Source organism: Misgurnus anguillicaudatus, chromosome 22, assembly GCF_027580225.2.
Source record: "Misgurnus anguillicaudatus chromosome 22, ASM2758022v2, whole genome shotgun sequence".
In the NCBI taxonomy this organism is placed as follows: Eukaryota; Metazoa; Chordata; class Actinopteri; order Cypriniformes; family Cobitidae; genus Misgurnus; species Misgurnus anguillicaudatus.
In genome coordinates this window covers 37,187,463-37,248,734 of record NC_073358.2, presented here as the reverse complement: position 1 = coordinate 37,248,734, position 61,272 = coordinate 37,187,463, and the positions used below count along the sequence as shown (strand labels likewise).

Sequence of the window (61,272 nt, the reverse complement as noted above, 5' to 3'; positions counted from 1 at the left end):
TCTACCCCGTATGCCATTCAGCTTTACTTCACACCACCTATGGCACTTGAAAACAAAAATGCTGTACCTTTTACATATGAAGTACATACAGAGTATATAAAAGTACAGTATTGGTAACATATGCTACCTTTGTTTGTTATTTCTTCATCACAGGGAGGCAGACACATTCAGATTTATAAATAAAAAGAAATGGTGTGCGCTTCAGTAGTGTTGAAGGAGCTTCAGTAGAACATACTGTATATTTAGTTGTACTGTATGTGGTTTCATGAGGATGTGTACCTCAAATACACACACACAGACACATACACACCTATTGTTTCCTTCATTTCGACAAGTGCATGCTCTAGCAGATGTATATGGTATTTGACGCTTGTGTTTTGATTGTAGAACACAGTATAGTAAGTGCCTGTATAATTAAATAATTAAAGGACAAGTTCGGTACTTTTCACCCAAAGCCCTGTTTTCAGATTGTTTATGATGAAATAGAACGGTTTTTGCTGAAATTTGGATATGATGCTGTCCCGAGAATCCTCAGGTGCCTGCTCCACCACCCCCCACCTCCACAATGGGTGCACAGGTGCACAGGAACAACCCCTCCCAAAATTCATTAAACCCTCGTCCACAAAAGAGCTGAAACTGACCGAGTGGTCAGGGGTGTTCACTGATATGCTCATACAAAAATCGCTGCAAAAATACTTTAGCATTTGTTGTAACCTTGTGGACCTATTTTTCCAAACGCCTCACACCCGTATATTCTTCCATTGAGAGCTTGAATAACAGACACTCCAGCCCAGTTGGTGGCGATAATCCGCCTTTGCCAATTGCAAGAATACAAACAAAGTTCCCGGTGCGGAGTAATACCGTACCTCACGGTCAATGGAGTTGGACAAAAACTACGATAAAACCTGTTGGAAAGCATGTTTTGCAGCGATTTTTGCGTGAGCACATCAGTGAACACCCCTGACCACTCGGTGAGTTTCACGTCTTTGCAAACGAAAGTTCAATGCATTTTAGGAAGGACCGCTCCTGCGCACCTACACACCCACTGTAGAGGTGGGAGGCGATAGAACAAACACCCGAAAATTCTCGGAACAGCATCATATATGTCCAAATTTCAGTCAAAACCGCTCCACCTCATCACAAACAATCCGAAAACAGGGCCCCAAGTGCAAAACACCCAACTTGTCCTCCAATTGTGTATGTGTCTGTGTGTTATCAGTCAATGAACAAATAGCAGGTACTGTAACATTCAGAATAAAATGAGCCCCCCAAAACCTCCATAGCCCAATAGCTCCCTCCCCCAGAAAACACAAAAGCCCAAAGGTTCCTTTAGATTATGAACCAGCATGCAAGGATAATCAACAGGCTAATAATAATAATATAATTATAATAAAATAAAAATCTTAAAACGCAAACATGACTGTAGTAAATGCTTCATTATTGCTACAGTACCTAACAGTGTCAACCTCTCGAATTCCTCTCACCCTCGATTCACAGTCTAGTACAAAAAAAGCCTTCGTCGTAAGTTTAAAATGTGATTTCCGACAATGAGCAGCTTATTAATGCTCGGTATAAATAATCTAACTTACATAAAATCCATTTCATTTTCGAAGATGCTTAATAATTACAACATTTGCATTTGGAGCACAGGCCTCACCGCTGGTGCTTGGCTGCACGTTTATATTTACAAAAAAATGAGAGACCGCCGCTCGACAATGTGGCAAGACCAGCAGGTGAATTCAGCCTGTTTAACCTCTCAACGACAGTTTCACACTTTATACACATAGCAAAGCCTTGTCTGGGTATTTGAAGAAACCGCTTGTATACTTGTTTCCTAAAAATGTCCATATTTTTTAAAATAGTACTCTCTTTCTATTGAAAATATACCAAGAGAAGTCCCTGAGATGGATGCCTGAAAGTTGCACCCAGAATTGATTGTCTCGAAGAGGAAACTACTATAAAATGAAGGAATTTTGAAAGATTCCCTAAAGTTGGGCTGAGAGGGTTCGGTTAGTTAAAAATGGACTTGAACAAGGTTAAACGATTGCTTTAGCTGATTACATTTGTGCATGTTTCACAGTACTCCTTAGTTAAGTGCTTTTAAGTGCATTTTTATAATATAAATGCGTCAAGGTTAAAATTCACAAAAAATGTGTCGGTTTATATCTTGTGTTAATGTTATTTTTCCTTCATAAGAAACTTATGGCTTCAGATCCCTTAGTACAGGTCAAAAAAAGGGGAAAGCACTCTCATAATCGCCACCTGGTGGGATGTGATGGTACTTTATATGCTGTCTTTGGACCAAGAAGGCCCAAACCCAAACTGTTGTGAAGTATCTTAGATATTACAAATCTTATTTATAATAATAGCTGCATACGGTGGTATTATACTGCAAAGTGAGTACTGATCATTCAAAGGTGATTGTCAGGCTACATATGTGTTTGCTTCACTTTTGCTAATGTATTAGTTTTGGCAGTGCGTCCATAAGAACTTATTGGATAAGAAGCTGTTGTGAGGGCTTCCCATGTAGTCACATTTGACTGGATTGTTTTTAGCAAGTATGCATTACAGAAACGTCTATTTATTGTTATTGCAGCTATGACTGACAAGGTTCCCATCCTCCTTACAATTTACATAAAACATATATCTCTATTCGTATCCATTATCAATTTTTTCACTTTAAATCCTTAAAGGTGTAGGATTAGCGTGTGCTGTTTATACATATCTACATAGCCCAGACAAGGCTTTTAAATGTTGCCAAACAAAGTTAGTCCCATATTAACCTTATACCAAACTTCAAATATTCTGTACAGGTAAAACTACAAAACAAATACGAAAAATTACATAGACAAGCCTTTCAGGCCAGTGTTGCTTTTAAATAATGACTAAAATATTAACAGAACAAGATGTAATACTGGAATACCACTTTTGTACTAAAGAAATGACTACTTTATCGTTATCCCCCTCCCTCATTTTAATATTTAATATAAAAAAAGAACAATTTAAAGACACCTTATATTGTCCTAAAGTCTGTACATTTCTGGCGCCTTTGTCGCTAGCGCATATATATACATTCTTATGACTGTACCGGTGAAATGGAGTTGGACTTTTGAAGTGCAGGACATTCCTAAAGTGATTTTCTTTGTAGCTGCAAAGCAATTGTAGCTGTGGTTGTTTTCATCATAAACTTCTGTGAGGGACGGCCCATCGATTGCTGTGGCGTGTGGTTGCTGTGCATGGTCATTTGGGCATGACGCTTGCGGCATCAGGGTTGAAGAGCTCTTTATAAAGGGGTGGGAAGAGCATGTTAACCGTCTCTGGGTGGAGCTGCTGAAAGGCCTGTAGCTCTTCGGTGTGGAGAGTGCACAGCGCAGACAGTGTGGGGATTCGACCAATCAGCTGCAACATACAAGACGGGTGAATAAAGGTCATGGGACTGAATGTGATAAAACGGCATTGGTCATGTGTTGAGCTACCTTGGCTAGTGCGTCCTCATCCAGATGGTTCTTTTGCATGATGTGCTGCAGGGCAAAGTAGATTTTCTCTTGAAGCTTCTGCACTTTCCTGGGCTCCATTAACCACGGCCGGTCTACAACACCAACCAAAAAAATAAAATAATCGATTATCCATTCCTGTTTTGCAGAAATGTGCTGTAACATTGCAAATTCTGCATTGAAATCCACATTAGCAATAAGGTTAGTTGTACTACATTGAGGCATTGAATGTTTATTTGTCTACATATTGTAGGAGGAAAGTATTATTGAGGGCTCGGAAGGTTTGCATTAAAGCCTGACCTGTAGATATGAGCACTGCAGCAGAAAACAAAGCGATCTCCTCTTCTGTTAACTGCAGTGAACACAGACTCTTGGCAAAGTCGAACACAGCGCTGACCAGATCATCACAACCTGCAGGTTACAAACATTATTGTACATTACAGTGACTTTACGGTTAAGGCAGCTGTTTTCATTAACACTTTTGTATATGGTGCGGAAAATGAAGAAGAAATGGATGTATGAGATGTAGTTACCCAGTGCTTTAAAGATCTGCATGCCTCCATATTTTCCCTCAAACAGAACCGTGTTGTTGAGAGGGTTAAATGCCCGGCACATTCTGACCAGCACGACTTCAAGACAACCTAAACAGGAAATGTTAAACAGGCACATTTACTTTTATTCACATACAAACCTTATCAATTTAAGTAACACAGCATGTATTACACGGCACTCTGAAATGCTTGATTTAAGTTGGTTAGCGGTGACATTCTGAGGTTTGCTATTCACAGTTAACAAATAAATTTAAAATAAATTAAATATATTTTGGTACCAGAAGCCTGATATTGGTCTTGTTTTAGGATTTCCACAAAAGTGTCTGGAGGTGAAAATATTAAATAAATAAAAAAATGTTATTGCAGATTACATTTATTTTAGTAAATAAAAATAATGCAATAATATATTAATTGTATAAATAAAATTATAAAAATTTAACTCTTTCTAAAGTAATACTGTAAACATGAAGCCATAAGTATCAAGTAGTTGTGATCCCAATTTTAAAGGGGCCATGACACAAGACTTTTTTAAGATGTCAAATAAATCTTTGGTGTCCCCAGAGCACATATGTGAAGTTTTAGCTCAAAATACCATATAAATAATTTATTATAGTATGTTAAAATTGCCACTTTGTAGGTGTGTGCAGAAATGTGCCGTTTTGGGTGTTTCCTTTTAAATGCAAATGCAAGCGGTTTGTTGCAATTGAAACTCAATTGTGCTGTGAATTATTTTCTCTCTCTTTTTCTCTGCACTAAATGGCAGTGCTGTGATTAGATAGTGCAGATTAAGGGGCGGTATTATTATAATAAGAGTAGGGCTGAAACGATTCATCGAGTTACCTGATTTACTCGATTCAAAAAATTCCTCGAGGCAAAAATTCTGCCTCGAAGCCTCGTTAAATTCCTATGACGCGCACTACACGCGCCGAGATCTGATTCACACGGACCGTTGTTCAATGTTCAGGAAGCACATCATAGCGCGTGGTACATTTTGAATTTAGTTGGCCCGATGGCGGGGCGAATATGTCCATAAACGGCAGAGAGAGACTGTCTAAAGTTTGGGATCATTACATTATCATTACATTCAGCATCTGAACTGAAAACATCCACCAAGCGTCGATGAAACAAGGTAACGTACCTTCCGCTGATTTTAATCCCATACTGTATTTGTAGCGATGTCGTTATGCGGTTTGACTAGATATGATGTTTAGCTTTGATGTTTTTAAGTAGTAAACGTATTCATGTTCAATTGCAGGACAGTATAGATTAAAAAAGAACCCCTTCACACACACGCGTGCACTACAGGTGTGTGTACCAAAAAACGGCACCACAGTGCAATCATATATGGGCAACTTGTAATCTGACATATTTTGTTCAATAATAATAATCTCTGTCTTATTGGAGTTTAGCATAAGGAAGTTATTCTCTCTCACGCGAGTCAGACCGATCGAGCAATGCATCACATATGCTTAAACTTTTATGTAGCCACGCAACAATAATTTCAGCATGCATTCACTGTATACAGCGGGACGTGATGTTGTGATTTTTGAACGGATTCTTAACCTAAAATGCACCGCAACGCAAGTGATGCAAACCAAATGCAGCGTTCTATTGAAAAAGAATGTATGTATTTCGGCAGTACCAAAATGCAATGAAGCAACTGAACGTCTGACTGGGGTGTCACTCTTTCTCACGCACAGAACGCGTGCGCGCATACAGGTTGTTATCATAGCAAATAGGCTCACCCCAGAAATGATATATTATATGTTAAAAGCCTAATGGTAAATGCTGCAGGTGTAGAAATGTACATAAACCAGATATTTACTTTGATGTCAGGGCTAGATTACAGCATGAAACCTGTTGTGCATATTAATAAATTAAAGTGTTTAATTGTTGGCACTGGCACTTATAAACACTAAATGGGTAAAAAATTGAAATAAATAGGCTTATTTCTTGGAGCCAAATGCTTGAACATTTTACAGCCAAGTCATTTTCGTTATGCATTATTTGTTTTGGTTGTTTAAAAACACACAAAAAATGTATCCGATTACTCGATTAATCGATCGATTCAGTGCTAGATTAATCGATTACAAAAAGAATCGATAGCTGCAGCCCTAAATAAGAGCTCCTTATGACATCATAAGGAGAGCCAAATTTAACCTGTTTTTTCATGTGCTTGTAGAGAATGGTTTACCAAAACTAAGTTCCTGCTTTTTCACATTTTCTAGGTTGATAGAAGCACTGGGGACCCAATCATAGCACTTAAACATGAAAAAAGTCAGATTTTTATGCCATGGCCCCTTTAAGTTAAAATCATAAAAAAAAGAGGTTTGTGTCAGACTTTTAGTGGTTTTACCAACAACGGTCACTAGGTGTCCACGGTTTGCGGCATGCTCTTAAATAAATTACTGTCACTGCATTATTATTAATGCAAAAAGGTTTTCAAAGATGAAAACTACATTCTTAGCGCTTTTCAATGATATATAGTTGGTCAAATGTTCTGAAGATTTATAATAGGATAAAGTTTTATAAATAAAAACAATTAATATGCTATGGGTGGGTAACAAAAAAACTGTCACTAGATTATTTCTATCATCAGATGACCTTAAAATATATGAAAACTACATTCTCAGAGTTTCCAGTGATATATATTTTGTCAAGATTTTTTAGGTTTAGAGTAGGAGTTTAATGCCCCATTGGATTTTAGAAAATGGCTCTCATTATGTCATTCCTTTACCAAAATGTTGATAATACATACAAACTACACTCTTAGAGCTTTCAAACGATATATAGTTTGTCATGATTGGATAAGAATTCACATGCAAAACACTGAAGTAAACTGGCAGGACAGTGACATTTCGCAGAATATAAATGTTTTGAGGCACACTCTCTTCATAAATTAATAATTTACTCTCCCAAAATAATTTATTTTATAAAAAACTGTTGAAAAATGTATTCTAGAGGGTTAGACGTTTCCAATGATACATGCAAAATAAGAAGTAAAGTCAGGTGTCCCATTTAAGGGACGGTGCCAGTTAGGGATAAACTAAAAGCATGTTCCAGAGTGATCGCATCATGGCGTAACATAATATATTTTAAACAAATACATGTGGCAAGTAGCCATGTAATAAGCATGGTAACACAGCCAGCAGGTTGTTATGTAATATAATTCCCGAGACCTGATCACCCTGTCGGGATTTATTTTGATAATCGGCTGGATGTATATTAATTCCTACCTAATATATACACTCAGCTCCATAAATATTGGGACAAAGGCACATTTTGTGTAATTTAACTGTTTACCAACATTTATTTCAGTTAATGTCATATAATGAATATTGGCTTTACATAAGAGGGTATTCACATCCAACTTGGATAAAGAGTTTGGGAATTACAGCCGTTTAATATGTAACTCCCCCTTTTTATAGAGGCCAAATAATGGAATAGTTGATTTAAAAGCTATTTTATGGACAGGTATTGACTAGTTGTTTAATAATTTCCTCATAAATGAAGGATGTTAAAGGTCTGGAGTTGATTTTAAGTGTGGTTTTGCATTTGGAAGCTGTGGCTCTGAAGCCTCTGTTCATATATTCATGGAACTCACTGTAGGCAGTTTTTCTTATGAAGTTTCATATATAAATTATATGAAGAGTTTGGTTCCAAAACGCAATAAATCCATTTTGACTAATTTGGGTAAAAATGTGTTTTCTGTACCAAGAAAGTAACAAGATGAAAGCCACCATTTTCTGTTACAAACTTTCACATACCATCTTTAGGTTATAAAAACATAAAAAATTCAAATCCATAACTTGATTTTCAAAGATTTATTATAAAAACGAATTATTTTTCCACAAAATGCTATAAATCTATTGAATCAATATATCAATGTGCATTCATCTTTGCCATGTTATATTCATTTAGTTGACTAGTGGTATACACTGATTAAAAAAATAAACATTAATGTCATTAATCAAAACACTTACTTTGTCATATTAAGAATACTGTCATTGCTGCGGTTATACTTGACATCGTCGCTGAACTTTTTTCACAGCGATCAGCTGTAAAATGTTTCTGCTCAATTTTCATTGACTTTGAGTAAAATTATTGAAAGTTTTTTATAAGATCCCCTGGGGTCAATGTGCTAGAAACTTGATGCTGTCAGGAGAACAAGCACCCGTCTCCCGAGTGCCTCTCGCGTAAATTATTAGATGTTGATGGCTTACGTTTCTTTCCCGTCACAGAAAACATCACAGGTTTATTAATGCTAATAAAGTAATATTTTTTTGTTTGTTTGTTGATCAGGAAGTACAAAGTAGATGAGGAAAACTAAGATTCCGTGTAGTCAACGCGCCGCCATTGTTTGTACTTTACAATGCGTGTAATGGTGCGCTGTAATTTGTAGAGCGGATTTATTGCATTCTGTAGAAGTGGAGGAGTGGCGTTTATCGCGTTTTGCGAAAAAAGGGAGGAAAGATGACAAAATAATACGGCATTTTTTCAAAAATGGCGTTTATCGCGTTTTGAAACCAAACTCTTCATATGTATTATAGGAATTGGGGTGTCTCAAGCATTTCCTCACCTGATTTTAGCAGTAATATCTGGTCGTTCTGGCAAAGCTCCATGAAGCCTGTGATGCGCTTGGCAAATTCTACCACATACTGAATGGCATGAGTTATCTGTATCGCACACTGCTGCCACAGCATGTCCCGTGACTGAAACACAAAAACACACAAAAAGTTGTTGGGTGGTTAAGCTTGACATCTGTGTTGTTTTGGAGTAATTTAATAAATTATCTATTTTATTTACTTTTATGCATTTATACATTTATGCTTTTATGTAGAGATGCACTGATATTCCATTTTTCCACCGATAGCCAATTATTCAGACTAAATTTACTGAATGTTATTCATTCCTATAATGATCATTGATACTGAACATTTAAACTAGTAATGTTTCTTTACATTTTCTATACACAGAGTTCAAATTCATTGCATTTTCCTGTGCTTTTTTGATTGACAGGATGTATTGGCCATTACTATCGCCTGTTTTTAAAATATTGGCAAACAGTGTGAAAATTGCTTTTATCGACCGATACCGATTATTGGGCGATATAGGTGCATCTCTACCTTTATCTAAAGTGACTTAAAGTGCATTTAAGGTATACATTTTATCAGTATGTGTGTTCCCTGGAAATTTTGTCTGAATGGTTTCATTAAAAAAACGTGCCTTTCTGTATAAAAAAAATGGTTAAGTATTAAATGTTGGGCTCTATTAAAGTCCATTAAAATTTGAAAAATCCTGCAATGTTTTCCTCAAAAAACATAATTTCTTCTCAACTGAACAAAGACATCAACATTTTGGATGACATGGTGGTGAGTAAATTATCTGGATTTTTCTTTTAAGAAAATGGACTAATCCTTTAAGAGTTCCTTAGATTATAAAAAGTAAGAACCTTTGACTGAATTGCTTATTGAGGAACCAAAAATGGTTCTTTTATGGCACACAAGATTGTACAAGAAGTTTGGATATTTCCGTTCATGCATTAAAAAGCTTGTTTCAAGTACTGCTTGAAAATGCTATGGAAACGTATCATTATTTTTTTGTGTGTGTCTGTGTATTCATAAATATGTTTTATATTTATTCCACATAAAATAAGCAGTTTCTTCAAATGAATGGACTTCTCTCCCCACCAAAAATTTCCTTCAACAAGACTGGTACAACAAAGTACACTTTAATTTAATTTTAAAAAGTAATGGTTACATTTTTCCCTACTCATCATGAAAAATTGCAACAAAAAATAATTTGTAGTTTTTCATTTACGATATGTTCCAACAGAGCGCACAGAACATTGAAAATGTGATATCAGCAAATTGCTTTTGTGAGCTCTGCAATTCTCTCACTGTAAAAAGAATATTCATAGGCACTATTTCAAAGGGCTCCGCGGTAATTACCCATAATCCATTTGACACAGAGAAATGAAGAAGGCTTGTAGTACGCCTGGCACCCTCCCCTATTGTACTCTGAGTGTTCGTTAGCTTCTCTTTTTCTCTGTATCGGTGCATAGGTTGGATAGTATCAGCTCTAGGGGACTGAGATACTCTAATGAACTATGAGCTTAATCTGACTAAATCGAGAGAATATGCGTGAGCACAGAGGAGTTAAAGGCAGAGGGATGAGCGTCGACACCATGCTTGTAAATGAATGTATGACTGTAATAATGTTTGGTAGATAAACCGAACTCTGCTGATTGAGAAAGTGACCTCACACCTTGCTTTGGTATATCTTGACCTCTTCGTAATTGTGTGTCTGCCAGGCGAGCTGCTGAAGCTCATCTGCCGTGTACTGACACGTCTCCAGGTGGGACTTTATGATGTTCTGAGCAATTCGGTCTGGTTAAGAGAAAAGCAGATAAAAACAGACAAAAGATATTGTAAAGAAAGTGAATAGTTAATGAATTCAAACAAACGTACAACTGAGGCAAAATAAAGGCCCCTCATATTGTAATAGATATTACACTTTTGGATCACTATACCTTGCTTTGTGAAAAAATGTCACTGTATAGTGTAGCATTAAAGGCACAATATGTAATTTTTGCCTCTAGAGGTTGCTAAACAACAATGGCGTAGCTTGATGACATTGCTAAAAAGCCTACCCAAACTCATGAGGTTTCGTGATATAGTCACGTAAATTTTGGATTCTTTTTTCGTAATATTATCACAAATTTCCGCGTTTTTTCGTGACCGTATAACGAATTCCTGTTTTCGTGTGATTATCACGTATTGGTTACTCAACTTTTTTCCTATTTTTAGCCATTGTTGCTTCGGTTTAGGGTTAGATTTGGTGCTTGCATTAGAATGTCACTTTATGTATTGGTTTATACAATTTTTTCTGATTATTTTTTATATTTCCCTGGTGTTAGGGTTAGAGTTGGGTTTGGGTAGGGCTGTCATTTTATGTAAATCTAACCCTAAACCGAAGCGACAATGGTAAGAAAATAGGACAAAACAGTTGAGTAACCAATACGTGATAATCACACGAAAACAGGAATTCGTTATAGGGTCACAAAAAATGACCACAAAAGTGAAGAGTGAGGATAACCCAGACATGAAAACATGACAAGTGACCCTATAAACAGGGGCGGAGCCAGTGCTCATCCGAGGGGCGCAAATTCAAAATATGTGTTCGGAGTGTCGTGTGTTGCATCATGTGAACCATGTGCATCACGTGTTTTGTCAAAATAAGTGTCTGCTGCACACGCGTCCAAACCGTTCATGACAAAAGAGACGCTCACGTTCACAAAAAACACACAAGACACTCCCTTAACAGTTAACTCTGAGATTACACATGAGATTATGCGAGTATCTGGTAAACGCGAGCGTCTCTTTTATAATAAACCCTTTAGACGCATCTGCAGCAGGCACTTATTTGGACAAAACACGTGATGCTCATAAGATCACTCGACGCGGAACACATATTTTGAAATTACGAACCACACACATGATGGGCTACATACATGTTGTGACGAACTTCGCATCGACCGCCCTCGGAAAAAAAATCACAGGTTGAATTCAAACATTTGGGGTAAAGTAAGTACATATGTGAACAAAATAAAACTGTGCTAGTGATTTTTTGATATTTTAACGCAAAAACCTTTACACATTGTGTCTTTAACTATTGGCCATGCTGTGTAACATTTGCAGTTATTTCTTTTAACCAAGGAGCATTTATTTCAACTTCATGAATTGATTGATTCTGTGTGTTCATCTTAAACACAAATATGTTACATTTACATCTATGCATTTGGCCTTTAAGCAAAACAATATACAGTAAGCTGTACTTCATCAGTATGTGCGTTTCTTGAAATCGAACCTGTGACCTTTTGTAATCATTTTCAAAGTGACTGAAGGCCATACCTAACTCCCCCATGGACACTGCAGGTGTCAGTTGGTTGTCCTGATAGGAGCCGTAAGCGAATAGGTTGGGAACAGGGGTTAAATCATATATGGGTTCCTGTTTGATCTGCTTCATTCCAGTCATATCCAGGCCAGACTGATCAGGGCTGGGCTGGGTGGAGTCCATGCCATAGTAGCCTCCATGCGTCCCGTTCGACTGGCCTTTGGGCATGTCTATGATGTGACCATTGGCGTACGTGCCTCCGATCTCGTGGTTGAGTGTGCTGAGGCCATTTGTAAGGCTGGAGGAGTATACACGGGCGAGGGCCTCCACTTCGCCCGTCTGCTGCTGCCGCTGTTCCTGTAGTCTCTGTTGGTGTTTCTGCACCTCTGCGTACAGCGAGTCCCTCTGCTTCTTAGACATGCGGCCAAATTTAACAGCTGATGAGGGGAGAACAAATGAAGGTGAATTAGGAGATCAAGCTTGACGTCAAGCAGCTGAGAACAGGGCCATTTGGGTTTTATTAGAGTATATTTTCAATAAGTTATTGACAACATTGGTTATAATTTTATCTTTTATTGATGTTTGCTGATCCTCTTTGTTGGTAATATAAGTCATTGTCCTAAGCTATCTCTTTATAACTTACAAAGCACAAATTTTGCAATTTTTTGCTAAGCCTTCCTCCGTTTTTCTTAAAGTTGAGCTTCAGTTTATACTACAACCACACAAAAGCAACATGCATACAATTTTTTAGGCATCTTTAATAAAATATTTGAATAACAGCGAAGATGCTAACTGCTCAGTGTTGGACATCACTTTTGGCCACTACTTTATATATTACATAGCCGAGAAAAAAAATGGCGCAAAATAATTCATAAAATTTTAACTTTATTACTTAACTTTAACTTAATATTTAACTTTATTACCGATTGAATTACATTTATAATCAGCATGTCAATCTGGGATTGCATTCTTCATCAAGGATACACACAATGTTGCTTTTAAAGGGACACTCCACTTTTTTGAAAACATGTTCATTTTCCAGCTCCCCTAGATGTAAACATTTAATTTTTACCGTTTTGGAATCCATTCAGCTGATCTCCGGGTCTGGCGCTAGCACATTTTGCATAGCTTAGCATAATCCATTGAATCTGATTAAACCATTAGCATCGCGCTCAAAAATAACAAAAGAGTTTCAATATTTTTTCTATTTAAAACCTGACTCTTCTGCAGTTACATGCGCAATGATATTACGCAGCAGCCGAAAATAGTCACCTTAGTAACTTTCAATAGCAGGGGACTATTTTCGGCTGCTGTGTAATATTATTGCGCCTTCTGTAGCCATGTTACGGCAGTAAAGTTCTTGATTATTACGCCAGAATGAGAGTATAGTTCCTAGCCATATCAGCCTATACCGTTGGCCTTAGTACATGATGTAACCACAGAAGAGTCATGTTTTAAATAGGAAAAATATTGAAACTCTTTGGTTATTTTTGAGTGCGATGCTAATGGTCTAAATGAAACGGATTGTGCTAAGCTATGCTAAAAGTGCTAGCGCCAGACCCAAAGATCGGGTGAATGGATTTCAAAATGGTAAGAATCAAATGTTTAACACTAGGGGAGCTGGAAAATGAACCTATTTTCAAAAAAAGTGGAGTGTCCCTTTAAAGCTTAAATGTTCACTAGATTTTGTAAAAAAGCATGCAAATTTGTTTGTAGGAAACAATATGATATCCCTCACCATCCCGGGACATGCCCAGAGCCAGGCACTTTTGTAGCCGACAGTGCTGGCAGCGGTTGCGGTTCGTTCTGTCGATCAAACAGTTGCGCTGACGGGGACAAGAGTATGAGGCGTTGTTCTGTTGACTGCGTCTGAAGAAACCCTACAGTGAACACAACAAAGAAAGATTTAGATATTTAAAAAAAAAAATTCAATTTTGATACTTTGGCTTCTTTCACATTAAAAGCTTTTAGCGTCTTATCACCTTTTGGTTCTGTGTATCTGATGTCATAGTTTGTGGTCGCTTAAAGGTGCAATGTAGGTTTTTTAGCAGGGTGAGATTGCGACCTCAATTTCAAAACGCAATGAGAAGCTACGGTAGCTGCCACAGGACAAACATGTCATCGTCTAAAATAACGTAGGGATGAAATGCATTCTGTAGAACAGTTTGTCCGTTTAGGGCTTCTGTAGAAACATGGGGGCAACTTCCATGTAAGGAGACCCGCGGTGTATGTAGATAAATACGGCTCATTCTAATGTAATAAAAACAATACAGTTCATTATGTAAGGTCTTTATACACTACTGATAATCAGTGTTGGGGAAAGTTACTTTTAAAAGTAATGCATTACAATATTTAGTTACGCTCCAAAAAAGTAACTAATTGTGCTACTTAGATACTTTTCATGGAAAGTAATGCTTACGTTACACTTGCGTTACTTTTTCTTACTTGGCTGAGGCTTGATCTCTTTCAGGCCTTGCAGGTGTTTTTTATGATCGCAAAAATGTCAAGCTCTGGTCTGCCATCTCCGTTTCTGACTCAAAAGGTTCCCGCAAAATCCTACATTAACATGTTCAGTTTAATTCAATACATTATTTTATTTTTAAATTGAATTAATTAAATTGAAAAGTAACTTGCATTACTTTTTTAAAAAAGTAACTCAAATATTAATGTGTACATTTATAAAGAAATGCGTTACTGATATTATAAAAAGTAATATTATTACGTAATGCGCGTTACTTGTAATGCGTTACCCATAACACTGCTGATAATACAGTTATGTATATTATATTGCATTTTGCACCTTTAAAACTGGTTTAGTACAATATTAAAACTGTCTTACATGACAAAAGTGAAATGGTATCAATGACATAACTTGCTTCTTGTGCTTCTGATCAGACGTACTAAAGTAAATATATTATTTACCATAAAGTAGTTGCTTGCGTTAAGTTATTTGAATTCTTTGCATCCCTCGCATTGCATCTGCCAGAATGTCATTTTATTGGACAAAAGCGTCTGCTAAATGACTAAATGTAAATGTTATGTGTATAAAAAGCAATGGTAAACCCAAAGAGACAACTGACTTCTATTCCTCCTAATTTTTTTATTTAGCTACAGTGGTAAACATCTGTCGACAGTACTCGCAATGGTACACGTTGATGTTATGAATGTAGACCAAGGGGCTTACACCACGCAATTGCACCAAGTGTACAAGTGACATAAATGATTAGGACAAGTTCGGAAAGGCCATGGATGGTTGGAACAGATGGATGACTAAAAATAAAGAAAGAACAATCACTGACCTTGCAGCCTTCACATGTGATGACTCCATAGTGGATACCTGATGACTTGTCTCCGCAGATTTTGCATGGTATGACTTCAATTTGGGCTGAAAAGGAAGAATAGAAGTGAAAACGTTACACAACCATGCAACATTGTTTATCTGAAGATGCACAGCAGAGCTTCTCGCAGGTGACACAATGGCCACCTCAATTCTAACAGCGATGCTGCCTTCATAATGGACCAGGATGTGCCTTTATAATTTGTGTCAAGGCAGTTTGACATCTCTGTGGATCTACCTGCTGAGAAAGAAGAATCTAAAGCCCTTGATGTATCTGAAGGTTAAGCATTTCCTCCCGAAATCTTACTTGAATAGTAAGGTATAGTGTGCTTTTGTATAAACCTGCTTTAAACATAATGTTTATTTCAGTAAGCCAAGAGAAAAATCCTGGCACAGCTACTGTAGGAGCGAAGCATGAGTAGCTAGCTACAAACAGAATTACATAACCAGAACATGGCGAGTAGTTTAATGAGGGACCAAATACAAACACATGGCCACGAACTTGACCTCCAACCTTTTCTGTGACAGTTGGACACGTAAAACCTTTGGAGATAGATAGAGAGAGGTGCAGAGCAAGTAGAGAAACCCGTCTCCCTGCTGAGACTGCAGAATAAAGAGATTAGCAACCCAATCTAATCCTAAATTATTTCTCCGCATGCTTTGTTCCCTCTGCTCTTAACTGGTTTATCTGATCCAGCAATTCTCAAATAATCTTTCATCACTCAATCGCAAATTCACTTCTGCCTATAATTACATTGTACAATGTATGGAAAAATGAGCAAATGCTACATTTTCCTTTCCTAAGGCTGCTGTTATTATGGATAATTTTTCGTGCATTGTATTTTTTTGGACAAAAGGGACATGATGAAATTAGTAATAATGTTAGCTAATGAAATGAAAACAAGGCAATGGCAGATTCTGAAATAAATCTGATATAGTAACAAAGATAAGCAAAAAATATTTAAAAACTCAGCACTCGGTTCTCAGGGTTTACTTGCCAAAACCATCAATTAGTAAAATTACATATGTTAAAATTATGATATTTGTTTGCACCAATTTAATTAATTGCTATATTACATTTTAAAAAAGTGCAGATAATATCTGATTCTAATTGATTTAACCCTTAAAATTCCTATTCCTATAAAATCTAATTTTAGCACATAAACATTTTTTTAGGTTACAAAAGTGACAAAACACATATTTTAATGAGTTAAGATAGCAAACTCTAAGCTATTTATAATCAAAATGGTTAAATTCGGTCTAATGTTTTTTAAGCATAACTTTATGTGCTTTGTCTTCTTAAGACAATGCTTATGATGTCGTTTTACCAAAATGCTTTTAACAATATTGTCTTCAATTACAAAAAAATAGTCTCTAGGCATCTCCAAAACAAACTAGAAGCTCAAAACAGCACATAAACATATTTTTTAGGTTACAAAAGTGACAAAACACATATTTTTAATGAGTTAAGAAAGCAAACTCTAAGCTATTTATAATCAAAATGGTCAAATTCGGTCTAATGTTTTTTATTAATTTATTTAAGCCTAACTTCATGTATCTGGTCTTTTTAAGACAATGCTTTTGATGAAGTATTACCAAAAAATGCTATAAACAATATCAACTTCAATTGCAAAAAGCATCTGCAAAACAAACTAAAAGCTCAAAACAGGTGAAATTGTTTCTTACCTATAACATCTGTCTTCATTTTTAGACAGAAGCACTGCAAACACACACCTGACTCAATACCGCAATGTGAAGCTCAGGGGTTTGTAAGTGTGAGTATTGCTAGTTACATGTGTGCGTGTGTGTGCGTGTGTGTGCGTTGCTAATCTGACTGACAATGTAAACTCAGAGAGGTTTACTATTGTCTATATTGTGCAGTATATGCTGGAGAATTTATATGCTGTATTCTGAATGTATGTGCATCCGTTTTAATGAATTTATTATGAATCTGTAATGATTTATGTGCAATATAAAATGTATGTGCATTACAAATACACACACACACACACACGCACACACACACACACACACACACACACACACACACACACACACAAACACACACACACACACACACACACACACACACACACACACACACACACACACACACACACACACACACAAACACACACACACACACACACACACAAACACACACACACACACACACACACACACACACACACACACATTCTGGGCAATGTAATGGGATTAACACACACACGTATACACATGCATACATTGCACAATACTGTGGTCGGTCTGGCTATGCATCTTTCTGCCTCACATAAGATCTAAGCCACAGTGTCTGTGAGTTTGGTGGTTAAGGGGGGTGGTTGTGCACCCCTAGACCCTCAGCTATAGGCACCACCTGCATGAATGTTCCCACGGCAATGTCACCTTCAGTCAACTGCCTGTAACTTTACCACTATATAAAAATAAAGAAATGGATAGAAATGACCAAAGATATAAATTTTGTGCTGTGACATATTAGGAGGATCTTACCAATTCTTTTGTTCCTGTGGGTTAGGAACTAATAAATTCATTTGTCAAGAAGGAATGTGAGTTAATAGAAAAATAGTTTTTTTAACTGATTGAGAGTTATGTATTCAACCTAAAATATTTTAGTATTGATGACTATTATATCGCAACAGTTTTAATACAAAGCTAAAACTTTTTTAACTTAACTTTTTTAAATGTTAAGTCTCAAGTTTTATTATAAACATATTAAAATGTGTTCAAATTTAAGCCTTCTCCAAAAAATAAAGGTTTTAATAACAGTAAATATGTATATTTTTTATATATTTGTATAATTATTATGTATTCATAGACACTACTTGAATTGATCTACATTGGTATAAACTGATACATTTTCATATAATCATCTATGTAGAAATCTAGAACACCATGTCCTTGCTTTTAAGGACAAATAATAGAGCATTACATTTATACAAGGTGTACAATCATCAGCCGTCTTCAATAGTGATTTCTAGGAACAGTGGACTGGTTCCTCTTATGACCCACTTTGACCAGTGCCAAAGCCAAACTGGGTCAAAAGAATACAGAGGCCTAAAACCTGTTTCAGGCACAAAACAGTGTTGTGAAATACTGTTTTCATCTTCAACTGTACACAACAAGCATCAAGTTATTTATAGCCCCCTAAAAGCAGGCCACTAGGACTGCCAGCCCATGGCAATATTGACTGCTGATAAAATATGCCATGCTGTGTGTATACAGTATGTACATTCATGTTTGCGTTGTATTAAAATGATATGATTAAACTTTAAAGGATTAGTCCATTAAAAAAAAATCCAGATAATTTACTCACCACCATGTCATCCAAAATGTTGATGTCTTTCTTTGTTTAGTCGAGAATTAATTATAATTCATTAAGTGACGCGATCGGCACTCGCTAAATTTGCTGATCTCATGAGACGATCTTTCTGTTTACTTTTGTCATCATAGCGTTCCTGATGCGGCTGCAATTAGAGACCATTTTGCAGTCCTTCCAGAAAAACGCAGAGTTTTTTTGTGATTGTTGCGGGCAAAAATCCTCGATTTTGCGGCACGTTTTCTTAAAAAATGCGATGGAATATGCGGGATATTTATGCAATTTATGCGATGGAATTGCGGGAATTTGCAAAAAATTGCGGAACTTGCAAAAACTGCAATGATGTTCACGTCACATAATCACGTCACTTCATAACGTTCCCATGGCAATAGAGGACACGGCTGCGCTTTTGGGAAGTAAATGCAACATTTTTCAACTTTCTGCTAATATATATGTGACTTTTTGCTACGAAAATGCCGAGATTATGAAATCATGCAAGCCCCGCGTATTTTGTGCGCGGAAATATGTAATTAATGCGGCAAAAGTGCGTCGTATTTGGAAAAAATGCAGCCCCGCATAAATATGTGGACTTTGGCTGATTATGCAATATATCGCGCGATCGCACAATCGCGTTTTCCTGGAGGGACTGATTTTACACAGTGCGAGCATTTTGTAACCTGTTGCTCATGTGTGATGTGCACATTTGGATTTCTCTCACTGCCTTAACAGAGATATGCGTATTTTCTATGAGGACGCGCTCCGGTCCTCAGCGCGATGCGTCTTCACATTCCTATCAAACAGCGTATACAACACATATCTATCGCGGACAATTGCATCCTCATGTCGAAAGTTTATTATTTGCATTCGTTTTAAAGTTTTGAAGGTTTAAACTTCCATAGATAAAAAAATTCCCATTCCACTGCCATTCTGTGATCGGCAGATCAGATCTTGGTGATCGGTAATCGGTGATCGGCCACAAAAATGCTGATCGGAGCATCTCTAATAAAAAATATGCACTTTTAAACCACAACTTCTCGTCTAGGTCCGGTCCTCTGACGCGTCAGCGCGACCTCACGTAAAACGTCATCAAGTGAAGAGGTCACGGATGACGTATGTGAAACTACGCCACAGTGTTTACAAGTGTGGAGAAAGAGGACCCATCCGACGTTGTTGTATGTGGAATGATACTAATTAATATCTTTGTGTCAGTTTATTGTTTAAAATGGTCCGCAAATGTATGTTTCATATATGTAATATATATGCCTTTCCACGGCATTACGCAATTACGTGAGGTCGCGCTGGAGCACCACAGGACCGGAGGAAGACGAGAAGCCGTGGTAAAGTGCTTTTTTTCTTGCCAAAAATGACAAACGTTTCGCTAGATAAGACCCTTATGTCTCGTTTGGGATCGTTACGTCACTACGCATTTACGTTAGGTCGCGCTGGACCGGACCTAGACGAAAAGTTGTGCTTTAAAAGTGTATATTTGTTATTTTTATTGTCAAAAATGACAATTGTTTTGCTAGATAAGACCCTTATGCCTCGTTTGGGATTGTTTATAGTCCTTTGAAACTCCGTTGAAAAAAACTGTTAAGTGTTGAGTTAAGTATTAAATGTTGGGCTCTATTAAAGTCCATTAAAATTAGAAAAATCCAGGAATGTTTTCCTCAAAAAACACAACTTCTTCCCGTCCGAACAAAGAAAGACATCGACATTTTGGATGACATGGTGGTGAGTGGATTATCTGGATTTTTCTTTTGGGAAAATGGACTAATCCTTTAACATATATCAAATTGTTTTGTTTTAAAATGCACACCAGTATTGCTTTTTTTGTAAGGTTTGTTTGTAAAAACTACTTAAATGTCCTAATATAACTTAAGCCTATTTGTGGATTAATATAAACCCTGTCCGGGAAACCACCCCTATATGTTTAAACGATTTGTATGTTGTGTATGAGATTTTTTGGAGAGGGGTGGTTTCCTGGACAGGGATTAGCTTAAACAAGGACTAGGCCTTAGTTTAATTAGGAAATATATAGTTTTAACAAACATACCTTACTAAAAACATTACTTATGTGCATTTATGTGCAAACAAAGGGCAATGATGTAAGTTAAGATATGTCGGTGCAAGTTGTTTTCTGTTTGGACAGCTCTTACATTTATTTTAGTTTAGGACTAGTCCCTGTCCGGGAAACTGCCCCTATGTGTTTAAACGTGTTGCAGGGTGTGTATGAGAGTTTTTGCTAGATTATGTGTTTAAACGTGTTGGAGGTTGGAATCTGTGTATAAGAGTTTTCGCTCTGAATGAATATACTGAATGTGTGTCTGTTTGTGTGTTAGAATGGCCACAGGGCCTGTGTGTGTAGACCTGTCATAAGTAATAAGGAGACGTCCGTGTCAATGTCACTGTTGCCAGGACGACCGCAGTCTCCCTGGGTTTATGGGTAGGAGGGCTGTATAGTCTGCCTGTCAGAGCGATCATCCACACCACCATCACATTCCGACAGGATGTGATGTCATCGCCATCTCTACCAATACAACACTGCACATTTTCCTTGTTTTACCTACACTAATTTTAGAAATGTTTAAGGGGATTGTTAGTGGAGAAATTAACAAGCATTTGGTTATTCTAACTGCTTATACTCATGAGGTTTATGCCATTCAGAAAGGGTTAGATAAGAAAAGGAGTGCAGCGCTGGCGATTTTACAATTAAGAGGAGCTCAGCCTTGCAGGCTTAGCCGAGAACGGACAGACTACCACACACGCTCTTTTTCTAGATATCAAACTCAAGTCACTAACCGTGTGTAAAATACCCATAAACACTGTTGAAGTGGATTGGAGTTTGATTTATTTGCGTGTAAAGTGAACAAGGGAGACACATGCGTGAAGCACGTGGACGGTATAATTGATTCATAATGATATGAAGCTCATTTCTGTCCCAAGAGACGTTTCCTCTCTCTCTAAATAGTTCTTTAATTAGCTTCATTAAAGTAGATATGAGCAACCCTGCAACTTAATTTATTATCACATACGCACACCCGTCCCGTACTCGCTGGAGAACGCTGATAAATATTGGCTGTCATGTCACTGATGTGTATTAACTAGGGTGCCCATTCGTGCCAGTTCCGCCGGACACGTCCCAAACATGTTTTCAGGTTCGTTCTCCCGAAGGTCGACCGCATACGTCATCAAGGTTTAATATTTCGGGTTTAATTTCAGAAAAGCAACTGTTACATTTCAAGGTAAGAATAAAAACTACAATGATTGTATGTCTTAAAAGAAATAAATCTTAATTTTCTAATGTATTATTTGACCTGAAATGTGAGAACCTCGATGACGTTTGCGGTCGAGCAACGCGACTTCCGGAGAACGAACCCGAAAACATGTTCGGGACGTGTCCGGCGGAACTGGCACGAATGGCCACCCTAGTATCAACATGGCTCGCGATGTAATAATTTGGTAACTCGTGATTTACATGATAATAATTGTCACCTGCTTTTGCGTGGCAGCTGTGTAGAGTATCTTGAAAATGATTACAGTGATTTGATTTTGCAGTACTGATACAATTGAAATATATGAACATAAATATAAATTATATATTTAGACATACACCTATTTAGACGTACACAGTCAGAAAAATGGTCAATAAATGGTCCCAAGCTCTCAGTGGGACAGTACTCTTTGAAAAGGTCCTAACATAGACTGTAAAAAGATGGGCGATGCATCTTTATAGAGTTCCATTATAAAAAAAGTAAAAAAAACACTCGAAAATGGCCGTGCCGATGACGTCAATTTGGAGAAAGAGTCTGCACAGTAGTGATCATGAAGCGGAGCCAATTTTTCCATTTAAAGACCCCATGAAACGGAAGTAGCGATTGCCTTATTTTCCACGTGGTGACTTATATTCGAGTGAAACCGGCTTCTGAAATGAAATAAGGCAGGGCTAGATTTGAATTTGTCCATCGAGATCTAATTGGATCATTTGAAGCTGGGTCGTGTTGCTAATTGCTAATCGCAGCGATCATCTCCCGGACCCCACCCACTTGCCATACCATATGATCGGAAGCAAAGAGAGATCGTTTTTGAGTAAGGGAGGAGATTTGCATTTTTGATTAAATATTATGAGGGCACCAGATTTTTTTAAGCTCCCAGAAAAGTAATTTGTAAAAAATATGGCAATATTCCAAAATAAATTCCAGTTTTTCATTTTATTTTCATGGCGACTTTAAATCAATCACAAACGCACAAATCAAGTCGTCACACCCTTTTTTAATAGCAACTGATAACTAACTTAACCAGACTTATAAGAAAAACTAACACAAAGGACATCAACATGATAAGGAACTAAACCATTGTTGGATAATTTTTTTAAGTGTAATTTGATTTTCAAGTTTGGCTCACACCCTATTTATTTACATGGAGAGGGCGGGGTTATGACCTACACATTTTACCCAGCCACCAGGGGGGCGATCGAAATGTTTTGGCTTCTAATTTGTCCCATTTAGGTACAGATATGTACATTTGGTACCAATGTGGTACCAATATGTACCTCTAAGGTAGGGGAGAACCGGGGCGAAAGTAACGCGGGACGAAAGTGACAAAGCGATTTTCTCAGAGCCCTGATAACATTTGCATTCCAAACTACACTCTTAGAAAGGATGTGTAAATTTTTTACACATCTTTGTGCGTTAAGCTTTTAACACATTATGTGTAATTTTAACACATTATGTGTCATTTTGTGTTAAAATATAACACAAGTTGTGTTAAAATTAACACAAAATGTGCAATAATAACACAGAGATGGGTGAATTCTGGGACAACGCATTTTGTGTGTTGTCCCAGAATCAACACTAATGTGTTGTTTTTAACACATTCGTTCTAAGAGTGTATGACAGCATCTTTAGCATGCAACTAATATTGCGTTATTTTCTCACAATTTTTCACGGGTAGATCCAGAAAGCGTTTTTTAATTCCTAAACCTGTCATTTTTTCTTATAACGCGTTGTGTTTCTTTCTTCATGTGTTACAATACTGATCAATCTACAGGTTATTTAGTGCTCTAACACATTCTGAAGTTTGACTTCTCAGAGTTTTTCAAAATAAAAGTAAATTGGGTTTAAATGTCAGGAGTTCCTGTAACCCACCTGTGTGTTACTTTCATCCCTGCTGACAGGGTCAAAAGTAACAATGCGCTACTTATGTGAAATTATACTGAAGTCGCTTTACATTTGTTCAAAATTCCTCTTAGTATTGATAGACCTAAAAAATATAAAATTAAAATATAACATTAAAATATATCTTTTAAAATGATGTTTTTCTGAAAAAATTTTACTTTTGCCCCTGCTCTCCACTACTTATAAGAACACTTTAGGTGCAAAGATGTACTTTTTGAAAGGGTACCGCCCCGGTGACAGGTGTATATGCTGTATCTGACAGCCTTTTGTTTAAGTTAATTGTTACTTTCTGTTTCCTACAGATTGTTCATTATGTTACTATTTTTGTATTAATTTGATAAGATGATGATAAGATTTGGCAGTAGACTTAATGACATCATTTGCAGCATGACTTCAGGTGACTGAACTGATGCGTCAATGTTTTACATTTTAGCCATTTGAAGTCTTTGTTGTAAATCTCGCCTGTATGCATACGATAAGATGTTGTTTCCTTGTCTGGCAGCTAGCCCAGTGATATTCCAAAACGTTGTTGGGATATGCTAAACAGTGATGCTAATACATTGTGTAGGTGGAAGATTATCTTAAGGACGCACACTTGTGAGCATGTCAACAATTAATGTCATTTCAAAAATCCTTAATGATGCACCCATACTCAAAATCAAACTGCAGTGCAGTTTAACATCTATCATCACTAAATTGAAAGATTGGGGTGAGGGGTTAGTTGTAATGACAGTTTATCAGCATAAGAGGGCATGTTGTCCAGATTGACAGAGGCCTAGGGGTAGTAGTTGAATACTTTGAATCAAGAGGGGCAGCCTGTGACAGCATGTGGTGTTCATCCATGTTTTACATCATTTCCTTTAGGGAATGGCTCTGTGATAGAGGCCGTGGGCACTAAACAGCCTTCACTGACAGCAACATTATCATCCTGATTCTCACAACCATCCCATTGAGGATTACTAAAAAAAATAATTAGGACAATTCCATTAGGGATAGAAAAGTTATTTCCCTTTTTTTCAGTTCTTAAGATATATGTATCTTCCACCCTAAATAGCCATATTTAAATAGCACAAAGTTTTTAAGCTTAAAAGAGAGCCGGACATATGCTAATTTCGAAAAGCCAAAGATCTACTACAGTAGTCTAAAATTTGGTTCACTGATCAATACCTCAATGAGAAAACAATTAGGTGTCTGTCATTTTATAACATAATTATTAAAAATAATTATTAGGGGGTATAATGTTTTGGTAACACTTTACCATAAAGGTTGTATATATTAGAAAATGCATTAGCTAACACATACTAAAAACGAACAATATAGTTTATATATATATATATATATTTTTTTTAATTGAGATTTTAACAATTTACAAACTAGAGTAAAATAAACAAAACAAAAAGCAAAACAAAGCAAAAAAAAAAAAAAAAAGGAAAAGTGAAGCCCAACCGTAACAGGAGTGTTATGATACCCTGTATTTCAATACATTGCTTAAAGACTCTTTAATAAAGAGACATCAATACTATCAAAACATGGGGTCCATATCCGATGAAAGTTTTCACAAACAATATAGTTGACCAACGTTTATTATGTTTTGTTAATGTTAATGCAATTGTTCATGTTTGAACTAAGAATATTAAATGCTGTAAAACTACTGTTCATTGTCACTTCAGTTTACCAAATGCACTAACTAATCTTAACAAATACTGTACAACCTTATGGTAAAGTCAAGTGTTACCAATGTTTTGATAAAGCACTTTGTATTTTGTTGCTTGTTTTTAATTTAGCACTTATTGACAGGAATTTAAATTCATGGCACAGGTGTTCATTTTGTAATAGTTAAAGGAACAGTATGTAGGATTGTGGTCAAAACTGGTATTGCAATCACAAAACGTGTGGCTAAAACTGGTACTGCAATCACACAACTGGTGGCCAATACACAAAATGACAACATAAACATCAGTTGAGGGCTGCCACTTCACTTTTTAAATAACAATATCCTGGCCAGACCACTGTTGTCAGTGATATAAGAATTTGAAACGAAAATGATTTCATAATGTCTAGTGACATATCAGGGCCATTTTATGATTAATTGATATAAATTTCTTACATACTGTTCCTTTAAATGAAATTTTTTAAGCGCTTTAGGTTTATTTTTATAGAAAGTATATCGGTGGCACCCGAATTGTTGCCGTTACGTCTGGACGAAACTTAAGGGTGTTTTCACACCTAGTTCGTTTGAGCCCTCCAAATGCTCTCGGAGCAGTTCAGGGTGTATGAACAAACCAAGTGATCTCAGACCTCCCTAAAAGGACCCAAAAGTGAACCTAACTCAGACCACGTCTGGAGGTGGTCTGAGTACGGTTCGCTTTTGGGTTCTTTTGTGGTTCGATTTCTTTTTGATGTGTGAAATCAATGAGGTCCGGGTCCGCTTCGCGTGTCATTTGGACATTGTATCAAAATAAACTGCTGCACAGAAAGCTGGGGTCTGAGTTCTTATGAAGTTGTGATGTGAACAAGAAAGGGTCTGAGATCACTTCAGTTCTGAAGAGGACCAAAAGAAGAACTGGGTCCTCTTTTGAGTCCACAATATTGTGAACAACAAAAGGACTGAGGTCACATTCGCCTAGTTCCTTTTCTGAACTGGGTTTGGTTCTTCTAAAATGAATTATATGTGAAAACTCCCTAACTTCCAGGTCTCAAATTGTTTAAAGGTCTGGCTAGTGGCTAAACTGAACTCTGCTTTAGGTGCCCTTGTTGCCTCTATATTTATGCCTCACATCATGCCTTACTGTTGCATTGTGGGTAATAATGATAACCCTCCCACAGCCTGCATCTGTGTCCGAACAGAACAGAAAAATAAAGAGCCCATCAAACCGTGTTTGTATGTTTGTGCATGCACCTATATGTCAGAGGGCATAGAGTTACTGGAGCTATATCTTTGGTGTATTTGTTGATGAGGCTGCAGGCATTTCCCCATTGGCCTGTCATCAGCTGTGCCAGACTCAGGCATCATTCATCTGAGATGTGATTGGGCGCCTCACTGATGCTACAGAAGGGGACATGCTGGCACATATCCAACATCTGATCCACAACATATATCTGAAATGAAAACTACATGCTCCGCGGATTTATGCAACATTGTAATTGTTTAACAAAAGGTTTTATCAGAAAAACATATTCTTAACGTAGCAACTTGGCAACACTTTACAATAAGTTTGTATTAATAATTAATCAGTAAATGGATTAACTAACATGAACAAACAATTAACAATATAGTGTATTCATTCTTGTTAATGTGAGTTAATGTCACCAAGTTATTTATGTTAGTTCAAGGTGCATTAATTAATGTTAACAGTTACAATGCTTGATTTTATAAATGTATTAGTAAATGCCAAAAATTAACATGAACAAAGATTAATAAGCATTGTTAATTGTTAGTTTATGTTAGTTAATCCACTAATTAATTCTTAACAAATACAACCTTTTTGTAAAGGGTTACCAGCAACTATTTATGGCAGGATTAGTACTGTGCTACATGCATAATAAAAATGTTTTTAGCATGTTCATTTATATATTTTGGTTCAGTGTATCAGTACAGTTGAAAGTATCAATATAGATTTACACATAGTCTTACCCATTACTCTAATAATCAAAATTTTATATGAAAAAGACATCTTACAATAAACCGTATGGACCACACAGAGAAATCATCTCACAAACATCGAGTCAGGGACAGATTTTATGGAGACACAAAAAAAGTTTTCGGCCAAAAATGGCATTATCGGTTTCAGGCCGAAATAAAAAAATCCAGCCGAAAAAGTCAACCGAAAATGAATGCCAACCGTGCCCCTCCCATCCGTGCGCTAGCGCTTGGGTTTCACTCACGGTGATCAGTCGTCACACACCCCTCCCCTTCGTGCTCAACCAGGTTTCACTCACGGTCAAGCTGTTTGCACGCGTCTGCAAAGATTAAGCATGTCTTGATGTGTAAACTTTAGAGAGAGTCGCGCTAATGTGTCTCATACTGTAATCCATTAACATACATTTGGCGAATAAAACATAAACATAAAATCTCGCTGTTATTGACAGGGCACATATAAACAAAATTATCTCCACAGTATTCTTTTTCTAATAAAAACATTTGTTTATGTCTTAAGTGTATGTATAGATTACTTTGTTCTGTTTTGTAAATGTTTGCAATTTCTTTATTGTTTATTAGATTTTTCCCACCTGCTTTTTGCTGATCCGAAAAATAATCTGATCTGTGCCTCAAAAACTGTAATGTGATCCAAACTTTGAGTTTTTTTATCCGTCACACACCCCTAGTAAAGTTAGTACACAGTGATAGCCATAAATGCAATTGTACTAATAATTGGCATAATAATTTCTTTGGGTGTTTCGGTTTCGGTTTTTCGGCCTTGGTTTCCCTTTTTCGGTTTTCGGTTTCGGACAAGAATTTTCATTTCGGTGCATCCCTAAAAAAAGTCCTGAACCAAAGGAACTGCGGCAAAATTATATTCTGCACTAAAGTTTCCCTGAGATGTTCCCTGACTTTTTGAAAATCAATCACTTAAAATAGAGTAATATACCGACATACATTTTGTGTTTTCAAACATTTAGTGTGATGTTGTAAGGAAAGGAAGCTCTCATGGTCAAACCCTCAATTGTTGGGTATTATGAAACCTCAATATGTTTTTAAGACACACTGGGACTAAACAGTGACCTGTATTATCTAACAGACATTCACTAAACATAAACTTCCTCTTCAGAAAACAAAAGAACTTGTGGCCCTTTTGAGTCACAGTCACTCCATCAGTCTGACCTTCATGACCTGCCAGACCTCAACCAACACAACCTCATTGACCTCATCAACCTTTGAACTTTCCTTAATGACACTGTGAGTCTGTGTGTATGTGTCTGTGCAGGATTGAACAAGTGTTTCACTCAAACAAGTCATTAGCAAAGACATGAAAAACACATGACACAAAACTGTGCTCTTGTTAGATGCTGATTGTGATAAGCAGGTTGTTTCTAAGTGAGAAATTTTGCACATACTGTAGCACACAGTGACAAAGAGCAAGTCTGGCACTGTGACCCAATGGACTTCTGTATGTGTGTTGTGTAAACTGTTAAAGTGGGTTAGTAAGTCACTCAGCCTAAGGGTAGCATAGCCGTGTGTCATATCTGGGTGTTTGGACAGTGTCCTCTCTCACTCTTCTTCTATCCGAATTACATAATTCCAGTCGAACGATATACAGTATTGCTTTATATGTAAACTTTGATGTAAAGTGTTTTTGGAGGGGAAAGTATATGTTGGTGTTTTTTCCTAATAGGTAAATTGGGCAAAAAATAGAAATAGTTCTCAGATGCAAAACCCTCTAAGGGGCGGATCACACAGAACGCGTTTATGGCAGTGGCAGGTGCCTTTTTAAATGGTTTTCAGTGAGTGTTATGGACAGTGAGTGTTATGCACACTGAATGCCTCGCATTTTGCTGCCTCCCATGCCGCACATTTTTGAAGGAACGCTCTGAGCTGGAAAGTACCTGACGTCATTTGCGGTTTTTCCGTTGTCCAATCCAATGAGGGGAGAGGCGGGCTTTCCTTTGTGGTGACAGAACTGCACCACCTAGTGCAACTCTTAGGGCCAATCTCATTTCTCTGTCTTAAGGGGTAAGACAGATCGTCTAAAAAATGAGACACCACTAGTTACCGTTTGCGTCACCTTCCCTTGCCGCTAACTGGCTGCTACGTAAAAAGACAAGCGTTGACAGAAACAAAGATGCCGTCGTCTCAGGTTGTGATATCGATTGCCTGAGCTGAGCTCAACAAATAGCGCATAACTTAGCTGCTAGCTAGCGCCTTAACTAGCGATTCAAAACAAAAACATTACTATTAAAACTGTTTGAACAATTTATTAAAAGTATCATAAAACATGAGTGTCATAATATAATCTCAATTAAACTGCTGAAAATAATGTTACTTTTATTTGTGCGACTCCTTGACAGTTCGATGTTCAGCCATAAAACATTGTGATGTGAAGTCGTGCGTAAGCTCTACGCCGTAGCTACACCGTAGGTTATCCGTAGCCAATGCGTAGCATGACGTGCACCCCGCAAAATTTTAACAATGCGTCAGATCTACGCGGACCGCAAGCGCTGTGATTGGTCCACCAGAACCCCTCCCATCAGGAAAAAAACCTGTATCATAGGTGTTTCCATTTGTGATGGTGAAAACAAAGATGAGCCAAGTTGAGGAGTGATATAACTCAAACCGCATCAAAAGTCGCTGTTTATTTACTTCCATCATTGCTGGTCTTCTCAAATTATACACAACAAATTGCTGTTTCTTCTTCGTTTGTGGGTGAACTTGCTAAGCTTCTTCTTTGACGTTTGCGCTGCTACTGTGGTTACAGCCTACCAGTGCCTGCGCTGTGTGTTTGCACATCGACGCAGACAACGACGCAAAAGTATAAATGAAAACCAACGCGGAACCTATGCCGTCGTGGCTACGCCGTAGGACCACAACTATAATGAGCCCTTTAGTCTCGATCAAGCGCCTTGCGTTTTCAAGCATTTAAAATGTGTTTGGTGTGAATGACAACATAAACATCAGTTGAGGGCTGCCACTCCACTTTTTAAATGACAATATCCTGGCCAGACCACTGTTGTGAGTGATATAAGTATTTGAAATGAAAATGATTTCTTCTAGTGACATATCAGGGCCATTTTAGTATTAATTGATATACATTTCTTACATACTGTTCCTTTAAATGAAATTTTTTAAGCGCTTTAGGTTTATTTTTATAGAAAGTATATCGGTGGCACCCGAGTTGTTGCCGTTACGTCTGGACGAAACTTAAGGGTGTTTTCACACCTAGTTCGTTTGAGCCCTCCAAACGCTCTCGGAGCAGTTCAGGGTGTATGAACAAACCAAGTGATCTCAGACCTCCCTAAAAGGACCCAGGTGATTGGTCCACCAGAACCCCTCCCATCAGGAAAAAAACCTGACCATAGGTATTTCCATTTGTGATGGTGAAAACAAAGATGAGCCAAGTTGAGGAGTGATTTAACTCAAACTGCATCAAAAGTCGCTGTTTATTTACTTCCATCATTGCTGGTCTTCTCAAATTGTACACAACAAATTGCTGTTTCTTCTTCGTTTGTGGGTGAACTTGCTAAGCTTCTTCTTCTTTGACGTTTGCGCTGCTACTGTGGTAACAGCCTAACAGCGCCTGCGCTGTGTGTTTGCACATCGACGCAGACAACAACGCAAAAGTATAAATAAAAACCGGCGCGGAACCTACGCCGTCGCGGCTATGCCATAGGACCTACACACAACTATAATGAGCCCTTTAGTCTCGATCAAGCGCCTTGCGTTTTCAAGCGTTTAAAATGTGTTTGGTGTGATCAGCCCTAATGTGGCATTTATAACAGACGCGGAAGAGGCGGCCGGCAAGCGCGAGTGATGTACATGTTAAGTCAATACAAAGATGCGAATAGGCATCCTGCGGCTCGGTACAGCGCGGAGGGCACGGTGCGTTCGGCGTGAATTGAGCGTTACAGTGGGAGTTAAAAAAAATCTGAACTTTGGCGGATATCCATGTTAATATAATTTCACACACGAATGAAGTAAGTAAACTCAAAATGTTCAAGTATCCAACTACGTGCAAATAGTGCGTTTTGCCACGTCTACCGTGGCTGATGTGAACACACAATAAGTGTGTCTTGTCTTACATGTTTTCTTTTGTAAATTAGCTTTGAATGAATGAATTCCGCCAACAAACCATGATGGTGGGAACCACATGTTGAACATTGGGGGGACCAAAACATTTAGAGCTATATGTATGTATCTTAAAAATATCAAAGTTTCTGATTATTGGTGGAAACATGTCCCCTTTAATGTCTATTGCAGTTATGTCCCTGGATTATGCAGATATAAAGCCAAGGTATTTGATGAAGGTATAATATGTGCTAAACATTCGGTTAATATTATTAACTATTGTTCAGATGTTGTTTAGACTATTTTCTTACGCATCTCATCTAAAGCCTCTGTTGCTAATTCCAAAACTGCATTACCACCTCAGGTGTGGATTATTTTTCAAAAAATTAAACGGCCCGTCGTCAATTATTCCTTACTTACCCAATACCTAAAAGATGGGGCTTTGAAATGGGGCTGTTTGAAACCAATATACAAAATCACTGCTATATAAAACAAGCATAGAATCGAACTTTCCGCTTACTGTAAAAACATTAGTTTTGAATAAAACAATTATAACTAATTATCATCATATAAAAATATATAATCTTTGAGTGATCTCTATCAAGTTACCCTGATACTGATTGTTGTTTTTATTCACATATTTACAATTTGTCATACATGAGATATTTTCTAATGTACTGCATGTTATAAAATGTCTTGTGCTATCAGCAGCTAAATAATAAAATCTAATATTCACCAAAATGCCTCTATTCTCTAAATATTGCTATGTGGATGTGTGCGTGTGTGCTCCCCGTATGTCTCTTTAAAGCTTTCCTCTTAGGACTAGATGGTAATAGCTCGCCTTAGGCCACAATTTAATTCCATGTAACGAGGTCCTTCCCCAAAGTGGCCCCAGGGGCCCCTCTCTGAAAGACGCAAATTGATCACAAAGACAATCTAAGGCCTCTCTTCACCTGAGAGCTCAGACTCTCTCTCTCACTCATCTCTCTGTCTCCCTTGATCGCTCCATCTCAGTATCCTTATCTGTCTTAAGCATTCTCTAACATCACTCCTGCTCTTCGTCTACGTCACTTCAAGAGACTCTTTTTTTAAAGCTCACACAGACAATTCTTCTGTTGTATAGATTTTAACAAGTTCTTAATCTAGTCTTAATATTATTTTCTTAAAGCGCATTTAATTACGTTAGTTTGATTTGAAGTTTGCTGTGTAAGAGTCGAGGCCTTTTAAACAGACAAGAGTTCAGGAGGACTATGAAGTAGGGATGGGCATTTTCCAGTAATTTACTATTCGAATATTTAAGCTCATAAAGAACGAATATTCGAATATTCGTTTATTAAATTATGTTAATTAAGACATGTGTCTTTTGTATTTTTCATTTTTTCATAATTTCACAGAAGGCTTATAATTAGGAAATATCCACAACAAGCTAAACTTATATTCTGTATGTATATGTATGTATGTATTTTTAAGTTGAAAACATTGTAAATTGTATATATATATTTTAAATTCTTCTTAAAAATATCCTACAGAAAAAAAAGCGTTAAAACCCCATGCGGAGCGAAGTCTGAGTCAGTCAAACCCTTAGTTTCAAGTCGGTCGTTAGTATGAATTCATTACTGTTGGATCTTACATACATTATATTATACCAAATATTATACATTAACCCCAAATCTAAGCGAAGTTTGAGGACTTGCGAAGTTTAAAGTTTGAGGACTTGACAAAGTAGGCTATCATCATTTAAACCCTTAAACAGACTCCAAATAAGAGCCCGGAGAAAACGAAAAAACGCATCTACATAACCGACTGCTCAGTCAACATATAAATATCTTCTCAGTTTAGTTTGACATGTATTTGTGAATAAAGAAACCATCTTTACCCTACCTGCTTCGGTGAAAGCCCGTTCTTCTGACTAGATACAATAATGCCGGTGCTGCGGAGAAAACTCTTCCTCGTGTTGCACGTGAGATGGTTATCCGATAAAAACAACAGACGGATTGAATATCTGTATTTAACATTATTTTACAAATAACGTAAGCTGGCTCGATAGATTATTGTTGACTGTGCAAAGTTACTAACGTTAGCTTAATTTAACAAGATTTCACAAAGACGGAGCTTTGCTTTTAAACAGCCATGTGCAGTTATCCGGTTCATTTTTGAAAGAGCACCGCATATTATAAATGTTCTCCGTTTCATTTCGTTCTCCGTGTCTGTCTCGTTATTAACAAAATAAAGTAGACTTAATAACAGAAAGCTTACAAATCTCTCATGATGTGTTGATGCGGGCGGCGGAGAAGCACGTTTAATAACACGTGAGCCCTCACTGAGCCGGTTGCCAAATATGGCGCTGCGCGGCCAAACCCGGAGATAAAAGAAAAAAAACTTAAATTCGTCTGCAATCTGCAGTGCCAAACAATCAGAAATATATACGAATTAATGTTCATGTATATCTTACATTTAAGTCTGTAAAAGAGTATAGATGAAGTGAAAAAGCATTAAATAAGTCATAACCCTTTGGTGGCACGTTAAAAACAAACAAACATTCGAATAGCATTTTTTAAATTCGAATTATTATTGCCGATCGAATATTCGAATATTCGAATATCCGTGCCCATCCCTACTATGAAGGTGCAATAGACACATGGTAATGATATTTCTCTATATGTAGATTTCTGTGCAATCCATGTGTCAAATATGTCCAGTTTTCCCATGCAACTGAGGTCTGAGGACACAAACTCATATAGTGTACCACACAAAAAAGAGAGCTCTACTCTAGATCCGATTTCTGTGTTACATAACATGTGTTTTAGTTTTCTCTCTAAAGCGTAAGAGTAAAGTTCTCTATGTATCTCTCTCTATCCGTCTCTCTCTCTTTGCCTGAGGTGAAACAGTAGACCTTTCCACAGAAACACATTTTATCTGGCTGAAGAGTTAAAACAATGTTTAGGTAGCATGTTCTGCTTTCACAAAAGCACGACTGAAAATAAGATATTTTCCAAAGACAATGACACATACATCTTCCCAGACCCCTCACACATCAAAAGCCCAGGTGTCACTATCCACAGCACACATTATTGAATGAATGGACACTGAGTGAAGGCGAGACCAGTCGAAAAGAACTAATAAAACCAACAAGCATCAAAAACATGCAGAAATGCCAGCGATGCAATACTGTGGGGATGCAAACACTAAAGCACATGTTAAAGGAATAGTCTACTCAATTTCAATATTAAAATATCTTATTACCTTAACTAAGAATTGTTGATACATCCCTCTATCATCTGTGTGCGTGCACGTAAGCGCTGGGGCGCGCTGCTACGCATCGATAGCATTTAGCTTAGCCCCATTCATTCAATGGTACCATTTAGAGATAAAGTTAGAAGTGACCAAACACATCAACGTTTTTCCTATTTAAGACGAGTAGTTATACGAGCAAGTTTGGTGGTACAAAATAAAACGTAGCGCTTTTCTAAGCGGATTTAAAAGAGGAACTATATTTTATGGCGTAATAGCACTTTTGGGAGTACTTCGACTCGCCTGAAAAGTCCGCTCCCCTTCTCACTCTCATAATGGCAGAGGGAGGGTGTTACTGCGCCGAGTCGAAGTACTCCCAACAAAACGTTGATGTGTTTGGTCACTTCTAACTTTATCTCTAAATGGTACCATTAAATGAATGGGGCTAAGCTAAATGCTATCGAAGCGTCGCAGCGCGCTCCAGCGCTTACGTGCACGCACATAGATGATAAAGGGATGTATCAACAATTCTTGGTTAAGGTAATAACATATTTTAATATTGAAAATGAGTAGACTATTCCTTTAAGTCTTATATTGCTGTCTCTCCCAGAGTTGTTCTCTCTTTAAGTCTTAAACAAGGTCTCGATAAACAGATGACACAAGTCTACATGTTTTCAGTCAATAGATTAAATTCTAGATTAATTTTTAACTTCATAGTTAGGTTTGACCATATTTGACCCAACCATGGGATGAAACAACTCAGCATTTTTTTAGAGCGTCCAATGCTATGGGGGATAAAATAATACTTTCACAGTAAAGAGAAATAATGCAGACACACTTTCTAGTTGACATTATAGTCACATACTGTAGGATTCAAAACTTTTCCTTATTTCTGTTTATATTATTCATTACTGTAGAATAGGAGTATGTTGCATTCTGAATGAATATGTTAAAACGTTTATTCAGAAGTTTAAACATACCATGAAACGCTGTATGCAGCATACAGAAAGGATTAGGTTTGTGCTGGCTGCGCAACTGCAGTTTCTTTCTCACTTTAGGGGATTACATCTCCTGCTTTTCTTTGCGTAATCTTTCTCAGGTTACGTAAGTACAAGCTGTTAGTCAGCAGAACAGTGAAAAAACTAACAGCTACAGTAAACAATTGATCATGTGATATAGCGATATAATCTTCAGTCTTTTACAAAGAACTGCAGTAAAATTCACAGCAATCACAACAATGACGTGAAATTACTACACTACACGTCGCTTGTTGTCATTTTGCAGTCAGAAATATTGTCTGCTTCTACTGTGGAAACCCCATTTCTGGGGTGCTGGACTTTATGAGGTATGAAATGAAAAACATCAACAACGGCTTAGCCGTTTATCCAACTACAGGGAAGATTCAATAACTGAAAGTATTGTACACTAGTTTTATGTTTTCTTTTCAATTTAAAAGAGAGGTTTTTAATGTTTCTGCATAAAAACGTAATTGCGTTTTTATTATACAGAACACACAGCATATACAAATAGCAGCTCAGTAGTTTAACTTGGTTATTGTTGGCCAACTGCCTGATTAAAGATTTGAAACAGTTTGTAATGCATCCTGTAATGTGGTCAATGTGATCTCAATCCGAACTACAATCGAAAACATATGCACACACAGTCACACATGCACTGTCCCTGAAAAACCTAAAGTCTGGAGATACATGGGACAAAAGATTTACTGCTAGGATCTTGAACTGTAAACAGCTCATGGTCAAGCAGGCCATGCATATTGATCCAACTATCGGCAAGCTAAGCCACGCAACGTCAAGCCGGTCGATAGAGAGAGGGCTTCTCCCTCCGTAAGCCAATGTGATGCTAAAAGCTATTGGCATTGGGAGTTCATGCGTAACTTTGTCTCTTTTTGTGTCTGCGGCTCAGGGTTTCATGCGGCATGGATTGAGATGAGCCTGGACCAAACAACAAGGCAATAACATTCACAAAAATAACAGGCTGATATGGAGTAAACACAGACCAGATATGTTTCCTTGCAAAAAAATAAAAATGAGGGGGGAGTGAAGGTTTAAAACAATCAAGCTGTATGGTGTGTGTGTGTCCATGCCAACACAGTTTGAATGTGATCTGCGTGTGACAGAGTTGTGGGAAAACTAACACCAGCCCTGAAGCAGCACTATACAATGAAAAAGAGAATACATGGTTTGAAATGAATAAAGAACTAGAGTTACGAACCATAATCCATCAGATACATGTATTGGAGCACAAGTCCTTATCTGATCAATGAGGCAACTTGAATGTGTTGACCAATAGAACACATCTTTGGGTAATTATTAACAAACACACTCAACAAACAAACAAACCAGTGCATTAGTAACATACGCTTTCAGTGAGCATTTTCAGCTAAACTAAGGTTTGACAGTGTGATTATACTAAATCAGTGATTGATAAATAATGATAAAAACAATTTAGTAGGCTATAAAGAAAATAAATCATATATGTAAAACATTATTTTAATACTTTTAATATTCTTTACAGTCTTTGATTGTAATTGTCATCTGCTTATAGGTTGAAACAAACATTTAAATCTGTACCCTACCAATGGCAGAAATTATTGGTAAATGCATATAAAACATGATAACTAGATATGATGACCATCAACATTTTTATTTTACACTATGTAAATAAATGAACAGTAAAATATTTATTTTGTTAAATGTTACTCTCTTTCTATAAAGCAACACAACATTTAGGGTAAAAAATTAAACTTTCTGAGTCATCCCATCTCTAATTTAAAAGAATAAAGATCTGTTACGCATTTCTTACAGTGGCCGACGACATGAAAACCACTAAAATAATGTTTTTACGAGATTATATGGCTTTTCTATACCCAATTACCTGATAACAAAGTAGTTTAATAGTAAAACCCCGCGGTTGGCTGATGTCAGATGGGCTCCGGGTCCGGTAAGGGGCCTCATACAGTATACTGATGTAATGTTTTCTGACATGATCCTTTGGGCCATACAAAGAGCAGTAGAGAGATGCTCTGGGGCCGTGGGTAGGTTGTGTCACAGAGACGAAAAGGGTGTTTTGGGCCTTTCCCAGGGCAAGCGCACTTTTACAGAGCGCATCCAAAAGTTTGTCTGGGCAGAAGAAGAGGGAATACCAAGTAGCATACATATTTTTTTCTTCTTTTTTAACTCCAGAATCAAAATGTCGAGAAAGTTAAACTTGTTGGTTTATTTATAGGCTATATTTGCTCAGATATTTCAGGACGAATCGCTCCGTTTTTTTTTCCACATTTGTGAGTCACTTTGGATAAAAGCGTCCGCTATTGACTAAAATGCAAATGTAAATTTTAGTAGATGCACTGAAAACTAATAAATAAAACAAATAAATAGGTTAATCATAGGATTACGATAGAATAAGCAACTGTTTTGTGATTTCTATTCTAAATTAGGTTAAAGTTCAACATATGTGCGTACTTTTCCCGAAAGAATACAGAAGAATCTGAATATTTATTCGATGTATAATAATGAAGTCCTGTCACTTAGCATATACATAACAAAAGATTCCTAATTAATTTAATAACTTTTTAACTGTAATTTAAAATAAGAAACAACATTTTTTATGATCTACATTTGTATTAGCCTGTTATTATAACAAATTATGTCAGGGACGCCCTAACCATTCAATTGCGGGTCTATAAATAGACTATAATAAGACTGAAAGTTGCGTTCATTTAAAATATAATATTAGACTTCAACCCGCCTTCTTCTCAATTTTCACTGTATATGCTAACTGTTTCCTTTTTGCAGCACTTTTCTCTTCAAACACATCAAGTTTTTAAAAATACTGTTCTCTAGGTTGATTGCAGGTGGAAAGCGCGCCTTGAACCCGGGTCGCGTGGACATCGGTGCTGCACTTCGACGTTTTCAGCGCGTAGCGGCGCCTGACTGACGGAAATGGGTCAGTAGAACGCGTTACCCATGCCGCAGAGGTCTGACTTAAAATATCACCGACATCACTTCCCAAAATCACACAGGTAAGTTTTGATAAAACTGTACTCTTTTCCAAACCTATAAAGATTTATGTGCAAAAATCTACTAGGCTACAGTCCAAAGAGGCTGCCATATGTAAATAAAACTCACAAAACTGCTTGCACAAACGCAAATACGTAATTGAACATTTGCATCTTAAACTCGGCACATAAACACAACTGCACACTTTAGAGAAGTTGGAGTTGAGTTTTTGTCTCGCTAAACAAAACAACAGACTGTTGAAGGCGCGTGGACTTCATAAACACGAGATTTAGATTGATATCTTTGAAGATCATTTGCACTTATACCAGAACCCTGAGTATGACATGCAATGTCAATTTGTCAATATGTTCGTTCATCTGACACATTTTTAGCCTACACGTGGATACCCCAAAACCATTAACATAACCAGTATGAATTCATGTAAGCGACCAAGATGAACAGACTATGCGTACAGGACGTTGTGGTGAGAATACGATTACATTACAAAGATTCACATGAGCTGTCAGAAACCTTGCGTTCCTACCTCGCATAGTGGTGGCGCCTTGCTCACGTCAGTCATGAAGAAACAAACATAAACCAGAGTAAAAAACAACAAGATCCTGCGTGAAGTTTTCGCCTCGTCTCGTCAACGTCAAAGTGCGAGACTGCACTGCAAAAGCATTCCAGAGGCGCGCGTGAAGCGGTCGAGAACGAGCGGTAGGGCCAGCATGCGCGTTTTCACATGGCATCTGCGAGCGCGTTTACCCAGCGGAGGTTTTCAGCGGAGGAGAGCGCAAGGCTGGCGCGCGCGAGCTCGGATTGGACTGACACTTTTTTGCTCCGCCCACTTTCTAGCGTCTTCAGTTATTATTAAGTTGTTTAAAGCGGATGGTCGGACACTTTATCCAGACGAGACGCGGGACTGATTATAACTCTGATTACGGACTGCACACACATCGCCTGCATGAAATGACTTCCTTTCACAAGTGAAGTATCTACAAAACAACTAAATTTTCTCTATTAAAATGGCTTTTATTACTGGAGTAAATAAAAATAAATTATTTTCTAGAAATAAATTGTAAGAGAGTGTGGAGAGATTGTGGTGTGCAGCATGAACATAAGTGACAAACAGAACAAAAATGAGAAGAGTTTTGCATTACAGTGTTTAAAGAGAACATCCTTGTTCTCTTTTGAAAATCTTTAGGCTACTTTCTACTTTGCTGGCCCCTGAAATACAGTACTATCCAGTAAATTTGAATCTGATACTGCATAGCATTAGCCGTGCACAGGTCATGGGGTTTAATACCCAGGGAACACCCATACTGATAAAAGATACATTCAATTCACTGTAAATCGCTTTGCATAAAAGCATCAGCCAAAAGCATAAATGTAAACCAGCTATTTTTTGTTGTACATTTGTTTTTCAACACATTAAGATTTATTAAAGTATACAAAGTTGGAAGTAATAAAGTTTTGATAAATATGAATAATTAGGGGTCATATCAATTTAAACAGCAAATAGCTTATACTGTCTGAAATTGCTTACTGCGTCTGTGTGTAGGGTGATTGGGGGGGTTGTTGGGAGGTGGAGACAGTGCCATAGACCCATCAAGGCAAAGCAAAGACTAACTGCCCACAGCAACTCACCACTGACCTACATTTTCCTTTTCCCTTTTCTATTTTCCATTTCCCCTCTATGGGCAAACTCATAATTGTGATGTAATGACAAGAAGCAAGGATGACAATAAAGCCGACCGCTCCATTGGAGATTGTAAGGTATTGTCCAGGAGTGACAGCACTGTTGTTGAACAAAAAGCTTTTTTGTGGCTATTCAGGAAAGGGCTGAATGTTGAAAAACACATGTAACCCGTGAAGTGGAATAGATAGGTCATAGTGCGCTTAACGTTTATGAAATTTACATGCAGTGTACATTCGACAAAAGCCATAATAACCGTAATATAAGAATTAAGTCATTCTAACAAACGCTTTGACAATTATGTGCCATGTCATATCAGTAATAAATTAATGATCCAAATGTGGATTGTGGTGTCTTAAATCTGCTTAAGTTAAAAACATCTCTTAAGAAACAGTGCGATATACTAATGCTTCTCCTGTGTCCTCGCTTTTCTTCTCTTTTTCCTAATTCCAGTGTTTCTGTATGTTTTTGTAATACATTGCTGTCAAACTGAATTACCCAGGAATGTCTAAATTGTGATGTTATTTCTCATAAGTGCACAGTACTCCTCACAAATGGTTTGTTGCATGGGCCACCTCATCGTTAGTCATTATTTTTATTTTTTTTTAAATTTGACTGGGGTTTACAAACAGAATCATTAGTTGATACACATTCCCGGTATTAAGGTTAAAGCATATTTATGCAACTCATTTTGTCCTTGAATCGACCATCAAGAAGTTAACTTAAATATAATTGGATAAGTTTTCATTGAAAATAAAAATTAGGGCACTAGATCTCAAAGGGGTTCCCCTTAACTCTCAAATGACATATGCCTTTATATCATACTCTGGAAACAAGCAGGTGTCTTTACAGAAGAAAACATTTTACTAAGAAGCAGAATTAAAATCACAGGCCGAAATATCATGATGCATTCTTTGAGTTTCTGAGTATTTGTGTCAAGTATTTCAATTTATTTCTATCACTCTTCAACACGATATTTAGGTATGTAGATCAGAGTTCACCAGATAATTGTCTCCCCATTCAGATCTACATGTCAAATGTCAACATGATGAAGATCCTTGCTGTGGTAATGAGTTGAGAGAATGACATTGGCTTTCAGAGAGCGAGAGAGACAGAGGGGAAAAATACACTTGAGAAATTTACAGAAAGATACCACAAGTGACAGAGGCAATTTTCTGGGAAAAAATTACTTCATCATAATTTCAATCCCAAAAAGAATTGGAAAGAAAGCCCTAAAGGAGCCGAGTCGTGTCACCTTGAAAAATGGCAGTGGGAAAGATCACTGTACTTTTCTACACACACGCACCTGCACAATATCTCACACATACATGCAAAACAAATGAAATCTGTTCTTTTTAAATAATCAAGGGTTTTATCATCTAGTTTTTGTACCACACTTTTACAAGAATGTTGTAATTTCTGTTGTTTTTTTCTATAAATCATGACATTATAAACATTGACAACTCTCCAATTAAATATGAGGATATATTTTCATCTAATTAAATAAGTATTGCACACTAATAAATGATCAGATGCACTATAAAGAATCTCTCAGCTGGTGACCCCAAAAAAGCCAAAGGGACTGAGTTATAATTTTATTGCGAAACTAATAAAGTTGGAGCTCATCTCATCTGTATCAGCAAGTAATAAGTAGATTTCTCATCAAGCTCTTAATAAGACCAAACATTTTCAGTACAGTACAGAAGCCTGCCAATCAGTTGATATTAATTGGATTTTTCTCCCAATCCAAAGCTATTAAGATATTAAATCTAATGTTTCACTGAATGTGTAGGATTTTTGTATGACACATTAAAATATCCTCATATGCCTTGAGGCAAACTCTCAAAATAATTTTCCTGCTGATTTAGTTTTCAGAGCTTAATAAATGTTGATGTGAAACATTAAAAGAGTTTCTGTAGACTTTTTAGACCCTTTAAAGGGGTCATATTAAGAGATTTTTTTAAGATGTAACATAAGTCTTTGGCGTTCCCAGAGTGCACGTGTGAAGTTTTAGCTCAAAATACCCCACAGATAATTAATTATAATATGTTAAAATTCCCATTGTGTACGTGTAAGCAAAAATGTGCCGTTTTTGGGTGTTTCCTTTAAAATGCAAATGAGCTGATAAAATGCAAACACTGATCACGATGATGGTGGTTTGTTGCAATTGAAACTCAATTGTGCTGTCAATAATTTTTTCTTCTTTCTTTCTCTCTGCACTAAATGGCAGTGCTGTGGTTGGATAGAGCAGATTAAGGGGGTGGTATTGTAGTTGGCCTTGCTACCTACCTCACAAAACAGGGGAAATCTGAACGACCTTTTCCACATGTTTGCAAAGAATGGCTTACCAAAATAAAGTTACTGGGTTGATTTTTTTCACATTTTCTAGGTTGATAGCCAGTGTTGGGGGTACCGCATTACGAATTATGTGCATTACGTAATAATATTACTTTTCTAAAGTAACGAGTAAAGTAACGCATTACTTTTTAAATTCACACATTAATATTTGAGTTACTTTTTTAGTTGAATTAATTTGATAAAAAAAATTATGTACTGAATTAAATTAAACGTAGTCACATTATGCACTCTATGCGTAGCAGCTTGTATGGGAACAGTTTGAGTCAGAAACTGAGATGGCAGGCCAGAGCTCGACATTTTTGTGACGAATTATGCAATTTCTGAATGCAGAACTTTTCAGTCATAAAACACCTGCAAGGCCTGAAAGAGATCAAGCCTCAGCCAAGAAAAAGTAACTAAAAAGTAATTTAAGCATTACTTTCCATAAAAAGTAAATAAGTAACGCAAATAGTTACTTTTTTTGGGGGGTAACTTAATATTGTAATGCATTACTTTTAAAAGTAACTTTTCCCAACACTGTTGATAGCAGTACTGGGGATCCAATTATAGCACTTAAACATGGAAAAAGTCAGATTTTTACGCTATGACCCCTTAAAAACACAGATCTGGTTTTCAAAAAATATGTTAAAACAAAATGTCTGACATTACCTGGCATTAAAATAGGATGATCAGAAACCAGCAACGTTATAGCACATTGCAAAAAGTTTAAAACTCACCTAATATGTGAAATTCATTGTTTTCATTTTGTTTTAATTGTTACATTTGTGTGTGTGTGTGTGTGTGTGTACCCAACCACCCTGTAATGATACAAATCTGTCCACCTCGACAGTTTCATGGGGCAAGCTGTTGGCATTTCCTGAGCAAACTGATGCTCAGGCACCACCCACAACCAACTTTCTATTTTAAATAGTCTTTATGTAATTCATTACAACACATTCATTTTGAACAATAAAGTAAGGTGATTAGGGCTGTCACAATTATGAAATTTGGCTGACGGTTAATTGTATAATAAATTGTGAGGGTTATGACGTTAATTGTCTGTTTTAGGGCTTTGGCGATTATGAAGATTAATTGTCTGTTTTATTGCTTTGACATTTAATTCTCATACATTTTTTGTTTGTTTATGAAATAATTTTCACACATTGTTGTGATTATTTAAATTAAATATTTTGCAAGGTTTACCTGGCAGTAAATATTAATATACATAACACATATTTAAAAGTAATCTGATATTGTCTTGTTTATACAGACGCTGAAGCTCCCCCTTGTGATTTTTAGAGAGATGTGCAATCATTGCGGTGATCTGAAATCATCGCAATGAGGTCAAACAATCGTGATGAGATGATTATTTAATCATTATGACAGCCCTAAAGGTGATTGTCTTATTAAAAGCAGTGTACGTTTTTGGTATATAGGGTATAGAGACAGAGCGCAGCGCGTCACAACCTGAAAACCACGCCCACCGGGGGGGAAAGCAATCCAACAGTCTCCATTGACTTTGTATTGCAAAAGGCCGCCTCCTTGTCATTTCTGGCTTATAATAAAAAACTGAATAATGCCTAAAAGCTGCTTTGGGACAATATGTACAGCTAACAAGCCAAAGAACACAGAAATAAGTTTTTATAAGCTGTCGAGCCGTAAAACCCAGTCTTTAAGGAGAATAAAGTGGATCGCCGATTACGTTTCCCCCTATTGGACGCAGTTTTACTAATAGGAGTACTATGAAAAGTTGCCTGTTTCCATTTCTGTGTCTAAACGCTCGTTTTTTGAAGTCGACAGCTTATAAAAAATTATTTATTTATTTTTTGGCATGTTAGATGTACACCTTGTCACACAGCAGCTTTTAGGTATTATTCTGTTTTTAAGTTTAATCTGTAAATAAGTTTTTATAAGCTGTCGACCCCAAAAAACGAGCGTTTAAAGACACAAAAAAGGATACAGGCAACTTTTCATAGTACTTCTATTAGTAGAACTGCGTCCACTAGGGGGAAACGTAGTCGGCGATCCACTTTATTCTCCTTAAAGGCTGGGTTTTACGGGTCGACAGCTTATAAAAACTTATTTCTGGGTTCTTTGGCTTGTTAGCTGTACATATTGTCACACAGCAGCTTTTAGGCATTATTCAGTTTTTTGTTATAAGCCAGAAATGACAAGGAGGCGGCTTCTCGCAATACAAAGTCAATGGAGACGGTTGGATTGAATTCCCCCCCGGTGGGCGTGGTTTTCAAATTTGCATAACTGCGCTCTGTCTCTATGCACATGATGTCACCTTTGGCGAAAGTGCCTGCGGTTACACCCACTGAGTGGCAAAAGACAGAGTGGCAGAATTTGTGTACAGTGTGAATTCAGCAAAAACACGGGAAACACGCATCTGAATGGGAAAAAAGCTGTTGTGCGATAAGACTGTACTAACAGATTAACAAGAATTCTGAAACACAGAAAAGAGAAGTAAATAGATAGTTAATTCCAACGTCCACTGACCACAGGTGGGTTGATAAGTTGCTAGTGTCACTATCAAGCAGAGGTCTTACTTTCTACTAAAAAGTATTTTTTCAAGTATTTGTATTTTATCCATGTTTTTCTTGGGAAAACATACATTCCAAAGCATTTTATCATAATTTTTACTCTATTACATTTCATAAATAATACGGGTTTTTTTTACATTTAATATTTAAGTACATTAACGTACTTTTACTCAAGTAAAATTACACAATTTTAATGTAGGTATTAAATAAATTTTAATATGCAATATTAAAAGAATACACAGTATGATTCTATGCTTTAGAATGTAGTGAAGTAAAAAAAAATTCCAAGACAAACACCCTAATAAAGCACAGATGCTTGGAAAATGTAACTAATATAACTAAGTATTGTCCAACTCTGCTATCAAGTCCAACGAAATTCAATTTAAGCTGATAATAGTCAGTTTCACTGGCATTTTCGCAGCAGCCCCTATAAAAGTAGCCATTTTGTTGAACTTTTGCCACTCAACATGGCGTGCTCCTGCATGGTCACGTGGAAAAGTGACATCAATGCATATGCCCTCTGGAATACAGTAAACCGTGAGGAAAGCAGGAGCTCATTTGCATTTAAAGAGAAACACACAAAAACAACATTCAAAAGCACACCCAAAATTGGTCTTTTTTACATGGTATAATAATTTCACAGGCCAATTTTGGAGACACTTGAGACTAATATTACATCTTAACAAATTGCAATTTTATGTGACCTTTATTTTATAAAACAAAACACTGTACCTTGAATTCAAATAAAAACGATAGATTCATCCAAAGCAACCGAATTCTGTGTCACGGCATGACCTCTATGCCCTACATAAGTCTCAGTTCACACAAATCAAACCTCCTTAGAACTTTGTCTACTTAGTGTACCGCAGAAACACACCATTAACTTAACATTCCTTATTCATCCACCGACATAACTTACAGTTAATAATTCACACCTACATATTTGATAAGTGCAATCATTTCTTAGGAACCATTATCCCAGATTGGCCTTTCCAATTAATGAATCTAAAAGGGATGGATCTAAAGGGGGAGACCTTCACCTCTCTGCACGCCCCAAAGGATGGAGGAAGTTTTGATGAGAAGTGGCTAATGGCTGTGGTGTAGTCACCTCAGGGGCCGAAGACTAAAGTCAGAGGGGTTGAGGTAATGGAACATACGCCTGCAGTACCTGAATTATTCACTCGATCCTTACCAAAGCCACCGGTGCTATATACACGAACACACAAAAGCACACGCACACGCGCCGACTGTCTGGAGTAAGTTTCTTTCTTCTCTCTGACGATCGACTGCGTACAGTTTCAAAGAAACGTCTTTGTCTTTTTGTACATCTCGTTCATGACTTTGATGTCTGTCATTTATTTCCCTTCAGACATTTGTTAGGCGTTTTACAGAGTGTTACCGTCAAACCGTCAGACACATTCCTGCTCTTTGACTAGTGACCAATCTTAAAAAACAAAACAGCTTCCAACGCTGCTTTCTTGTCTCCCTCATGAAAACAGATTAAGTTAATGAATTGATGGGCATCTTGCCTGTGCAAGCTGAGAGTTAGTCTAGTACGCGGACAAATAAAGTAGCATTGGAATACAAGAGCAGGGATAGACACAAAGAAGAGGTTGCATAGCTTTCCTATTGTTCTGCCGTGAGAGCATTAAAAGGCCGGTCTCATGAGCCAAACACAAAACAAAGGGGAACTTGTTGCCAGTGTTGGGGAGAAATTACAGTTGTGTTGTGATGCTTGTTGTGATGGTAGGGGGCCTGGATGGGAAGGGAGGGCTTACCAGACTCATAAACACATCGACAGAGACATTTATCTCAAACCTGAGAGTGCAGCTGACAGCTTGGACCGTTGGGGGATTATGGGGCTTCTCAAGGGAAACGGGAGGGAGGGTCAGCATGGGAGCCATAGGACGATGGTAATAATTTCTTTATTTATCATCCTACATGAATACTTAAAGAAGCGGCAATCTGTGGTAGGACAGCATCAATAGATAAATATCACAACAAGCATCGTCATTTATTAAAAGAATCAGTTGACACCTATGCCCATCTGTACACCTAGAACTCTTGACATTTGCCCCCTGATCATTGGCACCTAACAGTGTCGTCTAAGAGAGTAGACGACCCTCAGCGCCCACCACAGACTGACAGTATATCCGCTTAATGTCTGCACACTCAGCGCATCACAACATAAGTCCTTTAATCTTTACATGAGGACTGGTTTGTGGAAGTGTATGCTGGGGAAATTGGGATGGGGGGAATGAAACTGGTGTGTGTTTGTAATAATGACAGTGATGGGGGGTGATGATGAGACCTTCTGTTTTTACTCCTCCCTCCCTCTCGGTCCTGGTCGGCTTAATCCTGAGTCTAGGAGAGGGATTAGAGGGCATTCGACTATACCAACATCTCACAACGGGCACTGATTCTTACCACACACATCTAAGATTACGTATTTAAGCAGTTTAACTTGTGATGGCTGGAGTTTAGTGTATGATGAAAATTATAATCTGACAGGTGATAAGGATCTTTCATATACAATTAAAAGATGCACAAACATGCAAACACACGTATACACATTTAAATATTACACATACTTCTTGGTATGGGTCATGGACTCGTCTTGTGAAAATTAGTATTTGTGATTATGACTGAGAAAGCCCAGCTAAAGCCTATTGTGACTTACTGTTTTCTTAATAAAATTATTTTATTTAATGTAAAGAACGTTTTGTGAAATAACCTTAATATCTTCAATATTAACCAAGTAGGACCATGTCAGACTTTAGCCTGGATTTCACTGACAGGGTCACATTTTTGTTACATTCTGTACAATTTGTAGGTTTAGACAGCAGGGGTGTGTCTTTAACAATGACTCTAAATAGTATTTGGACCCCTAGGTCACAGTTAAAATTTAAGGTGCAAAATAGCAATCTAAAGTTCAAACAAATAAAGCTAGACTTTCTCTTACATGTAACTTATCTTTTTTGTTGCATAATTTAATTTTTCATGTTATTTTAATTTTCAAGTTTACTTTTAGTGGATTTAATGGGTGTCAGGCTTGTGCACAATTCAGAATTTCAGAATTGGCCTCCATTCAATTCATGAATTGGAATTTGAATTGCATTGACTCCGCCCTACAGGAAGTTGAATTTGAATTGGAATGACAGGAAGTGGAATTAAATTCATGGCAATTCAAAGAAATTCCACAGTCACACAACATAAAGAATCTCACATACATTCAGTGTTAGGAAAGTTTGGCAACCATTTTAAATACTTGGTAAAATTAGCATTCTGGGAAATGAAGTCATATTACATCGTGTTCCATAAAATTACAATTGCAAAAAAATCAAACTTAATTATTTGTTATGTGACTAGAGTTTTTAAAATTAATTGCTAGGGGAAAACATTTCCTGTTAATATAATCTGTACAAACGAATATATTTATAGAATATGTAATGCAATCATATCTGACATATACTGAAAGCTTCATTTTTAACACTTCACTTACTATATAATATGTATAAGAATTTCTTTGAATTGAATTGCAATTCTGCTTCCTTTAATTCAAATTCGAATTGTAATTCTGGATCCTGTTTTTGACACAAATTCAATTCAAATTCAAGAATTGAATTGGAATTTAGGAGTCATTCTCAATTCAATTCTGAATTCTGCACAAGCCTGCTGCATGTGTGTTCCCTGGGTTCGAACCCATGACCTTTTGCGCTGCTAACACAATAGTAAGCTACTGTATACAGCAGATAATATGTTCTGAGAAGTTTTTTGGGCTTGAAATTCTTCTACTTAAAGGGACACTCCACTTTTTTGAAAATATGCTAATTTTCCAGCTCCCCTAGAGTTAAACAAATGATTTTTACAGTTTTGGAATCCATTCAGCTGATCTCCGGGTCTAGCGGAACCACTTTTAGCATAGCTTAGCATAATCCATTGAATCTGATTAGACCATTAGCATCGCGCCTAAAAAATAACTAAAGAGTTTCAATATTTTTCCTATTTAAAACTTAACTCTTCTGTAGTTACATTGTTTACTAAAGTTGAAAGAAAATTAAAATTTGTGATTTTCTAGGCAGATATGGCAGATATGCTCTCATTCTGGCGTAACAATCAAAGACTTTGCTGATGTAACATGGCTGCAGCAGGCGTAGCGATATTATGCATTGCCCGAAAATAGTCCCCTTAGTAACTTTCAACGGCAGGGGACTATTTCCGGGGACTGCGTAATATCACTACGCCTGCTGCAGCCATGTTACATCAGCAAAGTCTTTGATTGTAAGCCAGAATGAGAGCATATAGTTCCTAGCCATATCTGCTGGGTACATCATTAGTACACAATGTACCTACAGAAGAGTCAAGTTTTAAATTGGAAAAATATTGAAACTCTTTGGTTATTTTGAGCGCGATGCTAATGGTCTAATCAGATTCAATGGATTGTGCTAAGCTATGCTAAAATGGTAGCACCAAACCCGAAGATCAGCTGAATTGATTCCAAAAAGGTAAGAATTACTATAAATGTTCAACTCTAGGGGAGCTGGAAAATGAGTATATTTTCAAAAAAAGTGGAGTGTCCCTTTAAGAAATGCTATCTTAATAAATGGCATCTGTTTTCATATTTTTATTACCTTTTACAATAGCATTTATTCATCTTTAACAGTCACTGGCTGTAGGTGCCCATATGTTTTGAAGTCTCTGTATGTTGTTGTCATAACTTTTTGTTTCATTAGAACAACAACCCGTCAAATATTTTTCTTAATAACTCAAAAGCATCATTTGGGAACTGTTTTGGGAGTGTTTTTGTGTTATTGATATTTTTGTTTGAGTGTTCCCCCCTCTCTATCATGTTGTCACCTTTGACTGCCAGGCAGATCATTTGTCATCTCATTTCATCTTTGTCTCAGCTGAGCTAGAATCATTAATCTTGAGGATTAAGTACTTGCATCTCGAACAACTGCGTGTGTGTGTGTGTGTGTATGTGTGTGTGTGTGTGTGTGTGTGTGTGTGTGTGTGTGAGGGTGCATGGGGGGTAATAGAGAAATAATAAAAGAACAAAGAACATTACTCAGCTTTCTTATTGAAACAAACTACACATGCATACATTTATTATCTATAGCTGATTTGCTAGATTATTAGCACCGGATTTGACATTTTTTATATTACAAACATGACAAATTGTGTTAAAGCTGAAATAAACTATTTTTCAACCTCATACAAAAATTGTTTTTCAAGTGAAAATGTGCTCCTAGAATTTTCTTGCTAGGTCTCTTGCCGTACCTATTTACTTTGATTGTGTGCATTTGTGTTTGTGTGGGTTAATGTAAGTCTGAAAAACACACACACTTTTTTGTCCGATCCTATATGTTGTCTGGGCTCAGAAAGCACGAACACAGACACAGACAAATGCACATTAACACAGTCCAACTGGCTCATTGAATACCTTAAGAAACCGAATGCGAGGAAGACAAATCTCTTTGACAGTGTGAGCTTGGCTCTTTTATTCTCGTCTGAAAAACATGGATGAGATATATGTGCTCTTTTGGACTTAATGTTTGAACTTAATGGGTTAAAGCATGTCATTTTGCTGATTTTCTGGATTGTCATTTTATATAGGATTTCTCTAAAACTCCCATCCGTATATCCTCTTCCTCGTTTCCTCTTTGGACAAATCTTCTCTACAATCCTCTTCCTCCCTAACTTATTCTCCTTCACTCTCACCTTTTACCATCTCCTTTTCTTCCTCTCTCCTTTTCTCCCCTCCCTCTCTCTCTCTCTCTTTTTCTGTGCGTGTGTGAATGAAATGATGTCTGTAATAGGATGTAGGTCATCAGGGCAGCTTGGCTGCCTCGTGTCTAGACTTAGTCTTCAGGGCATGAAGTCACAGAATTGTGCACATTGACCAGCACAATCAAATGCAATCAAAGTGCATCAATTAACTTTTAGAAATGACTGCCTTTATTTTCTAATTTGAATTACTAGAACATCATTCCAATGCCATATGATTAAATTTATATTGGTAAAGGGCAGTTTGGGGTCCTAATGGTTTTAGCAAATGCAAACCTTTGAAGCATGCTACATTTAGTGACAGATACTGTGGAGTTGCATGAGGAAGCATAATACTGTAATGGTAACACACTGAACATGCACACACACCTTTCTGATGCATGTGTCTGAAGCCCCAGTTGAGGCACAGATGAATGTGAACGTGTGTCTCTCAAAGACAGTATACCGCAAACATAACATAAATAAAAAAAACAACAACCTACATTATTAACATTATTAACATTATTACAGATAAAACTCCATGTCTCATTTGTACCCAGTGTTCATGTTGCTCACTTGGTAGAGTCTTGTGTTAGCACTGCAATGCTAATGGGTTTTTATTTCAAATAAAATGTATAGCTTGAATATCTGTTAGTCACTGGGATATAGCAGAAACATAGTCAAAACCATGTTTTTTATAGCTAAATACATTTTTAAGAATCATTATCATTTTTGACAGTCAATATTATGTTTACTATTAACAAGTAAAATTATATTTTATATATTTAGCAATTACTACACTGAAAAAAAATTCATTCAATTTACACAATTTTTTAAAGGTAAGTGGTCACAATCAATTTATTTAAGCTACATTTAAACAAAATAATAATAAAGAAAAATAAAATAAAAAACTTTTGTTTAAATGTAGCTTAAATAAATTGATTGCAACCACTTACCTTAAAAAGTTTAATAAATTGAATGAATCATTTTTCAGTGTACAGTACCATTGGTCTACATCTCTCTTTCCCTTCACGCTGTATTTTTACTTGCTCTCTCACTCTTTCTTATCTCTCATGGGCTGAAATGGTAAAAGCTGCAGTCTGGCATACTTTACTATATTTTATTCATAGCTATCAGACTAGTTTTCTCTCACTAATGGAAAAACCCTAAATGACCTTTCACCCTCTTACTCTAGCAAAACTCAGAAGCGAAGCCGTCCAACATCCCTCAGCCATATTCAAAGGTGTATAATGTATAAGTTTATATATACTGTACATATAATAACATTAATTGTCTAAATGTTTATGATCATGAGAGAGAAAGGAGAGAGAGAGAGATGGGAGTCAAAGCCATTACTTTTTTATACCCGGGTGAATGCCCATATTTTAAACTAAATCTGGCTGGCACAGTGTTAAAACCATGACTCAAATGCAAATGTTGAAGAGGAACAGCTGAGGGGAAAAAAAACCCTCCGAGACCTGTCAAAGCACATTAACACACGTGGACTGCATGATCGGTGCGCATCTCTAAGAGAATATTTTGCATCCTGTAATGTTCTGTATGCCGTATGTTTATAATCTTTAATATTTACTTTACATCTGAGATGGCACACCATTCATGCATCATCACATGAATTTTCCGCCTGACTACGTGCACGTTGCGCAAAATGTTCATCGTTTCATTCCATATGCACAGATGTGATTTCTAATTCAGGCCTTGTATGTGATCAAATAAAAAAACCTTATATAGTCACATTCTTAAACAGGAAGTTGGGCTGTTAGCCTGAAATGCCCTGCCCCTCCCTGGTGCCACCTTGTTAGGCTCCGCCCTCTCAGGGAAACCCCCAGGAGGGGCTGTCAGGTCCCATCATGCATCTCCTTCAGTAGTGAAGTTGCCAGAGTAGCTAGCGTTAGCAGATCTACGTGTAGGTTTAGAGCTTAGCTGCTAGCGCCAGGTTTAATTATAGATTACAATGAGCTACGAGCATTCACTCTCCTATACAGCGGGCGTGCTTGGTCATGCATGAAGAGCCTAGAGCAAAAATGACGCTGTTGTAAAACTCTAGGATGTGAAAAGGAGAAAGTAGTAAAATTAGAGCCGTAATACTATAATTATATAATACACCAGTTATTATAAGTGTAACCAAACCCAATGACAAATTAGACTGATATTGCTATAAAACAAACTCTATAAAATCACTGGTTCTCAAACTGGGGGTTATGGCCCCCTGGGGGGCCCTGAAATGGTGCCAGGGGGCCCCAGTTTTATGACATTTTATAAAATAAATGTAATTTATCGTAAATTCTGTGTAATTAAATCTCCGAAAAATAAGGCTACTAACCAACAGCACTACATTGTATTCTTTAATATGTTTTGTTTAATTCAAATATTAGGTTGTTGAATGTTTTATGTCATACATTTTATTTGGGGAGGAGGCATGTAGGGATGCACAGTCTACAAGGGGGGCCGCAAGCCGAAAAAGTATGAGAACCACTGCTTTAAATGTTCAAACCCATAACCCAGTCCTTCACAATTTTATCAGGGAGGTGTTTATTCAGGTCTAATACTTTTACACTTGAAACCCCCCCACCCTTAAGTCCACCAATAAACTGCAATCTCAAGTAGACCATGCTAATTTCATCGGGCATTTTGTAAACAAAAGATAAATAAAATATAGATAAAACAAAGGTCTGAGACCCTGTGTCTCCAGGCTTGTAAAAGCACATCACACCTCCCTTCTCTGTACTGTTTCTTTCTTCCTATCTTTATTCATTACGGGTTCAGAGGTAGTTGGCTACTGTTGTTCAAGCTGGGGAACATTGTATTGCTCCCTCACGACAAGCCGCTGGGCTGCCACACTGACGGCTATTACATGCATCAGCCATTGTGCACCATTATTTCTGAGATGCATTTATATAATTTGTCTGTCCATTAATAGACAATAACACACAGGCTTTAGAAGAGCAAATCATATAATCACTGTGTGGAAGAGTTTCCATTATGTTTCAGAGAGATGAAAAACAGCAAAAGAAAGATGGGGAGAGAATGAGTTCGTATTGGTCAGATCAGCTATTGAAAATAAAAGAGCAACAACTAATAATGTAGTAATAATTGTTGTCATTATGCTTTATTTTAATTGTTTATGCTTTAATTTGAAATATATATATATAATTATAAAACGTATGCTGGATTCTTATATTAGAGCATTTCATAAAAAAATGCAGTGAACTTGGGGGTAGGAAAGGGTGATACAACCTATTTTATACTGCGATCTGATACAAAGTTTTATCAAAGCAAATACAGCTTATCCAGCCTGATCTCACAAGAATTTGTACATATTTTACGAGTTTGCTAATTCGGGTGTAATCAAAGTTTAGTGTTAAGTAAGTGTCTCTTGTGAGACATGAGTGTCTCTTTTATCATGAACCCTTTCAAAGCGTATGCAGCAGGCATGTATTTTGACATGACACACAGTGCATATAGGTTTGCATGACGCACTGAACACACATTTTGACATGCCGACCCACACACGACACTGCAAACACATATTTATTTTTTTGCCTTCTCAGAAGAGAAGCATTGGCATTGGTCGCCACTGCTAATGAAGTTAATCATGCAAAAATGTACAGTTGTCATAAAAACAATAATGAAACCCCACACCCAACGTCACCGGGGCAAAAGGAAATTGTACAAAAATGTACGAATGTGGTTGTATGAATTAATACAATTTAGTCACCTCGTAAAATATGTACGAATTGCCCAACTTGATCTCATGGAAAGTCGTGTTTTAGTCATGCAAACTTTGATCAATTTATTTTCTGTCCATGGCACGAAATTCAGCTTATTTTCGTGCCTTGAGTACAAATGTATTTTTCATGACACTTGCACAAATTTATATAAGTAGTTTCTCGTGTCTGTGGCGCGGCTTTCTTTTTTGTGTAATTGTATGTATTGTTTTCTCCTTTTTCCCCCCTATTTTTAAATCATTGTCACTTTGGGTTGAGGTTAGATTTTGGGTTTGGGTTCGGATGTACTTTTATGTATTGGTTTTTACATGGTTTTCTTCCACTTTTAAAACTATTCTCGCCTGGAGTTGGGGTTAGATTTGGGATGTCGAAAAATATAAAAGAAAGTGATTCTAACGCCAACCCCAAGTGACAATGGTAAGAAAATAGGGAAAATAATGAGAAAAGAATACATAAAATGACATGAACAAACGGTGCTATATAGCACCAAAAGTGGTTCTTTGCTCGTAATCATAGAAGAACCGTTTTTAGTGCCATATAGCACCGGTGAAGAACCTGTGTTGCACCGGTGTAGAACCAAATAGGGGCCATATAGCACCACACATGGTTCTACATAGCACTATATGGTTCTACACAGGTGCTTCACTGGTGCTTCACCGGTGCTATATGGCACTAAAAACGTTCTTCTATAATTACGAGCAAAGAACCACTTTTGGTGCTATATAGCACCGTTTGTTCGTGTCATTTTATGTATTCTTTTCTCATTATGAATTGCCATGAGATAGTGTTGGCTGATCAATACGGTGCTTTTCCATTTATTACCAACAAAAACAATGCAATCAGCTGCATTTAAAGTTTAAAAAGCTCCTATGGTCCGATTCATGATTTTTCCAACGTAAATTTCTTTTCTTTGACTACAACAAACACATGTATTATAGGCAACAGTTTACGCCCTGGGCTTGTTGACGTAGACATTATCGTAATTCATCCCGCTTCGAACTCAGCCTTTAAGTTAACTCCCGTTAGCACAGCTCTTTTTAAATCAATGAGTTTTGTGCAAAATCAGTACGTTTCAGGAAGAGCTATAAAAATGTATGGTATGTGGAAAATAATGTGTTTTTTAACCAAAAACCACGCAAACACATAGTATTATACTAAATACACAAAATAATGCAGTTTTTTAGCAAGGAAATAGGTGCACTTTAAGTAATAAGTAAGTTCTACAGTTTATATAAATCAGTGCAAAAACCTGTTGCTGCTACTGTTTAGTTCATATTTGCTTATGTGCAAATTAGTGAAAGTAGAAACACTTGTTATCCAATACACTTTCATGGCAATTTGTAACTAATTTACAAGGTCCCTAATTCATGAGAATTTGTACAATCTCATTTGTACATTTTACGACAATCTGTGGTGGGTCTTCATTATTGCTCATTAATCTAATAATCGTACCTTTTTCTATGATGCACATCATATGAATTCAAACAAATTAACCATCTTGTGAAAAAGTTACAAACTTTTGTGAGTTTAGTTAGACTGGTTGCTATCTTTGTGTAAACAAAGTTCTTTTGTTCTAATTCCAAGCTAACTAATCTTTATTTATATTATTAAAATGTAGGCTAATTAAAATCATTATCAGAAGCTTAAAAAAAGAAAATCAGTATTTCAATATCAATCTTTTTATCGCTAACAAGAGTCTTACACAAACCCTATTATCCTTAGACCAAGGACAAGACCAAAACAGGCCCATTCAGAAAAGCACACAGCTTGTAGTGATGCCAATTCTCAAGTTTATGTGTGACTCAGGCTCTAACCTGTTCAGACTCATGACTGACCTACAGCTTCTCTATCTGATGATCGTGACTGAACATGCCAGAGAAGCCCACAGCAAAAACACCCGAATAAGACCCCAAAACAACACCAATTCAGCCACATTCAGCGTTTCTTTAGGACTGTCTGTGCTAATCTGAATGTACCGTACTCGCTTTTTTTACCTCTCTGCTGGGTGGAGACAGAATGTGAGGTTGTATTTTTAGTGGGTTTGAGATATAAATAATAAATTAATCTAATAAACTGTATATATATCAATATTTGCTGAGAACACCCCCAAAAGAAAATAATTTAAATGTATTAATGTTTATTATTATTAAGGGGGGGGGGGTCAATGGTATTTCATGCATTCTGACTTATTAACACAGTTATAGATTTGTTTCCTCATGCTAAACGTAGGCAAAGTGTCAAAAAAGCAGTTGGACGTGTTACGGAGTATTTCTGTGCCGAATGCACTTTGGCAGGGTTCATACAAGTTTCGGAAAGTTTTTTAAGACGTTTCAGGCCACCCGTCAATCAGCGGAAGATGCTAGAACTTGCAAACATCACATCACGCGAAAGCTTTGTTTAATTTCTAAACTCAACAATTGCACGAAAGAAGAAGTTTGTTTTTGTATGTAAGGAGAAGAAATCCAGCCTTATGAAAACAATGGATATAGTTTATTATCTGGGTTAGCAGCGGAGTTTTGCGTGTGTGTTTGATGCGCTGGATTTTCCCAACTGGGTCATGAGTTTCATGCGGTAAGTAAGACTTCTGTCTTATGTTGGAAATAAGCGTGTGCATATGATAAATGACACGAACATGTAGTGAATCATAAGTTAAACAGTGTTGTATAGTGTTGCATGACTCGTACTTGCCCCTCCCGCAGTAGTAACTCCTCCTTCTTCATTTTTTCATACGTTATCGGAAAGATTCGGTAAAGCTAATCTTTCTTTTATAAATCTGATTAAACTTAAAACTCTTCGGAAATATAAAGGATGTAATACTACTCTATAAGTACTCCAGATTAACATCAGAAATGCAGAAACAGCGTGTGTTATGTGAGCTTTAACGTAATTCATTCAAATAGGAAAGTCTGTCATAATTTTGAGCTTATTTAATGATCAACACATTCTGAATCCTTGAGAACATACAAATCAGTGCAGGAAGTTCAAATATGGTGGCATGTTGATAACACCGTTGGATCTTGCATAATCCAATGAGATTCAATGTGCAACCACATTTGAACGTACTGCGCTGATCTGTATTGGTCGCTAAAATAAATTGTCTCTCACAAACATATTTTCTTTTCAGAAGACATATATTAACCCACTAGAGTCATTTGGATTAAGTTAATGACGCATGTATGAGCTTTTTGGAGCTTGTTGATCATACTGACCCCCATATAGACGGTTTCAGCAGTAACAACATAAACACGCTGCTTTCGTGGTCATCACGTAACTTCCGGTAAACTCTGCGAAGAATAAATAACAAAAAGTCCTTTTAAAATAGTTTATTTATATAACAACTAGGGGTGTTACGAGATCTCGTGCGACGAAAATTAATTATGTCACGAGATTTCTCGTGCAGGTGAAATGCTGGCCGTTTCTTAAACAAAAGGCTGCATCCTTTGGAGGTGAGGACAGTCCTTGATTAGTTAAAACATTTAAAAATAATGTGATTTTAGTTTCCCATTCATTTATTTTTTCATTGAGGATTTCTTAAAAAATGTAAAAATCTCGTCTCGTTCTCGTAAACCCAATCTCGTGTCTCGTCTCGTCTCATAGAAGTCTCTCGTCACACCCCTAATAACAACCAAAATAAACAAGATCTAGATTACATAGGAACCCAAAACATTTGTTATTTTCAGTAGAGTTCATTTTCAGCAACTACTCAGACCATTAAACACTTATCGCGTCACCGCACGTGCGCCCGATGAAACGGTCTATAAGAAGATAACATGACAGCATTTTAAGATAAAATAATTTTCTTATATTTGACTGTAAGGGTAGAAGTTGAGAATTCTAAGAGAATTTTCAAATTTTGGTAAATTACTCGCCTACAACAAAACTTGTAGATTAATTTATGCAAAGCTACAGGTTTTTTTACACACTCATTCTTTCTGCTCAGTTTTCAGTTGGAGATAAACAAGAGTGCATCTAAATGTAGCTTAGCGGGTCAATAATTAATGACTGATGTCATATGTTAAAGATCAGTTTGAAACCAAGCATTTCATTTGTTTAGCAGACTGCCACGCTCCTTGCTGAAACCACAGGGGACCTTCCAGCTATGAAATGTAAACTACTCTCTATTATTAATGGCTCTCATTATTATAGATGGACTCACAAATGATGAAAGTCAATTTCCTTGACATTATGGTTAACAACAGCACTTCAGTTGGGAAAGCAAAGGATCACACACTTAATTCTCCTAAGATATAAAGAAAATGTGAATGTGTAGTTATATGTGCATTGTATTTCACAATCTGATTAATTGTTCTCGTACTCTTATTAACAAAGTATTTTTATAAAGGAAAATTCTTCTGATTTCTCAGAACTTGCTTTTTTGTACCATGAGATTCAAAAGAGAGCAAATGGAAATTGTTATGTGCAATTAAAAAAACACAAGAATCTTACATTTATGTCTCCTCGACGAGTCTTGACAATGTCATAAACAGAACTCAGATTTGCAAAATAGACAATCAAAAGTTAATATTGTTGATTTTAGAATGTGTTTAATGAAAAACATTGCAAACGGATGTGGTTGGAACTAAGCTGTTGTGGTTGGATAAGTTTAAAGTGTTTATTGATTTTACTAGAAATGTGAAGTTTGCAAAGTATTGCTACTGTAATTTGGAAAAAATGTGTTTGAGATACACAACAGCATTGGTGTGTGTTTGTTGAGGGGTATGGGATGAGACGAGGGTGTGTCTTTGCCTCTCACTATCATCCAGATCATGATTATTATGTTGGCAGGATCTGAAAGATTAGACACATCAATAGTTTATGGCTCTGTAGAGAGTTTCACTCAATTCCCACATCCATAAATTACTAAAGAGGGGCATTTACATCTCTGTTTCTCAACAAACTTCTCTCGTTCATTCGCTCTGTGTTTTTCTCTTTTTTTCTCTTTCATTTTCTTCCTTTTGAAAACTAATGTCCCTATGAACTATGGGAACTTTCAAAGTGATATTTAACCTGCAGGGCCATGGTGTTAATTCAGATGTAAATCTTAGGCCGCTCTTAAACAGGGGAAACAATAACACTGTAAAAATGTAAGCACCTAAAAAGAAAGACATAATTAATAGATGTGGTCTGCCGATACACATGAATAATGCAGCTTTTATATTCAAGAAAATTACGAACTATACCCATCGGGAAAGAACGGAGGAGAATCATTAACTACTAACTAGAACCTTTGCAAAATCCAGCAAATTTTTAATAATTTATCCACATAAACAAATAACGCATGAATAAAGAATACTTTAAAAAAGAAAATTATTCTGCCACCCAAGCCAAAGGAGCTGCGCTCGAATTCACTTCAAGTGCAACTTTTCGTGTCCGGGGACAAAAAAGGTGGCGACGAATAAAGAAATAAAAAACAAAGTTTGCATTGACAAATCAAATGAAAATAGTTAACTTTGCCTAGCTAAGTTTGCTCGAGTTTTTTTCCCCATTGTACATAAGATTCTTGTTGTCAGAGAGCCTACAGAAAGCTTCTGAGCGATAGAGATGTCATTATTGTAAACTGTTTACATGTAATTTCAGCTTCGGCGCTGACATTACAGAAACTGAATGGGTATATAAACATGATCAGGAGACTGGGAAAACATCAGCTTATTAGATTTCTAAACCTCAAGAAAAAAACAGCAATCTTCAAATTATGAGGCTTTATGATATGAAATACAAGTCTGACATCAAGTGTGATCCATCACGTCGAAGCTGTACATATTAGTACAAACAACTGAATAAGATATGCAATACAAGACAATAATGCATTACTCTAATAACATTGATTTGTCAAGTAAGGCATTTCCATTTGTGTAGCGTAGCTGTATAGGCAGCTTTATGAAAAAACATAGAAGTGATTGTGGCAAGGTGAAATCTGGTAAAGCTAATATCACTTTAAAAACTCATGAAGCAGTAAAACTATGACTGTAGTCTGTAGATTTCGAGTGTGTGATTATGTCAGGATGTGTCGCCCCCGTCATGTGCTCCTGTCTGTAATGTATGGTGGTCAACCTCACGCAACCTTGACTTCCTGCTGTGTCTCGGACACACGGGAAATCAAGGGCATTCATCAGCTGCAGTTAAACCTACTGTCAATTATGTGTGGTTTTGTATTTGTAAGGTTGGAGGAGGGGTGTGGAAAAAGACCCTGCGGCGCTCATACCGGAAAACCCATGAAAATGCAGTTAGTAACTGGAAATGAACAATTGAATTGTAACACACGCATAGTGGCAATAATATGAGAAGTGTTACAATACATTACAAAACATTTCAACAATTGTTATAGACATGCCTGTGAGAAGGGAGAGGAAGAATTAGACGAGAGGAATTTAAATATCACCCATCTAATAAAAAACTGATTAAGATTCAGATAAAATTCTTCT

General features: G+C 36.9%; 1 protein-coding gene across 2 annotated transcripts; it reads right to left on the bottom strand.

Annotated features, from left to right (window-relative positions):
* Positions 1 to 3,203: 3,203 nt before the first annotated feature.
* On the bottom strand, positions 3,204 to 39,541 carry rorb (RAR-related orphan receptor B). Of its 2 annotated transcripts, none has more exons than XM_055199076.2 (10): positions 39,304 to 39,541; positions 15,241 to 15,326; positions 13,680 to 13,821; positions 11,959 to 12,378; positions 10,313 to 10,434; positions 8,625 to 8,757; positions 4,028 to 4,135; positions 3,795 to 3,905; positions 3,477 to 3,589; positions 3,204 to 3,399 (listed from the first exon to the last, which is right to left on the bottom strand). In XM_055199076.2, exons 1-10 carry the CDS (start codon positions 39,308 to 39,310, stop codon positions 3,241 to 3,243), a joined length of 1,401 nt encoding a protein of 466 aa, XP_055055051.2. In that variant the 5' UTR covers positions 39,311 to 39,541; the 3' UTR covers positions 3,204 to 3,240. The 2 variants fall into 2 exon arrangements, with proteins under 2 accessions (XP_055055051.2, XP_055055050.2); XM_055199075.2 differs by lacking the exon at positions 39,304 to 39,541 and adding an exon at positions 16,965 to 16,998.
* Positions 39,542 to 61,272: the final 21,731 nt, after the last annotated feature.

Coding starts and splice junctions, on each gene's coding strand:
- rorb (XM_055199075.2), bottom strand. Junction 13,822..15,240: donor TCACATGTGAAGGCTGCAAG/GTCAGTGATTGT, acceptor TGTTCACTGTAG/GGTTTCTTCAGACGCAGTCA. Junction 3,400..3,476: donor ATGAGGACGCACTAGCCAAG/GTAGCTCAACAC, acceptor TGTATGTTGCAG/CTGATTGGTCGAATCCCCAC.